At 47.6% G+C, this 72,089-nt stretch overlaps 2 protein-coding genes across 5 annotated transcripts in view; one reads left to right on the top strand and one right to left on the bottom strand.

Moving 5' to 3' along the window:
• Positions 1-43,511: 43,511 nt before the first annotated feature.
• LOC119376692 (26S proteasome regulatory subunit 4) lies at positions 43,512-64,163 on the top strand. The gene is made up of 7 exons (XM_037646443.2): positions 43,512-43,646; positions 45,017-45,145; positions 47,681-47,842; positions 51,867-52,061; positions 57,084-57,184; positions 63,431-63,737; positions 64,022-64,163. Exons 1-7 carry the CDS (start codon positions 43,572-43,574, stop codon positions 64,154-64,156), a joined length of 1,104 nt encoding a protein of 367 aa, XP_037502371.2. The 5' UTR covers positions 43,512-43,571; the 3' UTR covers positions 64,157-64,163.
• Positions 64,164-69,456: 5,293 nt separating this feature from the next.
• The window catches only part of LOC119376691 (uncharacterized), a 3,387-nt gene continuing 754 nt past the window's right edge, over positions 69,457-72,089 (bottom strand). Inside the window, exons 2-5 of one of the 4 annotated variants that reach the window (XR_005180634.2) lie at positions 71,217-71,313; positions 69,789-70,646; positions 69,630-69,701; positions 69,457-69,546 (exon numbers count right to left, since the gene is read on the bottom strand). Coding sequence is in view for 2 of the 4 variants with exons in the window: in XM_037646441.2 (XP_037502369.1) it covers positions 70,412-70,646; positions 71,217-71,313 (332 nt within the window). In the remaining 2 variants the exon portion in view is untranslated. Of the gene's footprint in view, positions 70,647-71,216; positions 71,314-72,089 lie in introns of all 4 variants that reach the window. The other 3 variants (XR_007414607.1, XM_049411465.1, XM_037646441.2) reach the window with 3 other exon arrangements.

Below are 72,089 nucleotides of genomic sequence, written 5' to 3'. Positions count from 1 at the left end.
TGTGTACTGAGACTCACAAGAGCCTTTCTGGATGACCGCGGTTATGCTTCGGTTGTCATTCAATTGAAGTTAACTAGAGCCTTCCTGCAGTCTAACGGGAAGATGACCTACAACTTGAAGAATTTCTTTTCCTTCAATTCTGCAAATTTATCGCTTTCCTTCACAGACAGCGGAATATACTGAAAATACCGAGCATGTTGAGTGAGTAACAACTTTATCAATCGAATGGGTGAGGAGTAAGGGAGGCTAAGGTACGTAGGCTGACAGGCTGTGCTTCTGGATGACGTCTTCAGCTTGCTTGAGTGCATACAAAGTACCCGGCTAGTTCGCACATGTGGGTAGGTTTATAGAACTGTTAGGATCGATTCGGGAGCGTCATAGTAACTTTTATGACCATATTCGCAGTGGCGCAGCCAACAATATCTTTCGGGGATTGGGGGATGGAGATGGGGGCGGGGCCATCCTCTTCTGGGCAGTAGGGGCTGGATAGGCTTGTTGCTTTGCGTCGCATTTTTGTTAGGTATTTACGGGAAGCTTTGTGACATACCCCCTGCCTACGCTCCTTCATTCTCAATACGTCTTCGTTTTCGATGTCTAGTGCAGTATTGGACCACTTCCCTTAAGAGTGCTTAATAACAACATCATTTGCTTTGCTTGATACTATTAAAACACCTCGGCTCGAGGAAATCCAGAAAGCCAAGTGCAAACGGGCCTTTATGTTGCGCTTGTAGTGCTGTTCACATATGTCCTCATTGAAATCTAATACCCTAAAATGTATTTCGCTCTGGCAGTTTAAGTTTATCTGCCAACCGAATATGGACCCAGTGCAATTTTGTCGTGGCTGAGGCACTCTGCTGCCAAGTACAAGGTCGCGGATCCGATTTCGCGAAACCATTCTGGCCGGGGGGAAATACGAGAAACCTAGTGCAGCATTATTAGGTTGAGTATGAAGGAACATTAAGGGCTTGAATTTAATCCATTGTCTCCTATTAAAGCATTCCTCATAACCCACTCAGGCGATTCGGGATGTCAGACCCATTATATTCGGACCGAGTTGTACAAATAATGTTCCCTAAACGGTTGTCTGTGCCCAAAAGGAAATTCCTGGGCGCACCTTTCGCGCCTTTATTTCGGTTTGGCATGCTCTTTGTACGCCCCATCAATAGTGTCCTTAATATTTTACCACTTATTTATACAGCTGCAGCATTAAAAAAATAAAGCAGTGCCCCGAAGGTATCACGAGGTTACTTTGAAAATGAAACAGTTGTTTCATGATCGCATAAAACACCAATCGTGATGCATACGTTCCCATGTGCCAGTCCGTCTGAAAAAGTTGGATTTACAGCCTTTGACTGCCGTTTCTTGTGTCTGTCAGCTACCGACGTTTAAGGGTGGAAATATGTAACGTTAACGGTGGTGCATATAACACTGCAATTAGGTGCAAATTTTTCTTTAGGCTGTAGAGGTGTCGATACCATCTTCCAACGCGCATATCACTTACACGTGTATGAAGAGCGTGAAGTGGCATTCCCTTTTTACTTTGCTATCGGAATTGTTGCGTTTTCGGCGTTTGAGTGTTTTCTCTCTGTTGGACTAGGTCTGCAACAATGCCAGCAGGTTTTGCTTTCCTGCCTTCACCTTACGTGTACACCAATAAAAGGCGACGTAAATATAGCGTCGGAGGCGATGACGAAAAAGGTTTACAAATTAAAGAGCGGTCTGCCCTGAATGCAATTAAAATGAATCCAGAATACAGTTTTATTGCAGCTGTCCCGGAGCAACGTGTTGAGGATAGACCGAGATTTTGAGTACAATATCTAATGAGCTGGATACCCACATGGGCATGACGGCATTCGATACGTGTTTCGTTGGGCGCAGCGTACGCAGGGGAGCGAATTCACGCCTGCTGTGCCGACGTTTCCTGCTCATATTTGTATTTATTCCGTGTGGTTCTTTCATTCTCGTGTGACGAATCGCAACGAGGCTTGAGTTTGATTAATTTGACTATCTTAGTGAAGAAGCAACGGAGCATTGGTAACGCGCATAAAAATAGACACCTTTTTTTTAGAGCAGCTTGCAGAACTAAAATTCAGTGTCAGTTGAGGGTAAGTGCGATAGAAACGAACGCTTTAGAATTACGTTGCGGGATGGGTGCACAGGTTGTGCCGGGCGACTGGAGACGATTAGAGAAATGACAGCCAACGACGGCACCGCCAGTGCTGCAAGGGTGGCGTTCTAGAAGCGCCCCCAAAATGGACTGTACGTTTAAGCGTCTGCTTAATTGGATAAAGATGAAAGCCACGTTTCGCTATTGGTGCCGTCCCACTCGCTGTGAAGATTAGCCAATCAGAGCGGGAATAAATGGACAATCCGCTTAGTGGACACTTACAGAATACCAGCCCAGGCTTCGTACCTCGATGGTGCATGCAAGAGATGAGATCGGGCAAGTGCACCAAGCGTCTCCCGGGCTTCAAGTTCCTTTAGAAAACCATCAGCTTGGCGAGAAACGCGCAAAGCGTCTGAACTCGCTTGACTGCAAGCGGGGCGTTCTCAAAGGGCCGCTAAAGCACCCAGAGGTCGAAATTTAGTTGTGGCGTCGCAGTTCTGCACGAGTCTACAGAGAACGCTACCGGAGTTATACAGGCGTTTGCTTGTTTCGCTGTTTCCTTCGCTACGGTGCGTTCGTCGGCTAGTCTGTCCACCTCTCCGAGTGCCTTTCCTCAGCGTCCGAGGTGAAACAACGCCACCTATCCGCCTCGTGCGCTGCTGCTTTCAGTGGTACTGGTGGCGCCACCAACGGCGGACGGTGGCGATAGGTGGATATGCGCGGCTCATAGAAGCCGTGGGCAAAGCGCCTGTTACTCTCCGTTTTTAAGTGCGAATGCACTTTATAAGCGACCCTGAATCCGCCGTCCCATAGCAACGGCGCGAGCAGCGGAGAGGAGCGTCTGTAGCAACGGCGCAGCGACGTCACGCCCCACGTGACTGCGCGCGCTCCGCCTCCCCTCCGTGGCTGCGCGCGCCCCGCGCATTGCCTATGGTGATGAAGGCCGGCGGCGAGACCAGCGAGACGCCGAACGAAAGCGTGCGAAGCGAGCCGAGCACCCCGAAGCCGATCTGGCGCGGGGACGCGCGATGCGTGAGCGAGCGCGGGCCCTCGAATTCGATCGGCCGGACGCGCGCTTCAAGCGAGACTTCCTGGACCGCAGCTTCGGATATAGCTGCGCGGTGTGCGATCGACTGTGGTTCAACAACCTGAGCCCCATCTCGGGCGTGCGCAACGCCGCCAACAAGTTGAACGCGTTGCGGGTTCTTTGGAACGAGTTCGGAAGACAGATCATCATCATCAGTAAAAGTGCTTTGCACTTAAAAACGGCCAGACCTCCGTGGGTCGGCTGGCGCGTGCTCTCTCGCTGCCGTCTCCTTCGCTCGGCTCTGCAGTTTAGTCGCGCGCGCCCCCTCATAGCATCACCCCGTGCTTCGCACTTCCTCATACTCCCCTTCGGGGAAATGCGGGTTTTTTTCTATTCATGTTTCATTCTGGTTTGATATTTGTACTGCCGACGCTGCTCCAATAGACAACCATGCCGTCTGTTACGTCGATTGTTCTATATTATTTGTTTCAAAATGACAGGCCCGTTTTTTATGCGTGCGCGCGATGCACTGCGTACGTTTCTTACGTGCATGTGTCCAAGTTGTTTGCGTGATCTGTTAACACAGATGAAATAAAAATTGTTGCAGTACAAAACAGCATTCTTGTTTTATTGAACACCCCAAACAGTACAACAACAATGACTATTACGGCTGTATGCCTGCTTAAGAAACGCACAAAAGACACGCGATTTTATCTTCGCCCAACACTCGTAGCACTCAACTAGGCCAAGAAAACCAAAATCTAACTTCCTGAACGTTTTAGCAGCCGTCACACATCTGCATAATAATGCGTGAAAGTACTGTAGCAAATGACCAACAAACATTCACACAGCGTTTTTTTTTCGTTCACAGACCGTATTAACATATGAGAAAGTTCTAACTGCATTGCAATCACATATTTCGGAATATCTAATCACTTTCACCATTGAAGCCACAACCCTCTAACACATGCGCTTTAAATTGAGCATGGCATTACTCAGACTTATATAGGAAATGCGCACGCGTGGCATTACTCAGAGTTATATAGGAAATGCGCACGCGTGTAATGTATCTCGTATGCTAGATCCTCCTTTGTTACGTGCAGCTCAAAATAAAATGCGATTCTAAAAGTAATGTTCGTGGAGTAGCGAGCATATAGCAGGACAACTACGTACAGCTTCAATTACCTTTGCAAAAACGGTATTCCAATTGCAATTCAATATTAACCGACGCAACAACGATAACAACACACTTGTTGCACACAGGCGTACCAGGTTGACGCGCGAGGCCAAGTGCGGTATTTTAAATGTAGCACAATTGTGCGCGTACAGTACGCTAGAATATTCTGGCACAATGTCGTCAAGCTTGCAGTCACTTCAGCGGTTCCCACGATGTAGCACCAGTTGACGTCCTCGCGACATCAAACTGCTACGACGCCGAGAACTACGCACACAGCTGACTTGGAAAAACGCGGTCTTGCAGGAGGCCATCTTGTCCCGCAACCAACGGACAAAAGTACACAACTGAGGCGTCTGAAACATTGCCGTTGATGAGATGGCAGCTGAACGAAATCAGGGCTCATCGTCCGACGTGTGGCCACCGCCTTAACACAATATTAACGTTGCAACGTTCAAGGAAGACGCGACGAAAGCGACGAGCCCAGACGGTCTTGTCGGGTGCGCTACAGTACAGTGCACAGCGCGCGCTCTCACGGCTACCGAAAGAAATAAAAGAAAGTGGAGAGAGGGGCACCTAGGAGCATCGCGTATCGGTGGAAGCAAGAGGAAGTGTTGCGTCGTCGGTGTGGCGTATTGTCGAGAGATGGCGTTAGTTTGTTTTTGCGCAACGAAATCGCAAACTTCATTCAAAATGCATGAGATCCTATGGGGGGTTGGGAGAGGGTACAACCGCCTTAGCCGAGCGGTGGCGCCACCATACCGATGCACGAGGCGGATACTCCATCTCACAAGCTGGTTGCAGCAGGGTGGAAGCTACGAGGTGTAAGCAAGTCACACTCTTGCGCAGCAAAACATAGTTTAGTTTGTAATTACATTATAATTGGAGAAGGTGCTACGCGTCACAGCAATACGTGATGCGCTAAGCAGGATTCGCATGTACGTCATGAGCAATTTAATTATTGCATCGGTAACTTACGATAATTGTGATGACGAACCAACATCGCAGCGCCCATGCAGACGCGATCGCCCGCAGTGGGGAAGTAGCAAACTCGCGTTTGCTACTTGCCCACTGTCCTGACAGCAATAAATAAATGGCGGAATCTGCTATCGCTTTGTGCCATCTCACGCTGAGGACAATGTATCAGGCACGTTTTACAGCGAAAGCTGTTATGAGATCATTTCACCGGCCGTTTTTGGCGCCGTAGTTGTCCGCCGCCGCCGCCGCCGCCGGTGTCCGTAACCAGTATCGCTCGAAATAAGAAAAAAACTAAATAAGAAAAAAATTCCCGGATGGAACGAGGTTCGAACCTGGGCCCTCTGCGTGGGAGCCCAGTATTCAACCTCTGAGCCACGCCGGTGCTTGAAACTGCTTTGCAAAAAGGTCCTATACAGGTTTCATGTCGGGAAGCAACCACTTTAGCATATGCAGCATAGCGTGCTAGAAGAGTAGAATAAGCACCAAGCGTCGCACAACGCGAATTCTGTAACCAGGCGTCACACAATGCGATTTGCGCAACGAGTAGGTTGTTGAATGCTTCCAACCCATTACAAAGGACTATGCCATAATTCTTCATCGTCATCCTATACAGGTCCTATACAGGTTTCATGTCGGGAAGGAACAACTTTAGCATATGCAACATAGCGTGCTAGAAGAGTAAAATAAGCACCAAGCGTCGCACAACGCGAATTCTGTAACCAGGCGTCACACAATGCGATTTGCGCAATGAGTAGGTTGTTGAATGCTTCCAACCCATTACAAAGGACTATGCCATAATTCTTCATCGTCATCAGGCACAGCATCAACAAAGTGCGCATAATGCCTTACATGCATTTAGCAGGTACCAACGCTCTCCGTAAAATGACGAAAAATGGCACAGTGCCTGCTGCCCTACTTCTCAAAGATTACAATGATTTATAGCGTAGTGGGTTCCTCGCAAGTGCACTTTTATTGGTTGCCAAGGAAGCCCATAAGCGCATGATCCACTTCCTCGGGGTCTCAGTAAAATTACACAGATTTATAGCGTAGTGGGTTCCTCGCAAGTGCACTTGTATTGGTTGCCAAGGAAGCCCATAAGCGCATGATCCATTTCCTCGGGTCTCAGTAAAGTTCTTCGCGCCCCCCCCCCCCGGCTCTCTCCCACGTCAACGTATGTTATACAGCATGACGGGAGAGGGAAAAAGCGACCGGGCGTCACCCAATGCAAATTACATAACTGGTGGGCCGTTTGAAGATTCCAACCCATTACAAAGGGCTGAGCCATAATTCTTCATCGTGATCAGTCGTCGCGTCAACGAAGTTCACATAATGCCTTACAGACGTGTAGCTGGTGCCTGGTTTCTCCGCAGAATAACGAATAATGGCTTAGTAGGTGATTCCCAACTTCACAAAAATTGTGATTTATGGCGTAGTGGGTACCTTTCTAGTGTACTTGTATTGTAGCCCCAAGAGGGCTTAACGGGCTCTAGAAACGCCGCTCTTCCAGCTTTCGCTGTGACTGTGCTGCGGTTTCAGCGCAGGCCTGGCGTTTTTTTATTAGCTGTTTGTTCAGCCATGCCTGCTAAGCGTTGTCGCCGAGAATTTGAGAATGAATCTTGGAAACAGTGCAAAATAGGCACGAGTACAGTCGCGCTCAATATGACTTGCAACATGGGAGCGCGTGGCCTCACGAGTTCCAAGACTGCGCATCGCTTCCAGTAGCCCTTATTTCCTTAACTAAACGCTGTTCACTCACTTGGGTATGATACCAATATGAAAATATCATTTAGTTGTTGAAATAAAAACAAGCTGAAGCTATGCGCAATCTTTGAACTCGTGAGGCCACGCGCTCCCGTGTTGCAAGTCATATTGAGCGCGATGCATTGCTGTCGAAGCACCGGGAGGCATATATAACGCAAACACAAGAGTCGGTTTAGTACGGGCCGCACAGCTCTCGACTGCGACTTCTGAAAGGGGCCATGACACCCAATTTTCGATCATAATCTGTGTTATGTGGATTAATCCTTGTGCATTCACAAATAAGCTGGCGAAATTTTAGCGCATTTGGTCGAGCACTCAATTTTTAATCGAATACTTTTATAAACACGCGAGCGGCGCGAGAGTCAGGCAACACTGGTGCACTCGCGAGCCGTGACATAACAAGCAGCTAGCTCCTCTTCATTGCGGCGAACGATATTGTTCCGTGGTCAGCTGCACGTGATATCGAAATATTTGAGCTTTCTTCAGCTTGACACTGAAATTAAACGATTTGCAGCGGCGGAAACTTTGGTAGAAGACGACGGCTCCGTGACGTCCTAGAGGGAAAAGTGGCGCTGCAAGCTGGTGGACGTATGGGAATGCCGGGGATATGTGAGCTTCGAACTTGACTCGGATTCGTATCCTTCACGTAGAGCCCAGAAACCTCGAAGACGCGTCTGGCTTCAACGCGTTCCTTGCGTCGAAATGGTTGATTTCTTACTGAAGGAGCACGTAGTGAGCTATTTGTTTTTTATTATTTCAGAAAAACGAGTTTTATTTAACATTGAAAACTTCTGCGTCGATGTATAGTTTTACGAAGCGTAAAAAGTAACCGACGGCCGCTAAACTTGGCAGGCAGACGACAAAGGCAGCGTTCTCTCTGCCGCCGTTCGTCGTCTGTTTCGTTCTTTCGCCGTTTGGTTATGCCATCAAGGTGCGTGGACGTTTATTTTAAAATATACTACGCGTAAATGACATCCGTTTATAAAAGATTTGTTTTAGAGAAGCTTATTTGCGCAGTCGTATCCACTTTTCAGCCGAAGCCTCGCACAACACCAGCCAACACAAGCCTTGCAGGCACATATACCGTCATTCCCAGCGCTCCAACGGCGGCCCTTAAGAAATTCTCATAGACGGTGGCGCCAGATTTCCCTCTAGGTATTCTTGTAAGAAACTCTATGGTGACGTCACACGCGCCATAGCAAAATGGCGGTCGCCGGCGGTGGGCGGGCTTTACAGCCGGCGACTTCTATAGGTCTTGTTTTGCACTGAAATAGTCTTTTACGGCCCACTTTTGAAATCCGTATAGGTATAATAGACCCTCTACTTCTAGTTTACGCTGAAAAACACAAATATTTGGGCGACCGTGTTGCGGCCCCTTTAATTTCGAGGTGCAAGGAACCAGCGTCGACGTGTGCTGCCATGTTATTCTTTCTTTTTTTCCCCGACGCTACCGCTGCTGCCCAACGCTCACAGCGTTGGTCGCTACCACTTGTTTGTTTTACTCGCCCAACGCAGCGCCTGCCCAACGCATGTTTTTTTTCTTTCTTCTTTTTTTGCGGCGCTGCTGTTGCTGCCCAACGCTATGAGCGTTGGTTGCTCCCGTGTGCTCGCTCTATTCGCACAACGCTTTACGGCTACGGGAACGCCGAGCAGACGACGTTGCGCGGATGAATGCATCGTGAGGTGTGCTCGCTCTTCCTATTGGCTGAGGAGCCCCATAGCTTCCACAGTGCTGCAAAACGCAAGGAGCGTGCGCACCTGCTAGCAGAAAACAGGTTTTTTAGGGGCGAAGCTCCTTAAAGCGGCACCCGTTCGTCCCTCGTAGCGCACGAAATTGACAAGGACACAAGAGAAGAGGACGTTCGTCCCTCGTAGTTGTCGTAGTCGTAGTGCGTAACCAGTCGTAAGGCTAGTACCAGATCTTGACCTCCAAGGTGGTGCCGGTGGGAGATTTTAGGGGCGAAGCTCCTTAAGGCGGCACCCGTTCGTCCCTCGTAGTCGTCGTCGTCGTAGTAGTAGTAGTAGTAGTCGTAGTCCGTAACAAGTCTTACGCTTTGACCTCCAAGGTGGTGCCGGTGGGAGATTTTTCCTGTGCGTTGTTGAACAATAAAAAATTCGCAGCGTGCGCGTTAACTAAAAGCCGAATTCTTCTGTCTCTCATTCCCCATTAGCAGCCATTGGCATGTTCCAGTAGGAAACGTTAGTAGAAGTAGAAGTGTAAGTGTTAGCTAAAAGCCGACTTCTTCTGTCTCTCATTCCCATTAGCAGCCATTGTTTACCTCCAAGGTAGTGCCTGGTGAGATTTCTCCTGTGCGTGATTAAACAATAAAAATTTTGTTCAAAACGCCGTTGATTGATGAAATAAACCAACGAAAGACGCCAGATGTTTTGTAAAAGCAAAACGAAAGAACGCCAGATGTTTCTAAAGAAAAACGAAAAGACGCCAGCTGCTTAACGAAAGACGCCAGATTTTTCTAAAGCAATGGTTTTCTAAACAATAAAAATTCACAGCGTACATGTAAAATTAAAGTGAGCTGCAAGTCGTCATAACTCATCGAAGCTTTAGTATAAACGCGCCCGATCTCACGTCGGTGATGATGTACTGGGCAGAATTCACGGAAGATTCACGGTTTACCGATGAACCTCCGCAGCTTCGCCCACTCATCATCATTCACTCCGTGGATATGCTGTGATTTTTTCCTGTGCGTTGTTGAACAATAAAAAATTCGCAGCGTGCGCGTTAACTAAAAGCCGAATTCTTCTGTCTCTCATTCCCCATTAGCAGCCATTGGCATGTTCCAGTAGGAAACGTTAGTAGAAGTAGAAGTGTAAGTGTTAGCTAAAAGCCGACTTCTTCTGTCTCTCATTCCCATTAGCAGCCATTGCTTACCTCCAAGGTAGTGCCTGGTGAGATTTCTCCTGTGCGTGATTAAACAATAAAAATTTTGTTCAAAACGCCGTTGATTGATGAAATAAACCAACGAAAGACGCCAGATGTTTTGTAAATGCAAAACGAAATAACGCCAGATGTTTCTAAAGCAAAACGAAAAGACGCCAGCTGCTTAACGAAAGACGCCAGATGTTTTCTAAAGCAATGGTTTTCTAAACAATCAAAATTCACAGCGTACATGTAAAATTAAAGTGAGCTGCAAGTCGTCATAACTCATCGAACCTTTAGTATAAACGCGCCCGATCTCACGTCGGTGATGATGTACTGGGCAGAATTCACGGAAGATTCACGGTTTACCGATGAACCTCCGCAGCTTCGCCCACTCATCATCATTCACTCCGTGGATATGCTGTGATTTTTTTTTCGCCCCTGACGGCATATGTTGCTCGCGACGTCCCCTAAGTGGACAGGTGACGTCGCGACAGTCGTTTCGAATAGCGGAAAGGCACGGAGAAAAGCGCGCGAGCGTCTGTTGGTAGTTTAGGGGCCCTCTACAGATGTTACCAAAGTCATATTCCGCCTAATAAGGCGTACACCACTGGCATAGTACTTAAAGCAGAGGGCTTCGGTACTAGAGGTCAGAAGCTGAAATTCAGCCGCTGGCACATTTTACACGCACAAGCATTTCTATGCCGACTCGAAGAGAATGTTATTCGTCTCTTCGTCGCGATAGACGAATCGCTATTGCAAAACAGATTTTAAACCAAAATAAATTTCCTTGGCTGTGCTGGGTTTCGAGCCCAGACGTGGAGGGGCTGTTTCATTCTGCTCGTGTTAACATGTGTCTTTTTAGAACAAATTGTGGACACGTTAGAGTACGATATGCATACTACTGTGGCAGATCAATAAAATAAGCTGTGCCGATTAGCAGCTTCGCTGCGCAAGGTGTATTTAGAACAAAATGTGAACGATTACGGGCACTGTAAGTACTCTACTACGGGATAGCGGTTATCTCTCCCTTGTGCAGACCGAAAGGCAATCAAAAAAGGTGTTTAAAAGTTAATTATATCACATACAAATAACATTAACAACAACTCAACATAAGATTTGCTTGTTAGACATACGTTTACGAGAATGAAAGAACAGACTTCAGTAACATGGCCATAAATCCACACATGGAATGACACGGAGGCAACGCGGACATTGGTGTTTCGCCCATTTACACACACATAGAAATAATTTGTCACGGTACACGTATATGCACATTACGTGGTAAAACAGAAAGCACAAATAAAACGTGAATATGTACAGGCTGTTTCACACTTACGGGAAAACTCGGAGTACATTGCAATGTGCTTCGAGTTTTCCCCTAAATGTGAAGCATCCCGTACATTTTGCGTATTTACGCGGAGCTTCTGCCGATATCAACCGAGGCGTCGCCTGCCAAAACCAGGAAGGCCGAAAAACAAGCTTCACGCATGTGTCACAGACCAACACAAAAGGGCAAGACCAGTGCCGAAGGAATTCCTCCTCATCGAGGAAGAAGAGCTCCTCCAACAGAACAAATAGAAGCTCCGTGCACACGCGCTCAAGGATTCGGAAGAGAGCACGAAGGCGACGGCCTGGTGCGAGCGCCTCCGAGGGGTTGCGCCAAAGGCAGAAACGGCGGCAACAAGGATGACAACGCCCACTAGAAACGAAGCGATTCCCTCCGAGGTCACGAAATCAGGCATGCAGGGTCCTCCAGAAAATACGAGCAATGACGCATTGCTTAAGAAGATGCCCATTTGTTTCCTGAAGGAGGCAGTTTGGGCATGTTACTGAGTAGAACATTCTCCACCACTCAAGGCGTTCGAGAGTGGGAAGCACACCCCATCCTAGACGCCGCATGAGGTCCCGGAGGTGGCCAGGATGAAAAGATGCCGTTAGCGCGCTCCCGGACACACGACTATAAGCGAGCGCGGCGAGCCGGAGGAACTAACGCGAGCAATAAAGCGGCAGTGGTGTTAACAAAAGGATTGTTCAGCACATCTACTCCTGGACAGGTGGAATGGACATGGCGAAAAAATGGAACAGCTGTTGCGTTTTTGACTGTGGGCCCCTGTTAGGGTGTACATTAGGCATCAAATAGCGGAGGTGAGTGCCCAGAAAATAATACTCAAGAGTTCGCGCGGGGGATTCTTCACCTTGTACAAGGCGAAACCGGAAGCGCAGTGCCAGTAGCCGGAAGCGTATGGACACCGAAGGGAGAGCAACACTTACAAAAAAATCACAGCATATCCACGGAGTGAATGATGATGAGTGGGCGAAGCTGCGGAGGTTTATCGGTAAACCGTGAATCTTCCGTGAATTCTGCCCAGCACATCATCACCGACGTGAGATCGGGCGCGTTTATACTAAAGGTTCGATGAGTTATGACGACTTGCAGCTCACTTTAATTTTACATGTACGCTGTGAATTTTCATTGTTTAGAAAACCATTGCTTTAGAAAACATCTGGCGTCTTTCGTTAAGCAGCTGGCGTCTTTTCGTTTTGCTTTAGAAACATCTGGCGTTCTTTCGTTTTGCTTTTACAAAACATCTGGCGTCTTTCGTTGGTTTATTTCATCAATCAACGGCGTTTTGAACAAAATTTTTATTGTTTAATCACGCACAGGAGAAATCTCACCAGGCACTACCTTGGAGGTAAACAATGGCTGCTAATGGGAATGAGAGACAGAAGAAGTTCGTTTTTGGCTAACACTTACACTTCTACTTCTACTAACGTTTCCTACTGGAACATGCCAATGGCTGCTAATGGGGAATGAGAGACAGAAGAATTCGGCTTTTAGTTAACGCGCACGCTGCGAATTTTTTATTGTTCAACAACGCACAGGAAAAATCTCCCACCGGCACCACCTTGGAGGTCAAGATCTGGTACTAGCGTTACGACTGGTTACGCACTACTACGACTACGAGGGACGAACGGGTGCCGCCTTAAGGAGCTTCGCCCCTAAAATGGATTGAGGCAGTCTATAAACTGTGTAAACCCATTTTAAACAGTCTATACACCGTCGAAATCTAATTTTGTAAGGGAAAGCCTCCCTGAGAACGCTGCTGTACTAGTTCCGCACGAGATAGCAACTCTGTGTTTACAACAAAACGATCCTGAGTCCTGAGGCAAAAAGTTCGACGAAAGGCATTCATGAAACATTGGGTTTTCCGAATCATATTGTAGGAGTGCTTTGTAAAAGTTCAAGTTAGAGCTAGTAAATGCAGTTAACTGATTGTTGTAAAGAGAGTCCAACAAGAAAGATATTGCTGTTACGCGGATCCATGTAAAGTACCACACTTGCTTGACAACTTAACCAACGCGGTCAGCAGTTATTCGGGCCGCATTTCACTAATATGATGCATTATTATAGAACCCTATACATGCAGTATTATCGGATACCAGAAGAACCAATTGCTTTCTGGATAGGTACAAGGTTGTTCTTATTTCCACATTGTGAGCAGAGATTGTTGACCAGTAAGCTGGTAAGGGAAAGTAGACGATGATTAAGAACAAGCCTCGCGGTTTCTTACAAAGCTAAAACCAGAAGTAATAATCGGATTGATGCTGTGAAGCGGCCTTACGCTGTTGAGGAGGCGTCACATGCTGGCGAGAAAGTCGAATCGCGTAACTGCTTCGTCACCAAATCGAATCTCCGTGGACGCAGCATTTCACCGAACATAGAGTTTCCTACATTATTTCTACCGAAAGGCTCGCAGTCGGTGCGCGTTAGTGTAATGATGCATTACACTTCGGCAACGCGCCGTTGCTAGTGTCGCTCAGGCCGTTCCATTCGCACGGGGAGGAAGTAATTATAAAAAGCGGTGTGACAGCCTAAAAAGCGTCAGGTATTGTAGCAAAACCACCATTTGGGCTAGTTGGTAACGGTTCATATCTTAAAGCAAAAAGGTGCACCGCGGGAACAAGGACATAAGAAGTGCGCTTTGTGTCGTCGGTTCCTGCCTTCTTATGTCCATGTTCCCGCAGTGCGATTTTTTGCTTTAAGATATGAACGTCGGTTATTGGACGCTGAGCTTGTTTACTAAGCTTCAGCTAAGGTCGCCAGCCCGCGGAATGTTAAGGAGTTAACAGAAAGATCACGCCACGGCCGGGATAGAAACGCAACGGGAAACGCGACGCGCGTCGTGTCTCCCTTTTAGTCTGGCGGTGATTTCTCGCGGTTCGAGCGGGGAACGCTGTCTGACAGCTAAGCAAGCGCCGCAGAGCTATTCTATAATATGGATGGATGCTAAGAGCGAGGCTTGGGCTAAGCCGCCACCTCGCGGTATAAGGCGTTGACAAAATTACCTCTTTTGCAAACGCGCCGAATGGGACGGCCGTAGCAACGGTGCGTTGCCGGAGCTAATCGCGGAGGCCATGCATTACTGGTTAGAAATTCGTTGGCGCAAAACAAGAACGTGGACGAAGAAGTAACACGGACAAGCGCACTTCTTCGTCCACGTTCTTGTTGTGCGCCAACGAATTTCTAACCAGCTATGCACCAACTAGCCCGACAGCATACGTTATTGAGCCATGCATTACTGCCCTCTACCGCTTCCAGATGGCGACTGCACCCCAAGAACCAATATCAGTGTGAGAGGAAAGTGTGAGAAATAAAGCGCGCGTTCGTGAAGCCTCCTGCATGTGTGATGTTAATAAGCCGGTAATAAAGAACACAGAAGTGACAGTAACACAGTGTTTAGAGCGTCCGTCACCTACCATCGCGGACCGAGAGGTCGTGGGTTCGACTCCCGTTTACGAAACGTTTTTCTTCTAGTTTTAATTTTCTGCCACCTGATCGTGTGCATTTTGTTGACATCTTTCTGTGACACAAATACGTTAGAAAAAGCCACAGTTTCGCCGCAACGGCGAAGCAATAATTGCGATAGCAATAAATTGTAATGTAACGCGAAGAACGGAAAGCAGCTCGAAATTGCCAGCACATCGCTCGAGCCCAAAGGACGCACGAAAAGAACGCACACAGGACGAGCGCGAACTAATGCGTCACAGCTCGACACTTGAAGCGCACTGCTCAAACATAAAGCAGGACGCACGAAACAAACGAACAGGTACACACAAGACGAGCGCGAACTAATTGTCACAGTTGTTACTTATTTCTGTTTGAACAGCGCGCTCCTTTCGCAAACGCGGCCGCTGCAGCGAGCGAAGCGAAGCACCCCACCGGCCGCCCCTTCTTTCCTTGAGAAAAGCGCACGAAAGCGACGACGCCCTGTAGAGCGAACAGCAACGGCGTTCGCAGGGGCGGGGCGACGATCTTTAAAGCGCGCAATACGCGCGCACGTCGCGCCATCTATGTGGCCACTAAGAATGCATGCTGAATTACATGGTGTATATAAATAGCTCGCCGTTAGCAGGCTGAGAGACGGTGCCGTCGTGGCCTAACGTCTAACGCGGCGGGCTGCAAAGCGAGAGGTCGCCCGTTCGATTCCGCGCGTCGGAAAGAATTTCTTAATTATTTTTCTTTGTGGCCTTTCAATATATATATATATATATATATATATATATATATATATATATATATATATATATATATATATTGTAAAGGCGTTTATTGACGGCGGGATCGACGGCGACGATGCGCAGCGACGACAGTAACGACAGAGCGCACTCGCAGACTCACGAGCAAGAGCACGAGGGGCGTGCTCTCCGAGAAGAGGCAAAGAGGGCGACCCACTAGAAGGCGCTCAAGAGGACGGCCCATTACAGCGTTCTAATGCTTCTGTACAATTACCCCGGGTACGCAAAGGGAGCCGCCCGGCGACCTAACAGCTGGTCACTATGAGCGGGTCATGGTAGGGCTTGAGGCGCTCCACGTTCACAATGTCGCGCCCTCGACGGCGCATGTCCGAAGATGGCTCAATGGGTTCAATCAGGTAGTTGACCGGGGACGTGCGTTCGACGACACGGTAGGGGCCTTCGTATTTGGGCAGTAGTTTGGAAGAGAGGCCAGTTGCAGCGGACGGGACCGAGAGCCACACGAGCGCTCCAGGGAGGAACGTGGACTCAGAAGTGGTGGTGCCACCGCGAATACTCTTCTGCCGCTCTTGTTCGTGCGTCGTAAAGGTCTTCGCAAGCTCGCGACATTCTTCAGCAAGCCTGGCTGTGTCCGAAATAGGCGCACATTCAGATCGATCCGGCCTGTAGGGAAGGATGGTGTCGATTGTGTGCGACGGGTGCCTGCCGTACAATAAGAAAAATGGCGAGAAACCAGTAGTGCTCTGAGAGGCGGTATTGTAGGCGTACGTGACGAAGGGCAGAATGGCATCCCAATTTGTGTGGTCGGCTGCGACGTACATTGAGAGCATGTCGCCGAGCGTGCGGTTAAAGCGTTCGGTGAGGCCATTCGTCTGCGGGTGGTAAGCAGTAGTTTTGTGGTGAACGACGTTGCACTCTTTGAGAATGGCTTCGACGACTTCCGACAAGAAGACACGGCCTCGATCACTGAGCAGCTCCTGGGGCGGACCGTGACGCAGCATGAATCGGTGGAGCAGGAAGGAGGCCACATCGCGCGCTGTAGCCGCTGGGAGGGCGGCGGTTTCGGCGTATCGCGTTAGATGGTCAACAGCGACGATGGCCCAGCGGTTACCAGCCGAAGTCAGTGGAAGTGGTCCATACAAATCGATGCCCACGCGCCCAAACGGACGGTTAGGGCAAGGTAATGGTTGTAGACCTGCTGGCGACACGTGCGTTGCAGGCTTTCGGCGTTGGCAATCGAGGCAGGAGCGAACGAACTTCTGGACGTAGCGGTACATCCCTCGCCAGAAGTATCGTTGTCGAATGCGGTGGTAAGTTTTGGATACCCCAGAGTGCGCGCATTGCGGGTCAGAGTGGAAGGCCTCGCATATTTCAGAACGCAGACTGCGGGGTATCACTAGTAGCCACTGGCGGCCGTCGGCGTTATAATTGCGTCGGTGCAGTAGGTCGTCACGAATGGCGAAATGGTGGGCTTGACGACGCAACGCGCGAGTGGATGGTATTGCCGACGGATCCGTCAGCAAGTCGATCAGCGAGGTGATCCATTTATCCTTGCGCTGTTCGGTAGCGATGGTGTGGACGTCGATTGAAGCAACAGCAATGGGAGATACTGAGCAGGGTGTATTGTCGTCAGGCAAGGGAGAGCGCGAGAGGGCGTCGGCGTCAGCATGCTGGCGTCCGTTGCGGTACAGCACGCGGATGTCGTAGTCCTGCAGGCGAAGTGCCCAGCGGGCGAGACGGCCTGAGGGATCCTTCAACGACGACAGCCAGCATAGGGCATGATGGTCGGTGACGACATCAAATGGGCGACCATACAAATAAGGTCGAAACTTTGTAAGGGCCCATATGATCGCCAGGCACTCTTTTTCCGTGACTGTGTAATTGGACTCGGCTCTGGTAAGCGTACGGCTTGCGTATGCCACGACATATTCGGGGAACCCTGGTTTGTGCTGCGCAAGAACAGCGCCGAGGCCTACACCGCTGGCGTCCGTGTGTACCTCCGTTGGGGCCGTAGGATCGTAGTGGCGTAGTATGGGAGGAGACGTCAACAAACGACGGAGCTTTGCGAACGCGTCGTCACACTCGGACGACCATGAATTTAGGGGTCCGTTACTTCCAAGGAGCTTCGTCAGCGGAGATATGATGGTGGCGAAGTTTCGTATGAAGCGTCGAAAGTACGAACACAGTCCTACGAAACTGCGCAGTTCTTTGACGGACGTAGGTTTGGGAAATTCGGCCACGGCCCGAAGCTTGGCCGGATCGGGAACGACGTAGCCGAGGATTGTCAGCTGCTGCGCTGCAAAACGGCACTTCTTCAGATTCAGTTGGAGGCCTGCGTTGCGCAAACGCGTCAAAACATGCCGCAGACGTTGGAGATGCGTCGAGAAGTCCGGAGCGAAAACGACGACGTCGTCCAGGTAACACAAGCACGTGTGCCATTTCAAGTTGCGCAGAACGGTGTCCATCATGCGCTCGAAGGTCGCGGGCGCATTACACAGACCAAACGGCATGACGTTAAACTCGTACAAGCCGTCGGGCGTGACAAAGGCTGTCTTCGGTCGAGCGTCATCCGCCATGGGTACTTGCCAGTACCCCGAGCGCAAATCAAGAGATGAAAAGAATTCGGCTCCTTGCAGACTGTCAATCGCGTCGTCGATTCGCGGCAGCGGGTAAACATCCTTGCGAATAATCTTGTTGAGCCGTCGGTAGTCCACACAGAACCGCACGGAACCGTCCTTCTTCGCAACGAGAACAACGGGAGCTGGCGCAGTGCGTGTCACCCGGTGCGTCTATAACTTGTGCGTCTTCGAGGGGTTCCGCTCTGCCGAGACATTCCCCTCGCACCAGCGTAACAGTGAACGGGGATGGGTTGGTCACAAAAATATCCGTGTTCCCCTGAGTGATTTCCACGGTCGCAAATGGCACCAGCAAGCCTTTCCTAGTGAAAACGCGGTCACATGGAGAAAGGAGTGCAACGACGTCGCAGAAACCGGTGCAATAGACTGACACAGCCGTTGACGAATTTGCAGGAACTGCGATGTCGTCTTTGACGAATACCTTGGTCGCAGCCGATGAACTGTCTGCCGGCGTCAAATCTGAGAATGGTGAAAGCTCTATTTCGGCTGGCGCGCAATGAATGACGGCGTCGTGGCGGGAGAGAAAATCCCATCCCAGGATGACGTCGTGAGAGCATGAGGAAATTATGATGAATTCGACGGCGTACAGAGCGTCCTGAATGATGACACGGGCTGTGCATACCGCCGTCGGGTGAATACATTGGGCGCTGGCTGTACGGAGGGAAAGACCGGAAAGTGGCGTCGTCACTTTTCGTAGCAGGCGGCTCAGTTTAGCGTCCATAACGGATACGGCGGCTCCAGTGTCGATAAGGGCAGATGCGCGAACACCGTCCACAAAAACGTCTATTACGTTCGATGGGCTTCGCTGAGGGCTTTCGCAGTTCGATAGCGTCGCAGCCCTTGCCTCGTGGACTGCGACGACTAGTTTTCCTGGTCGCGAGCGACCGGACGCGGGCGCATCGGCGACAGTGAGCGACGTCGGGGAGACGGAGAGCGCCGAGTAGATGGAGCTTGGCGTGACGTCGGTGACAGAGGCGTAGGTGGGGCGTAAAATGTGCGGTTTGACTGGCTGGTGGCGGGCGGCACGACTTGAGGCGGCTGGACGCCATTGCAATAATGCGCCACGTGGCCGGCGTAACCGCATGCGAAGCATATGGGGCGGTTGTCAGGTGTGCGCCATCGGTTTGCTGGAGCAGGGCCCGCCCATGGCGCAGGACGTGACTGACGGGGTAGCGACTGATATGACTGCATCGTGGGCTGCGGTCGTGGCCTCTGCATTACGTCGGTGTAGGTAGCCGGCACAGCCGCTTCGAAGGACTGATGTCTAGCGGCGGCTTCGGCGTAACTGTGTGGGGCTGCCGTAGGTATTACTGGGGACGTCCTTGCGACAACTTGGGCGTAACTCAGTGGTGCAGGAGCGGGATGGTGCTGGTGGTACTCAGGCATGACCTCCGCGATTTCCTGCTCAATCGCTCGACGGAGGGGAGGGAGAAGAGTGGTTGACGGCTGGTGAACGTACTGAGGTTGAGCAAAGTCCAGCAGAGAGAACTGGCGCGCGATTTCCTCGCGCACGAATGACTTCACCTCTGCGAGCAAGGCGGAGTGGTCGGATATGGTCGCCAAGCCAGCGAGCTCGGCGTCGCGGGATGGAGAGCGACGGGTCATCGACCGCTGCCGGCGCAGCTCCTCGTAGCTCTGGCAGAGCGTGATGACCTCGGCCACTGTGCTGGGGTTTTTCGCGAGCAGCATCGTGAAGGCATCGTCGTCGATGCCTTTCATAATGTGCCTCATCTTGTCAGATTCCGACATGGTGGCGTCGGCTTTCTTACACAAATCGAGGACGTCTTCAATGTAGCTGGTAAAGGTTTCGCCGGCCTGCTGAGCTCGTTCTCGCAAACGCTGTTCGGCCTGCAGCTTACGAACGGCAGGGCGGCCAAACACGTCGACGATGGCGGTCTTGAAAGCGGACCACGTCGGGAAATCGGATGCATGGTTGTTGTACCACATGCCTGCCACACCCGCGAGGTAGAAAACCAGGTTGCTCAGCTTGCCTGCTTCGTCCCATTTATTGGGGACACTCACCCGTTCGTAAATCGTGAGCCAGTCTTCCACGTCGGTGCCATCCGCGCCGGTGAAGATAGGAGGGTCGCGGATACGGGGGACACCGGGACAAGCGTTCGGGGCAGGAGGCGGCGTTTGCTGAGCGGCGTCTTGCGGCATGGTAGATGGCACGGTACGGGATCGAAGCTCCAGGGGCATCAGATGGTGACCGAAGTTGTGGGGACGGTACAGCACTCTCCACCACTTTGTAAAGGCGTTTATTGACGGCGGGATCGACGGCGACGATGCGCAGCGACGACAGTAACGACATAGCGCACTCGCAGACTCACGAGCAAGAGCACGAGGGGCGTGCTCTCCGAGAAGAGGCAAAGAGGGCGACCCACTAGAAGGCGCTCAAGAGGACGGCCCATTACAGCGTTCTAATGCTTCTGTACAATATATATATATATATATATATATATATATATATACATACATACTTATACATATACGGTGAATGACGGCGACGGGGACGACATTTTCCAGTCGAGACTGTCCATATAATTGCTATCGCGATAAAAGTCTTGGTGGATCCCGGCATAAAACACTTTCGTGTTAATCCTGGTGGACCCCGCCATAAAACACATGCGGAGGCGACTTGCTTCGACACAGCAGGCATTGTGTTGCAATTTCTAAGAAGACCTTCTGGGCACATCTTCTCTTATGGCTTATACCGCATATCATGTTCGTTGCCATGAGTTGACTTTGTGTTTTGGATAATGTGGCTTCACTTAATTAGGTGAGACACGGGCTTCTTGCCATATCCTGAGGAAAATCTCGTTATCTATTGGTTGTCTGGTGCATGAAATAACTAATAAAGTCTTTTGTACAGAGATATATTCAACTCAAAATTTCCGAAGAAAAGAAAGTGTCGTAAGCGACTACATTCATACCATGCCCAAAGAAAGAAATTGTTTTATAAGCTTTCACGTAGCCCACTTAAAGCAACTGAGGCCAATTACCAGAATTTTGGGACAGGCCACCTCTCGGCAAGAATCGGGCGTCCCATTCGAAGCCATGAATAAATGGGCGAGAAAAGCTGTTGCTAGTTGTCAAAAACTAGATATCAAAATCGATTCACGGTTATGCATTTTAGCATCCGCTCAAACTTTCTGTTAAATATCGATCACTATAGAAATATTAGACAGTGTGATCTAACCTCTCTCTTCCACAACAGCAAAACAAGCAAGAGGAGTCTTAAAAATAACACGTGAGGTCTATCCAGAAGAACAGAGACAAAACGTGAAAGACATCCAACGATGAAACCGATCAAATTATGGAAATTCAGTGGAACATTGAGGCCATTGGCGTACATTTTTCCATCTACGTCTATTTATGCAGGAAGCTTATAACACTCCTCGCGCGTCAATATCCCTAATTTTTCTAAATCTCGCGTTGGTTAAGTTGTGCCCCGTGTTCGAAGGCAGTGATGTATTCCGAGCTCGCAGCCCACCCTCGTTAGGAAGCTGAAGTCGCTGAAACATGAAATAGATAGAGGACAATTTATTGGCAGAGACAGCTTAGGACCGATTGTTGTGCAGTGCGAGGCACACCTGAGCCGCCAAGGACAATCGGAGTAATTACTGTGTGCGGCGGATTGAGAAGACTGTCGGGGTGAGCGAGCGTCTGTCTGAGTGGCGAGTGTAACAACGCTCTTATACGTCCCCCTCCCCCCTCCCCCCCCAGCAAGGTTTGAGATTTTCAGGTCCTATAAAATGCAAGAGCCGCGTTGGAAAACTTTCTAGATCATCGCAAAGAATGTTTGGGGGACTATTTACGTCTTGAGCTCGTCCGCGCAACGTCGATTTCATTAGATGGCTGTAGACTTCCCATGACTTCCTTTTAGGAAGACCTGGTACGAATGAAGAGAAAAGAAAGCACAGTGCTCAATGAAATGCTACTTTGGTAGTATTATTTTATTTCTTTCTGAGGCTTTGACGGAAGAGAAGGTGCAAGTCGTGAAATCTCTCCCTGTATTCTATTCGTAAAGGGGTTGTGTCACTTTCGTTGTTTGTGAGAACGCCATCCACTTCATCTTCCGATCTTGTCTCTGAAAATAGAAGATCATGTTAAAAAAAATAAAGCAAAAGAAAGTACTGAGTAAGTTCCTAATAGCTCAGAAGCCAAGGAGCATATATGACACTATGTCCAGCATTACTTTTGTTCATAAAACTAGAGCACAACACGTTGAGCAAGTGATTTCGAGGCCGCTATGAAGACCGCCAAAACACAGGCTTGCTTTACGTAAACGAGGCGCTGCTTTTCTAAAATTAGAAATGAACTGAAGCTATTTATTGAAAAACACAGTACTTAGTCATTGCACACCGTTGCGATCTAACATGTTCTTCGATGGTGTTCTGGTCAACTTAATTTTAAACCTCTTCTCTGTACTACGGTGTATTCTGTTTTGCTTGTAGAAAGCACACTTTTTTAAAAGTGACTACACGGCAGAAGAAAGAGAATACAAAGATTCTTTAATTGCTTTACGGCATCAGCAAGCTATAATTAACAAGAGGACTTTTCTCTCAAGGTCGAAGGAGAGAGTTGCGATTCTCTTCTAGAATCTTGAACGAAATCCGCAATACTAAGTACGGTAGGGCGAGAAAATCTGTTTCTGCACTGCGTACAGTTGCAGCTTCTTGCAAATCGGAGTAATTTTGCCGAAGATCTCAGTTAATCTGCAGGAACGCGTCATTTGTGCAAGAAGAACTACCTCGGAGATTTATCTTTTTCAGTGAATAATTTCAGAGTTTCTCGATTTGGATACCCTCTCATAACACGTGACATAAACTTAAAGGCTCGTGATGGCACCAAGCACTTTGAATTTGCTGCATAGGCGCATACGTAAAGATCCACATTGTCCGTACCATAAAAAATACTGACCATGACATACATGGTCAGTGCCATAATAAAAAGGAACGTACACCTAAATCATTACTATCATTGCCCTAACAGAGATACAATGTAGATACAATGTCTTTTACCATCATAAACTGTTTCTTTTAAGTGGTGCAGAAACCTTACACCCGACAACGACGTGAACTGTCACTGCATAACTTTTGCCCCCAACTCACCACTTCTTCAGCACAGTAGGGTAACCAAATGCATCCAGTCCGTAGCCGTAGTTCAGGCCATAAGGAACGAGTCCCTGCACGTAGCGGACACGCACTGGATGGGCGTCGACTCTGTGGCTGTAGCTAACGCCGGTTGTGCGGTAGCCGTACGGGGTAGCCACGTTGTGAACGGTGGGTGCCACTGGCACCGCCCGGTGGACCGTTTGCAGGGCGGCGACGGGTGCAGCGTGTACGGTCGAGACAGCTGGCACTGTCGAGTAGCCGGCCACCGGCAGGCCGTACGTCGGGACGTACACGGCCATGGCATTGCCAAGAAGAGCGGCGAGGAGGCAGAGGACCTGAAGCATGCAATGAGATACGGTATGTTCCCGCCTATGGCACAGAAGGCGGCAATAATGCTTTAGCAGTTCTCTATAAAGAAATGCGGCAGAGCGCGGTGAGTTGAAGGCCGAGAGCCAGAAAATGGGACCGCGCTCCGCTGATTAACTCTAGTTAGTCCTGCTCTATGGTCTGACATTTATAAAGCTATACAATCACCCACAAATGCCGTGCGATCGTCTATAAATACGGGCAAAACATTGTAGCAACATGCTCCTTTAGTGAATTTTTTTGCCTTTGGAGAGAATCTCGGCTGTTATCAATTATGCCCACAAGTACGTCATGTATTAATATACCCGAACGTGCGCCTGAGCATGCAAAGTCACATGCGGTCACGTATGAATGCCTAATAGAACGGTAAAAGATGAAACCCAGATACTGTGAGATGGTAAACCATACCTTGCCATGCGCTAATAAAAGAAATTCACGTTACTTACGGCTTTCATGGTTGAACAAGTTTCTTGGAGCTCACGATTGCTCAGAACTGATGCCCTGGCTGAGGCCGCAGACTGTCTTTTATACCGGCTGCTGAAAGAAGACACCAGGCAGTGTATTTTTTTCAAGTTTTTTTTGTATATGGTCTGTCGGACAGAAGCCGAAAAAAATAACTAAATCTACCAAGCTGCTTTGCATATCAATCCTGCTTTCGCAGGAAGGTTACTAGGGTCATATGTAGATAGGAAGGCAACGTGTGCAGCTGCATTTGCCAATCAGTAGCTTGCGATTTCTGCGACGTTGTTGCAGGACGCGTTGGGAGCGTGTACATTCTAAACATAGCAATGGGTGTTGCATTGCTGTTTCGTTTTATTAGGTTTTGGAGGTTTAAGCAAAACGACATTTATAGGCAGATAAAAAAGTAACATTTAATGATAAGAAGGGTAGCGAGGTCGTCCGCAGGTGCATTTCTCCATACGAAGCTTTCCAGCCCTGGGGAAAATGAGAGCGGTCTTCCAATAAACTAAGTGTGGAAACGTTTGCGACAACAGTTTGTACATTGCACACTAAGCTTTCTGTTAATTCACCAATTCTTCAGGGCAGGGCTGGGTGACGACGTTAATCTACCTTGAACTTTCCACTCTATGTTTATCTTCAAATCGTATGGGAAAGGCCTTGGTTTTAACATGCCCATGTTTCTTACCGGCGTCCTGCAGCTGTGAGATTCCACTACGATTTGATGTTGACATCGCTGTTGACATCGACGGATTTCGGAGGGCTATATTTGCGGCATATCCTAGCTCGTCTTTCTGTCCCGCAGCGACATACTCACAGGTTCCCTTATGCATTGGTCTAAGCAGACTTGAAGGCAAAGGCCTTGCGGTGTGGTTATTTTATTCTGCACTTTATATTGACGTCCAATGTTCACTAATTAACTATCACTTCTTAACTGTCACTACCATATGTTTCACTAATTAACATTCACTAAAACGCAATGCGCATTTATTTATATTTAAGAAGATGGTGCGATGCCTGTCTATGGTGGTATAAAACTTGCAGCGATATCGCCGTGCCGCACCACACAGTTTGGCACGGTCGCCCGCCTTCACGGAGTGGAATAACTCGGAAATTTGTTTTGGCGATTCATGTGCTTTCCTGTATTACATAGGGTCTTTTTGCCACGTGACCCTGCTCTAGAGGCCCATATTTTTTCACCTTACTATTGGAATCGTCGTTTGATATGCTTACATTTTCTGTCTTAAAAAACTGCGCGCTCGAGAACTTGCTACCATGTTGATATGTCAGGCTGATAGCGCTCACTCCGTTTGTGATCTGGATGTGCCGGATGCACGGCGTTAAAGCAAGGAAAAGTACACGAGTTAGACGACGATCACCTTTTTGTGAGAAAAATGCGCCCGTAAAGGTGCAGCAATTCTTACACAATGTTGTTGTTTTTGTAACTTTGCGAGGAAGTTTTCCATTGCTTACCATAATATGTTCATGATATATATATATATATATATATATATATATATATATATATATATATATATATATATATATATATATATATATATATATATATATATATATATAAGCTTACCTGGAGTCCCTCATTTGGTGAGTTTTTCCCAACAAGGAAAGCGGAAGGTTTTATCTCCACAATAATTAAATAAACAAGCGGACATGGGCAGAGCATGTAGCGCGTAGGCAAGCTAAGCGCTGGTCATTAAGAGTAACTGACTGGATTCCAAGAGAAGGCAAACGCGCGAGGGGGAGACTGAAATTTAGGTGGGCAGATGTGATTAAGAAGTTTGCGCGTATAACGTGGCAGCAGAGGAGAACACAGGACCGGATTGATTGACGGAACATGGGAAAGGCCTTTGCCCTGCACTGGGCGTAGTCGGGCTGATTATGATGAATTAAATAAATAAGCAACGACGTAGTAACACTCTAAAGGATTTAAGTACGAGAGACGAATCACTGCAGGCAATTTAAAATTTAACTGAGGTCGCGATATACCAAATTGTGTATTCTGTTACACCTTCAAATTTCGCTCATATCTGCAGTGAAGGAGCCAGGTAAATGCAGAACACGAGTGATACTTTCTGGTGGAAAAACCGAGTTACATTCTTTTTTTCAGAAATGGCAGGTATTACCATAGCGTAACGTTTGCGATGTGCTCTTTGCCTTTTATGTAACCAATGCAGTTTCTACTGCGCTCTGTAGGTCTAGAGCTACCTTCTGTTCATTACCACTTTCACCAAGTATGACATTGTTGCCAAGCAAAAAAAAAATAAAAAGCAAAGAAAGGCAAATATGACAACCTTCATTGCGATGGTTATGAATGGTCCACACTTTTCTTCCCCTTCCCTCTGCAGCAAACTGAGCTTGAATATGGTTTAATGGCTGGCTCATCAACAGAAAGAAATGGGTCTGCGGACGGGAGGAGACTCTGTAGAAGCTCTTAGGATTTCTTTGGGAATTTCGAGTAGAACCCATCTCACTATGATTGTCGACGTTAATAGAATTTGGCTAAAAGGCAATAATGTAATTGTTACCGGCGTTGATGTTTGAGCATGATGCTGAGCATGGGGTTCCGTAATCATCCTACATTTCGTGGGAGACTCCCAACTTCTCAAGAAATTTTTGAGCTGTGACGTGATATAGTCACGACGGTTTTTTTCTTTTTGACTTGAATAGCAGCCAAATAAGCTTGATTCTTTCTAACGAATGGCACCTCGTCTGTAAATATTGATGCCGTTTATTTTCAGCTGGATTATCAAAACCATAAAAATGGTTGCATTTTTTGCCATGGCTCTCATTTTGGTGTGGGCTCTAAGCAATAGCTGTATCTGCAGGCAGTAGCTAAAGGTGAACGTTAACTTATTCGGGGCCTTTACGGTGCTCTATATTGCATCGGCAACATGTTGGATACGGCGTAAAACGCACGAACTGAGGCAACAAAACTCGTTTATTTCTCTAACACAATCTCCGGGTATCCGTGTGATCCTCGAAGGGTTGCGATGATGTCGGTTTTGGTCGGTTTTGGTTGTACCAGATGTCTCCAAGGGTCGCTTACAAAGAAGGCTGGGAGTTCGCTTCTGTAAACAGAAAATAATGAACACAGAATCAACAATGGCTGCTACCTGATTGTTTAGGTAATAAAAAAACTTGGAGGATGCTTGAGCTTCGCTGTCAATAGTAGAACGCTATAGCATACAAACGGGGGTTAAGGATATCATAGTTGAAATTAAGAAGAAGAAATGGATATGGGCCGGGCACGTAGCACGTCGGCAGGATAACCGGTGGTCATTAAGGCTAACTGACTGGATTCCAAGAGAGGGCAAACGCGTGAGGGGAAGACAGAAAAGTAGGTGGTGAGATGAGATTAAGAAGTTTGTAGGTATAACGTGGCAGCAGAAAGCACAGGACCGGGTTGATTGGCGGAACATGGGAGAGGCCTTTGCCCTGCAGTGGGCGTAGACAGGCTGATGATGATAGCATAACCGGGCCCCGTGCGCACCGCCTTCTCAATTGCTAGCCTTCGGTTCTCGGTGCATGTCCTCAACCGTGCCGTAAAGAAACGAACGACTGTGCGCGTAACGTTGGCCGTTTCAAAGTACCCTAAAATGCCTATTGCAGGTACACTTTTAAGTGCCCACTACGCCTTAATTATTCCTTTTTCGAATCAGCGAAGGGCTGACTACGCGTCCTTAAGGCAACACGCGAAGCTACGCGGCTGTTCACTTCATTGATGCTTTTGCTGCTGCTGATGATTAAATATGTTGAGCGCTTTGTGATGGGTGGGTCTTTAAAACACCCACTCGTTGCTCAATTCACATGTTTTGACGCCTGGCGCGATTCTACGTTTCTGCCACACAATATTACATGCGTTGGGAGACTCCTCCCACTACAAGGCATTCATACAGTGTTTTTTTTCGAAGCACTTCCAAGAGATGGCGTGGTCTTGTGGTCAAACACCTGCGTGCAACGCAGACGGTCTGGGTTCGATTCTCACTCGGACCCAAAGGTTTCTATTATTTATTTTATTTGACTCTCGATGTCTCGGTCACGGACAAGATGATGATTTTTCGCTAATAATTTTCAGCTCCATAATAATTTTAGGAAAGGCAGATTGTTCTTTCGCGGTGGTTGGTGTAGCGTAAGCTCAACGTGTTCGCCGAGGATGTTGGAACGGCCACTTCTGGACTACATGGGTGCCGTCAGCTTATGACACGCGCTTTAGGCGAGCATGCAGTCGGGTACGCCTCCCTTCAGCGTCGTAGATAAGTGTGCTAACTCTGTTACATCGTGGGTCTACGAAGACGCTGAGTACTCACATGCTTTGACCGAGACGACGTGGTTATAGGTGGCTCCATAAGGGCCGAAGCCGTAGACGTAGGGATAGCGAAGTGGGTGGGCACCGTAGCGGTAGCCGTAGTGGGGAAAGTGGGCATAAGTCGGCACGTGTACGACGCCAGAGGTCACAGCTGTGGGTACCGTCCCGTGGACAGTGTGCACCGTGGTCTCGGCAGGAGTGTACGTCGAAACCTTGGCCAGGGTGTGCGGCACGCCCTGCTGCACCGTCTCGTAGCTGGTAACCCGAGTGGCCTTGGACACGGCCGGTGTGTGGTGGACGGTGCTGGTCGCGACGGGAAGGGCGTGCGCCACTGGGACAGCGTAGGTTGGCACCAGGTCAGCGAAGGCCGTGCTGGCCAGGCCACGACAATGCAGAACTGAAGGTTTAAGAATACCATGTTTGCAATAATCTCGAACACGATGAAAAGATCGCAGCAAAAGTGAGTGTAGATGTGATCATTATAAGCCGAGCAAGGAAGCCTCAGTGCGCAAACTCCTTAGCTTCGTTTTTATGAAGTCGACCTGAGCGGGTTGAGTAATTTTCTAGCCGACTCAGCCTTACCGCTCCTGGCTCGCATACGATTTTAGGGCATTTGGGAGCGTCGCCAACTCCTGGCTTGTGGTCTCACAAAACTTGCCCGGGTGATCGCTCGAACCAACATAACGGGGTTCAGAGTAATTAAAAAGCGGTTTCCTGCTCAACCATCAACTCGGTCGAACTACATCGAGTTCATGTTAGAGTTGCAAGAGCAGATCCCTTGGGCTCCAATAGACCGATCCCACCAGACCATCTGCGCATGCGCGAGTTTCCGACAGTGGCACTGCCGGCCATCTTAGTTTGTAGTTCTCGGAGCGCTGCTGGTGCGGCTGCTTGCTGCGTGTTTCAGGTATATTGGCGTTTTGCACCAATCCTCGACACGCAGACGGATTGACGCGGTGGAAAACTGTGTCCCGCACCTCCAACGATGTTTTATTTTATTTCAGGTTACTGCATCCTAGCGCTAAAGAGAAAAAAAGAACAGTTGATAGTGCTTACGTGTGACGAGGTGTCTCGTCGGGTTGATGAGCTTGCCTCGTTTTGCTGAATAAATATTAGTAATAGAAAAAAAGAGAAATCACGTTCCTGTCGTCATAAGAGCAAATATGTTCTCCAGTGAACGCAAGCACGCAAGCGACACAAGCTACAGTGGGCGGAAAATAACTTGCCCAAACTGCGCAGAGCTCTCCGCTATACGACAACAGGAGAAAAAAAAAAAGCCGAAGGGGACCAAAAAAAGAAGCTTATTGCGCTTTTTTTTGGTCGAAACGACACTTTCCATGTAGGCGGTGTTGTCAACGCAGGACTTCGATCACAGTAATAAGTTAAACGTGAATGAAGATAAAACGGTCGCCGTGAAGCAGGTTAGAGGCGCGCCCGCTGAACAGTGACTGGCCGCTCATGCGTTTGGCAAAGGTTAACATCACGAAAATCTCGTGAAATGGCATAATATTTCCTGCTGTACAAGGGATGGATGAGTCAGTAAGAGATTTTGGCGGCACGCGCAATGCGGCGGATAAGCAGTAGCTCGCTCCGGCTGGCGGCAGGCGGCCTCAGCCGGTGGCTCGGCGCCGGTATCGTCGCTAGGCCTACCGCTTCGAAACGGCAGTGTACGGTTAATAGCCTACGCTCATAAAGAAGTCCAGCTTTGCTACCGCTGTTGCCCGCTTTACGATGCGTTCACAATAATATCGCATATTGAAAGGAACAGGGAAATCCCGGCGGCGGAGTTGGCTGCGATACCGGCACGGCCGAGTTTTCGCCGTGCGCTCCACGGCGCGAGCTGTACACAGCATGCAGTTATTATCTTGGTTTGTATCACAGGTCTCGTTCATGCTAGACGCTTGACAGTCGTCATCGCATTTGGTGAGAGGTCGGTTTAGGTCTTCCTATATATTAAAGCGATATCTGTTGAGCCGGGAAAGGACGTTGTATCCAACCTGTCGCCGCTGGCGGTGATCGGCCCGGCAAGGGGATCCAGCTCGCGTTATATGAACTTTTGCTGTCGCTGATCGGTCCATCGTTCGCGCAGCAAGGTTGTTATGACGCAATAGGGCACTGCTAAACCACGATGCATCATGCACAGGGAGTTCACAAACACGTTGGACAAGAAAGTGCGCGGTAGTTGCCTCTCTGTCCGACTTCGTTGACTGTCGCACACATTCCTTTCGGAGCTTGAAGTCCTTTGAGAACACGCAAAATCCGAGTCATTTTGCTTTAGGCTCATGTTGTAGCATTCCAGTACACAGCACGTCAACCCAACCATCGCAATTCCTCCAATAAGGCGCTAAAGCTCGTTATGCAGCTCGCCAATGCACCAGCTGTAGGCAGCTGAAGAGCTGAACGTACCGAGTACTACAAGTACCGGCATGCACTGCGGCAGCGGTGGCGTAGTGAAACTCGCGGTGAGATCGGTCTATTCGCCGGCCGTCACGAGCGCAGCAATCTTCTGCGACTCGGAAACCTGCCCTCCGCCAGCTCGCGAGGGAGGAACGAGGCCCCCTTCTTGCTCAGCGTGCCGCTCTCAGCCTGCTGGCCCTCCAGGAACGAGGCTGTGATGTGGTCCTTCAGTGGCTCCCCTTCACACGTCGGCATCGCGGGCAACGAGGCTGCAGACGAACTCGCAAAACGAGCACACTCCGCCGAGACTTCGCTGACGGATTACGCCAGCTCGTTCGACTCGGCACGCAACAACCTTCGCCGGGAGCTGGTGCGCGAGCATCCTGACGCACGGGTCGCCTCCGGACACCCCCCTCCTCCCATCCCAGCCACTGGTTTCACTCGCCGCGAGCGCGCGCTTCTTCTTGCCCTGAGGACCGGTTCTGTGTGGCCCGCGGAACGCAGGCGTCGTCTTCGCGGCGCCGCTGCACCGAACTGCACCGATTGCGGCGCGATCGAAACCCTGTGCCACCTATTGTTTGACTGTCCTTCTCTCAACACTGCGCGGAAGCGGCTCGCCATGAAGTACCGCCTCGTCGGACTGCCGTGTGCGACCCTACAGGACTTGCTCCATCCCACCGGCCACGTGCACCGTCACCGATCAGCCCTTGCGGCCCTACTCGCTTTTCTCGAGGATGCCGGCCTAGTCGAACGAATTTTCTAGCCGCTCACCACGGTGACTCGGACGCCCGTTCTCCCTGCCCCCCCCCCACCCCCTCACTGTTTTTTTCCACTCATACTGTCTTTTCTTCTTTTACCATACTCTTTTCACTCTCACTGTCCCTTTAATCCCCAATCCCCCGTGAGTGTATCGGTTGAGGTGTCCTCACTTGAGAGACAGTTATCGTGCACTCCACACCCAATTTCCATTTTCATTTCCTTCTTCCTTTTAAGAGTCACCCCCCCCCCCCCCAGCGCGGCGTCCGTTAATCGGCGTGGCGCCGAGTAGCAAAAATGCCAATCCGTGACGACACACGACTTTTCTGCAAAGGGTCCTTCAGAGCAACGAAATGGGCCTACTGTGACGTACTGCACTTTTCACCCGAAAGACGAAGAAGACGGTCGAAAACGACTCCCCGCTCTCCGTACAGGGGCAAGAGAACGAAACGTCCCTGGACTGCTGTCAAAGATGACCACCCCTTTTTGGGCCCTCCGCTAGCCCAATATAATCCTTGCAGTTGAAGACGTCCCACCGCAACGGTGTATTCTAAATGGTCAACAATAGTTACTCAGTTAGCCTGCGCCGATCGCCAATCGCAGCTGCGATCGGCGCTGACAAACACACCTACGTTTAAGATGCACATGTATACCCTATAAAATGGACGAGAATCACCGCCGCCGTAGCTCAGTGGTAGAGCATCAGACGCGTTATTCGAAGGTCGCAGGTTCGGTCCCTGCCGGCAGCAAGTTATCTTTTCGTCCACTTTACTTTCATCACATTTATATCCTAATTGCTACAAATAACATCCCCTATACTTTCCTTGGCATTATTGTCTGTTCTCATTAATATTGTCTCTGAGAATCCAGTTAATTTTGCATGCGTACATAATCACGACAAGGACGAGCGAGACACCAGAATTTCTGAAAATAAAGTTTATTCACACAAAAAATAGGTACCTGAGAAAAATTAGCTACGATTACGATAACCCAATGCGAAATCTGAGCGCAGATGCACGCGTGTTTTCAGTTCGCTGGTCGCTTGGCGGAGACAGCATTTCTTTTGGGCGGCGTGAACTGTAGGGTTGCGTCGCTTGTTGTTCAGAAAGAGCTTGCGAAGATCTACGGGTCAAGCGCTTCGAGGTGCCGGCGACGACCTCTTTCGACGACGCGAACAGCAGGGCACTCCTCGCAGCTAAGGGTGGATACAGGATATTTCCGAAGGAACGGTCAGCATACGGGAAGTCTGATACTTAAAGCTTAGTATTGGGCTCAACAACCATGCATGCTCACCATGCCCATGAAAAAATTGCGGATCCGCCCCTCCAGATCCGCGCGTGCCTTTTCAGTTTTTCGCCATCCGCTCCGCATTTCCTTTCATGTTCGATCGCTGTGCTCTTTCTATCGATGACGATGGACGAGTCGCGTCGACGCTCAGCGCAGGAACGAGCGCATGCGCGCTTGACGAGCCGTGGTCCTAAAGAGAACACGTAGTATCACATAGGAGCGCCGCGGGGCGCACGTCCGCATGCAGCAGCGGGGTAAAACGGGGACGAAACGCCGCTCCCGAGCCGCCTCCATTTCCCCTCTTTCACGTTGCCACGCTGACTTACGGCGGACTTTTTCCAATAACCTGATGTCTTTGCCATCTTCCTTATCGCAGATGCCTCCGCAGGGTGTGCCAGCCTCCGCATATTTCTACCAGTTGTCTACAGGCCGACCATGTAGAAGACGACAAAGAGCGAACGCGGGTGCGCTAGCGTGACGATGATTGTGATGCTGTGGCCATAGAGTTTCCTGCTGTGGCTAGGGTGGCTACTGTGGCGGCAGCCTCGGGCTGCCCGAGGCTTGCACGAGAATTTTGCCCCTCGTGACAGTGACGCATAACTGACGTCATTTCCTGTCAGAAAGGATCGAGTCCTAGGGCTGCCGTCGGGCTGCCCGAGCAGGAACATCGAAGAGGCTCAGTGACATCAATCTGCCGTCGCCGAAATGGTGAGCAAGTCATCGTGAACTTATTCAGGGTGTAATCGAAATGGTCGCTTCCACTTTGATTTTTCGAATTCTCCCGATCTGCGCTGGCGTTAGGCTGTCGCGACGGCGTCTTCGGTGGAGAGGGTAAGGGCACGCCCTGGGCGCCTTGTGATGCTTGTTCTTTTTTTTCCGTTGCGCGGACCCATTTAGGGGAAACGGTCGGCGCGGTGACTTGATGCTGTCGTCAGGATGCAGCGGCGCGCGCCTGTTTTAGCGCTCGTTTGTGACAAAAAGAAGTGCTCTGTTACTAATATTACGCTTCCAGACACTGTAGATCGCACTGGAATACGTGGTACTTCACAGTAGCGCCATTTCACGCGTTCGAGTTGCACAGCAGGACACAACAGCTTCACACCATCATACCACTGGAAAAAACCGTCTGCCACACACGCGCGCACCAAAGAACCGTACTCAAGCACAGGAAACATGAGGCAAGCTGCCCACACACGCGCTCACACACAAGAAAAACACGAAAAAGCACACGGACACGCATAAACCCTGAAGCGACCACACTGTAACACGAACCGGCGTCTGCTTTTTACTGGAGTAGTGGCGCCCTCACCCAAAACAGCGGCCGCAACTGTCAACTCAGCCCAGACGCGCTCGTTCATTGACGGTGGCGCGACGACACAGGCCGCAGCTTTGCGGGAATGACTAAACAGAGCGCATTAGCGCACTTTATGGAAGTTTATTGTGAAGGAGATTATAGTTTCTATTAGTGTGTACAGAGCGGTCAGAGTGCCTTGTTTCCAGTACCTCGTTCATCGACTATGCGCTACGTTTATCGGTTTGAGTGGTTTACTGTACGACGCTGTAGGTGTGCTGAATATTTTGTCTTCATTTGCAGGGTCAGAACCAATCTCTAGGCGGCAGTGGTGGAGGCGGCTCGGGCGCAGACAGGAAGGCTGATAAGGTACTACTACGGGTTTTACATTGAAGTGCATAGTTACGCGTAACATGTAATTGCTTTGTAGCCGGTTTCTAAGGGGGATTGGGACCCGAAAGTTCTGCCTGAGGTCTGAATGGTAGCCTAGTCCAGTCAATAAATCAATTATACAGCTATTTTCGATATCAGCAATAGTTAGAGATGTCTTGAGTACAGGCTAAAAGCTCGGAATACTTCGCTTGAAGGTACCTACGCCCAGAAAGGTGCAAATAATACTATATAGTCACGTAGGGCACGTGCTAGTCGGGCAGTATAAGGCAGTGAACTTGAGGTTAAGGGAAACGTTCATGTATCATAAATCTCACAGGATGTGAGATTTATGATACATGAACGTCTCACAGGCAAAAGTGGATGCGTAAAAAGTAAACAAAAAATAAGCATGCAGTTGTACGGACACTCTATGATGCCAACATTAATTGTTACAGTGCAAGTTGGTCTTGAATAATAACTTGGTAATTTGGCGCCTATACATGACTGTTTTGTTTTGTACATTTGAGCTTGCAGTGGTGTCACCGAAACCGCCGTGTTGAAGCGCAAGCGCAGGGGGACATGGCGTTTGCGATGTCGCAGTAATGTTATCGAAACATCGCGATGCAGGTTCTTTTGTTATTCACGCACAGAGGCATTCCTGCCACGTCTTTATCACATTGAAGCAGTTTCACGACAACTTGTTTGTCATCAAAGACGCCATTGTGAAATACCAGTGCAATCAGAAGCTGCAGCCGTGGCGTCATGTGCAAGCTCTCTGTTCTGAGTTGGCCGTAAGCTACCATAGTTGGCTAGGTTGCATGGTATGCATAGGCGTGCGCAGGGTTCCCCATCACGGGGGGGGGGGGGGCAAAGGTTCATCGCAGTGCCCCCCCCACCCTACTAAGTCAATGTATGGGGCAGATTTTTCGCCCCCCCCCCCTCTTATGTGACTAGAATGGTCAATGTACGGGGCAGATTTTGCGCCCCCCTCTCAGGTGATTAGGGGGGCGGCCGCCTTCCCTTGCCCCCCTGTGCGCACGCCTATGGTGGTATGAATGGCGCTGCTACAAATGTACTGAGGAGGAATAACGGCCCCAGACGGCCTGGGCAATCAGTAGGTGGACCTACCTTTGTCAAAGGGGCCTTGTCATCCTTGGAGTGTGAGTTGCGCTGTAGTAACAAATTTTCATGATGACGTGAAAACGAAATGACACGCAGGAGTGGGAGTATGCAAAGTTGTTTGTTTATCCTGCTTTGCAGGACAAGAGGCGCAAACACGAACCACCGATTCCGAGCCGTGTGGGCAAACGTAAGCGGACTAGGGGACCGGAGGCTGCAAGCAAGCTCCCGCTCGGTGAGTTGGTCTTATTAAAGGGGCACTAAAGAGAAAAACAGCTTTTCTCGTATTAGTGAATTACTCTTTCACAATACAAAATCACCACGCTTGGTGAGCGAGAAAACGCGCAAAAAGAAAATGCACCTGGTAACGCCACCTTGAAATTCCCACACTAATCGCCATGAGGTCATAAACTTTCACGGCATCTACCAGGGACTACGTAGTTCCTAATCAGTAAAAATGTAGTAAACAGACCTGTGAGGGGGCCAGTGACTTAATAAAGGGGCTGTCTACCGTCCTACATCACTTTTCTGTTTTGTATCGAAATAGGAAGCCTACCATCTGAATTGTCCAATCTGGCAGCGGTTTCTCTAGAAAGCATGTAGAAATTTTTAAAACGGGATTTATTGATCTGCGTTTGGTCTTCTTCCATTGGTAGGGGGACGCCCACAACTCTGACTGGTGGACGCGATGTTGATCGTAGTGCCGGTGAAAGTCAAAAACCGGAACCCTGTGCAGTTTTTGCAGGCTTCGTCAGGTTTTGTTTGATAATAAAACAAATACGCTAATGGTCTTTTAAAGCACGCAAACTGTCAAATGAAGTATTATTACCACAGCCTCTCCAGCTTTGTTTAGTCAGCCTGAAAAACCGTCGCAGTCGAGCGGAAAACTTGGTCTGTTCCAGCAACACTGGTACGCCAGCATTGTGACAAACTGTAGTGGTTCCACCTGTGCCAAACCTGCAAACGAACATTAGACGTGCTTCACAGAAGTACAGAAGGTCCCTGCTGTTTTATATGCGAATGCATTTCTTAGTCGGGCTATGTGAGGCATCCGGCGTTGTCCGCGGCGCCCTCTCCCATAGCAACAGCTGCGGGCGCGCGCGCTTATTCTCGCCCCTAGCAACCGGAGCATGTGGTGCGAGAGAGTGTAGGAGAGGGTAGGTGCAGTGCTTCACCGCTCCTTCTCTCGCCGTTCGCTCTCTCTTCTCCCTGCGCCCCACTCTCCCGTCCGCTCGTGCCTCACTCTCGACCGTTCGCTGGCTGGGCGCCTCTCAAGAACATCTGGAAATGTGTGCTCGAGACGCCGCTGTGAAACGCCGACGCCGAGCCGAGAACGCTGGCGCCCCACTCTGCCGTCCGCTCGCGCCTCACTCTCGACCGTTTGCTGGCTGGGCGCCTCTCAAGGCGATGGCAGAAGTCGGGGAAGGCGAATGTCTGAATGCCTCTTTGAACGCGTGAGAAAAAAAAAGCAAAAATTACTCTTTGACGCAAAGGAAAGCTGCGAAAAGTGAACGAAATACAATTTTAAGTTATATACGTATTTGTTTTCAACAAAATAAGTCTACCTGCGAGAGTATTTTGCTCCTGCCACTAGATTGAACCACATCGCTGTTTGGTGACGCTAGCGGTCATACTTTCACGACTTTGAGAGCGAAATTAAATATATAATTGATTTTATTGCGAGAGCAATTATATGGACAGTGTAGGCTGGTTTTTGTCCGTCCCCACCGCCGCCGCCCTCATGCACTGTATATGTATAATATATATATATATATATATATATATATATATATATATATATATATATATATATATATATATATATATATAAAGGTCCAAAAAAGATGGTTGATTCGGTATAACACGATGGTTGAATCGGTATAACACGAAAGTGAAACGTGTCGTCAAATAAGTTGATTGCTTTAGTGCATTGGTCTATCAGAGCTTGTACAATCGTCTATTGTTGTTTGGCAGATGTAGCACCGCCTGATGTGGACGCACTCATGTTGACGCCTAGTGGCACATCTCCGTACCGACGAATACAGCCCATGATCGTGATTTAACCCTTGCGGTAGCTGAAGTTCTTAACATATACGTGGACACCACATATGGTGAATCCCGCGCAAATATGACACCTACAATAACATAATAAACACTGTTACTCGATATGCACTCCTCCAAAGCGTCGTGAGACACGAAGAGAAACGCTACGCGCGTTTTGTCTTCCCTCTAGCCTGGAAGTTAATTGTCACAGAGCGAGCGGGGAACGCGGTGCGACAGCCAGGCGAGCGTCGGAGAGCTGTTTTTCGATATGGATGGACGCTATGAGCGAGGCTATAGGGCTGAAGCCACCACCTCGCGGCGTGTTAAACGAAATTACACTTCTATTGGAAACGCGCCGAATGGGACCGTCGCAGCAACGGCACGTTTTTTTTTCGTTTTGTTTTTCGAGTCTGGTGGCACACATGTCACCACCCCGTTATAAAGAGGACGCTCATAGCATCCATCTATCCATGCAAGAGCACAGCGAGAGGAAGGTGCGAAAGATAAAAGGCGCGTTCATGTAGCCTCAGTGGGCTAAACGTCGGACAGCCATCGTCGCGGACCGAGAGGTCATGGGTTCGACTCCTGTCAACGGAACTTTTTCTTATAGTTTTCTTTCTTTGCCATTTGATGGCATTCCTTTTGCTGATGTACTTCCGTGACGGAAATACGTCATAAAAAATCTTGGTGGACCTCTGCATAAAATACTTTCGTGTTAAAATAATTCAGAAAAATGCTTCCGAAGCGCGGAATCGAACCAGGGACCTGTCGCTCGGCAGCGCGTGGCGTTAGCCACTACGCCACGAAACGCAGATCGCCCATGTAGCTAACGGCGAGCGTTATATACACACCCTTTACCGCTGGCCGGACTCGGAGAACGGCAGGCGCTTATAGGCGTTTCTTCATTACCAGCGAGATGGCGTTAGGAGCGCGACGGGCGCATTTGCTTTTTAGATGCGAAGCCGATGCTTTTTAGATGCGAAGTATCTTAAGGCGGAGCTCAATCCGGTGGTGGTGGTGTGTGGCGTGACCACCCTTACTGCGCATGCGCATACCCTCTCCACACACCTCCTCTCCACTCACCCTCTCCCATTCCCCTCTCCACTCCCCTCTCCCCTTCCTCTCTCCACTTTCCCTCTCCCCCTCTCCCCTCCCCCTTTCCACTCTTCCACTGAAACGCGGGCTAGACATGCCGAAATTCTCTCCTGCGCAACGCCGCGATGACCTCGAGCGCATGCGCGTCCCCTCCCCTTCTCCCTCCTCTCCTACCCTGCCTCCATCTCGCCCGCCTGTCGACCGCGTTCCGCGCTCGCCCTGTGAGAATTAACGGCTGGGCTAGATGGAAGATACGACGCGCGTAGCGTCCCTCTTCGCGTTCCACGACGCGAGGTCGGTAGCATGCCCAACGAACGCCAACGAAACGCGATCGTGCAAGTGCTCCGGCTTCGCATCGCCTCATGGTCCCCTTTAGCAGGAGATGGTGTAATTTTTTGCCCTACAGGTCGTGGTCGCCTTCGTGCGCTTATTTGAAGGAAAGGAGGGCGGGCGGGGGGTAGAGCGGTGGGTTGTATGTCTTGTGCTTTCCCCGCGATGTCCGCGCTGAAGTCACAGAGCGTACGAAGGTCACTTCGCTCGCTATAGCGGCCGCGTTTGCGAAAGGAGCGCGCTGTTCAAACAGAAATGAGTAACAACTGCGACGTTTAGTTTGCGCTCGTCCTGTGTATACCTGTTCGTTCGTTTCGTGCGTCCTGCTTTATGTTTCAGCAGTGCGCTTCAAGTATCGAGCTGTGACGCATGATAGTTCGCGCTCGTCCTGTGTGCGTCATTACCGTGCGTCCTTTGGGCTCGAGCGACGCGCTGGCAATTTCGAGCTGGTTTTCGTTCTTCGCGTTACATTCCAATTTGTTGCTATCGCATTCATTGCTTCGCCGTTGCGGCGAAACTGTGACTTTTTTTATTGGAGAAAAGCATGCTCGTTACCGCCGGTGTGGCAAACAATCTTCTCATTTTCATCACAATCAAAAATTTTTTTCTGAGCGGTAGACAGTCCCTTTACCAAACTTCAGGAAACTTCGTTGAGTCAATGTCACCAAGTACAAAAAATAAACTTTGAAATTCATGGCATCGCGCGCAAAGATTGAGGCGCGAAATTTAAAAACGAAACTTTGACCTGATTTTCTCCTTGATTGATAAAGCTAGGATGGCAAAATTAACGCATTAGGGTTCTCAGAGTACAACTTATAAATATAAACTATTTCATTCTTTCCCTTTCGTGTCCATTTAAACATCTTGCAGCGTAGTGCAGTGATTCCAAAGTGCGCTAACGCGAAAAAGTTCTACAAATGTTTATACAGTAAAAGCTCGTTAACTTGACCCTCTGTAATTTGGAAAATCGAATAATTCGGACGCGTTCCCTGGTCCCGGCCAACACATGCATTGTTTAATGGCACAAAAATTTCGTTAATTTGGTCACATTGGACCGCAACCCGATTAATTTGGACAATCAATGGAGCGCGCTGAACACGAAGCGCTTCAAACGTGCGGTGAAAAAGAGCGAAAACTGCGTTCGCAGACAACGGAAATGAGGCCGCGCTGTCCGCATCACTGTCTTCATCAGTTAGTGGCCACATTCTTGCCCACCTGCGGATCCGGCACTGAGCAACTTTTTTTTAACACGAAAGTGTTTTATGCCGGGGTCCACCAAGACTTCAGTGACGTATTTCCGTCACGGAAATGACGTTGAAAAAATGTACAGCATCAGATGGCAAAGAAAAAAAGTTCCGTCAACGGGCATCGAACCCATAACGGCTCGGTCCGCGAGAACAGATGCCGGGAACGCTATCCACTGCGCCACAGTCACAGACCCTAGATGCTTTACAAACGCGCCTTTTATGCCTCACACTGTCCTCTCAAAGTGCTCTCGGTCGGCTACGGGCGGTGGGGTGGTGTTGCCCTCCTTGAGCGGTAAAGTAAAGTAATTCTTCGTTACTGTGGCCTCCGCGATTAGCACCCGCAACGCTTGTTGCTAAATGTCTGTCCCATTCGGTGCGTTTTCAATAAATCTGGAATTTTGTCAATGCCTTAACACACTGTGAGGTGGCGGTCTTAGCCCAAGTGTCGTAGAAGCGTCGGTCTCGCTCATAGCATCACGCTAATCAAAACCAAAAATACCTCTGCCACGCGCGCCTGCCTCACCTGGTTGTAGCACTGCGTTCCCGGCTCACGCTCCCCCCGAGAAAAATCGCGGCCGGGCTACAGGGGCGGCGCGACGCGCTTTGCGTTTCCCTCTAGTATTCACACTTTAGCATGCCGCGGGATGGCGACCAAGTTCTATGTCCAATATGCGACGCTCTTCTGGCTATCACACCTCGTTCTCTGATTACACTTTCACCGTTAACTACTACAGCTACCACAAGAGCTTGTTTAATCAATGAACGTGTACGTTAGTCGTCGGGATGGGCGTCGGAACGGTGCTATAGCTGCTAGACATCTATATACATTGTGCAAACTCTCTCATATAAATGTATAACAAACATTCAATAATTCTGTAAGGACCCGTTTTACTTTCGTGTTATTCCGATTCCTATGACGGAGGAATCAACCATGTTTTTTTTTAACTTGATGCAATGCGCCCGCAATTGCACGAAACTCAAACATGGCGGAAGCTGTCCAAGATGTCTAGATTTCAGTCGCGGTCCAAATGCTGGGATAAAACTCGTTTGCTACATCGTGACGGACAAACAATCAGTTGCCGGCCATTTTACCTGCAAAAGAACTGCCGTCACATGTGCGTGGTGTCGGTACATAATCAGGAAGGAGCACGTTTCGGGCTAATCACACACGGGAGTCTGGCGCCGTGGTCGCATTGAGAACGATGTCGCAGGACGACGAAAATGCTCTTATGCGGAATAAGTACAGTATTTACGTATTCTTTAAGAAAATAAAAGTGTATTGGTTTAACAGGAATTTGTTTATTGTTTTCTTGACACTTTCGATAATTCGGCATTCGGTTAATTCGGGCATTTCTTCTCGTCCCGTGAAATCCGAATTAACGAGCTTTTATGTACTTGTGGAACGCCACGTGAATGCGCTTGGACGCATTGTTAAGATCATATGACAGTGCAGAAATTATGTACCATGCACTATGGCAGATTTAGAGGGCTCTCTGAAGAGCCCCATGATGGTCAGAATTAGTATGCGGTCCTCTATTGCACCATCTGGGGCAATCAAGGGGCTTTTGGCATGAGAATGATATATATATATATATATATATATATATATATATATATATATATATATATATATATATATATATATATATATATATATATACATTTTAGTACACTAATATTCATAATGATGGATGAAAGAGACGAAAGCTGCCACAGTTTCATTCAACTCAATCATTAGAATTACTTCCGGTGAAAAAAATGCTTAATAAGAAAGCAGGTGGACGGAAAAACGAGGGGCTTTCTGTCCACTTGCTTTCTTATATATGGTCCTTTTTTTCGCTGAGAATTATTCTAACACAATTACGGAGTGGTGTCACCACTTTTCGAAGGCGAATTTATTCTCCAATACCAATCTTTATAGTGAGACGGGTTTGAGCAAGTGTGAATTATGTTCAGTGAATGCTGATAAGATATTTAATTCGACATTAAAGTCAATTTTCGCATGGCGAACCTACTGACATCGGCACTATCGGGACGTCGTGCTACAATGTCAATTCCAGTGACTTCGCATACCAGCATTACTGATTGTGATAAGAGGAACCATAACATTCAGTATGGTCGCTTGTACATCGCCAAGGGAGCCGTGGAGCGGAGCGGCCGTGGAAACGCCACGATACCGAGTTGTGACATCAGGGTGCAGTAGGAACGGAAACTAGCCTTTAAAAACATACTCGAATTACTTTTCAGGGTGCACTCATGCTAAGCAGTACACTTTCCTAAGTTCTTGACAGTCTGGTCTTTGATTTGACACACACACAGAGAAAAAAAAGACAACGGAAAATTTTCGTGTCAGTACCCTTTCAATGCAGAGCCAGCCAGACCAGTATCAAGTTCTGCATTCTCATCCTTTTTACAGTGTTTTTATTGCGATAGCAATTATATGGACAGTCTCGACAGGTTTTTGCCGTCGCCGTCATGTCCCTTGTATGAAGTCCAAATTGATAAGATCCCCCTACGCATCGTATGTTCTAGCGCGGGTAAATGCGCGCGAGTGGGGGCGACTAACGCGGCCGAAGCGGAGATCAAACGAGCCGGCCCATTTCCGTCGCTCGGAGGGTGCATGCGATAACATCACCCCGCTCGGGAGGCCTGCCGTGGAAGCAGACGGGAAACACCCGCTCGTCTTTAACGAGCCTTAAAAGACGCGAAGACGCGAGGGGGGGGGGAGTGTCGCGCGAGCAGCAACTTTGAACTTTGAATTTAAGGCGTGGTCGCGATCGCTGGCGCGCGCGCGCTATCTCGAAAGCCATCACAGCGGGCGGCTCGTATACCCTTCTACGTGCTGCGCTCACAACGCGAAGTGACTATGCGGAGAGCATCTCTCCCCGGAGCGGCCGTACTCTCTTACACCAGCGTTTTGTAGTTACGCGAGCCTCACTTCGTATAACACTACTATTTGTTGCTATCGCATTCATTGCTTCGCCCTTGCGTGAAACTGTGACATTTTTCTTTTTCTTTCTCCCGTAATTTCTTTTGTGTCATTGTTTGTTGGCCTCATGTGGCAGTGCCTTCAAAAGAGAAAAAAAATTGAAACCCTCAGTTGCACTCCTTGTCGTTGCCTTAGTACGGCCATCCAAACTTATTTCGGGATTCAAGCTGGTGGACCACTGTGACCGACTTGCGACCTTCGGGATTGTGCAGTGACGCCCCACACACGGTGCCGGCTAAAGTTGCTGAAGCTGGAGCGCATCAAGGACTACCTCCTGATGGAGGAAGAGTTCCTGCGGAACCAAGAACGCCTCAAGCCACAGGAGGAGAAGCACGAGGAAGAACGCTCCAAGGTGAGAACACGTGCCACCTCTTCTATTCTGCTCTTTTTAACCCTTTCAGGCACGTTCTACGAACAACTGTCTCTAAATGCATCACATTTACACAATATTTCAAAGCACTCAATATTCTACTGCAAAAAAAAAATAACGTCAGGACGTCGATTTGTGTGTTTTGTAGTAATGAATATTAATTAAATTATAAATAATACCTATTTATCCTCAAGTCCTTCATGTTCTGCTTTTGCCTAAATAGAAGCAAATTCCAGGTAGAAATGTGGCGCAATTTCGTTTTAGGTTATCTCTATTTCTAACAAAGAAATATTGTACTTTTGACGTGGCTCGTGGAAAGTGGCACCTCAGACGACTCGTGAGACATGGTAGTGCCTTCAGCAAAGTGATCATACGAAAAGTACACTGAAGAACGAAGTTAAATGAAGGCCCATTTATTACCCAGGCGTTGCAGTTCATCCAAACCTCAATGTATCTTGCTCTTTCTTAGCCATTAGTATACACACCTTACAAAAACTTGTGTGCACAAATGTGTACAAAGCGCCTCAATAGGTTAAACAAGTTGGGCTGTAAAGACACTAGTTGGGCTCAAGGTGCATTAAAGAGAAATGCTTTAATGTGATAAATTGTTCTTTGAGAACTTTACTGTCGTTAATCTTGATATCATGGGTTCACTATTCACAGGAAGTTTCATTTCTTGAAGTTCTCGCCGATACTTCAGCAACTTCAGCAACATCACGGATTTCAATGTCTGTTATTAGAATTTTGACCACATAGGCTAAAAAAATTCCTTTACATTTGCTGTGTTGTGTGACTGGCTGTCTCACGACGCATTGAAATTCTTTTTCACGGCCAAAGAACTATACTGTCGAACCCAGATACTATGTCAAATCTGAAGGAAATCGCGAAAGAGTTCTGAATATGGGTAATTCGATATATGAAATACTTTACATATCAAGAACATATTCAAGGGAATTTTACAACTGTCTGATATACACCATAATTTGTTATGCAGTAGACTCTCGTTAAATGGAACCTGAAGGGACCAGGAAAATATGCTTCGTTTAACAGGAGTTTTGTTTTCTATGATATGAGCAGGGGTGCGAAATTAAAGTGTGAAACCAATCATGGTATTGGAGTTGTTCGAGTTAAGCAGCGATTCCGATTAAGAGATTTCCGTTTACTGAGAGTCTATTGTATGTGGGATCAATACATGTTGGTTCGACTGTATAGGTCCTGGCAAACGCTGTCAGAATCAATGAGGTCAAGTAGTAGGTGCATTATACAAAGGTCCCGCTTGTACACCGGAAATCGTGGGGCTCGTGTGTTTGCCCATGAGTACTTATTGTTTGGCGCTCCTGTCTCCTATGGAGGTGGACGACCTGAGAGGCACTCCAATGTCGGTCGGCACTCTGGAGGAAATCATCGACGACAGCCACGCGATTGTCTCAACGTCCGTGGGCAGCGAGCACTACGTCAGCATGCTGTCCTTCGTTGACAAAGTGAGTGCGTTAATAGGTCTTCGAGTAGCCGCATTTCTTCCTCCTAGGGAGCTGAATGTTTGACAGCGAAAGCTGTTATGAGAGTGCGATGACAATAGATCTTGGTGGCGTAGTTGTCCGCCGCCACCAATGTCCGTAACAGCTATCATGCACAATGAGAAAAAAAAAGAAACAGGGTTTGAGTGGGACTTGAACCCAGGTACTCTGCATGGTAGTCGAGTACTCCGCCACAGAGCGACGCCAGTGCTTCAAACTCCTTGGCAAAAAGACCCTATGCAGGTACCACGTCGGACTAGGCGCATCTTGTTAACAGATGTAATATAGCGTGGTAGAAGAGTAAAATGACTCCATGCGTCCCGCAATGTGAAAGGCATAACGAGTGGGTGGTTTAAAGCTTCCCACTCATTACAAAGGGCCCAGCGGTAATTCTTCGTCGTCATCAGACACAACAACGTGCACAACAACAACAACAAAGTGCACATACTGCCTCACAGATGTGTAGCAGGTACCTCGCTTCTCTGCAGAATGATGATTAAAATTGTGGTGATTTATGGCATAGTGGGTCCCTTGTAATGGTACTTGCAGTAGTCGCACCAAGGGACTTTAGAACACACTGTAGAAAGATCACTCCTCGAGCTTTTGCTGTAACTGTGCTGTATGTTCCATGCAGGCACCGCGTTTTTCCTTCTTATCTGAACAAAGTACTTTTGCTTCTAGAAGGTTGCGCTTCTTGAAAAAAGGTTTCCAGCTGCGTAGCATGCGGCGGGTAGTTCTATCGATCAGAATGTGCCACTGAGAGGCATACTGTTTTTGTGCCCTAGGATCCCCAGTAGCAAAGCTTTGGTTTGAGCTAGTTGGTCATTCATGCTTATGCAAACATCTACGCACGAAGCAGACAAGGACAAAGAACACTGTAGGCAGGGCAGCCACCAAGTACCAGCTGATTTTATTCGTTGGCGAATAAAATCCATTAGCTGGTAAGTTTTGGTTGCTCATTTGCCCTTTGTATAGATACTATCTTACGCAAGATTGTGAGCATGTACATGTTCTAGCTTTCAGTGTTTTGGTGATGGTGGTGGTGCGCACGTTTTGATATTGTGGTTCTGTATATACATGGTTTTGTTCAGCAACGAATAAAATCAGTTGGTAGTTGGCACCTGCCATGTCTGCAGTGTCCTTCAGACACAAGATTACTCCAGATGCAAAATAATTGCTGGGTAGCACACTACACTCACAGAATGAAACATAATTTTGAATTTAGTACACTCAACGAGCGGAGTTTCCGGATAGTAAGGTTATACTGCTTTGCGTATTATCATGAAATGAAATGACTCCACTGATGGAAAGATTGTCCGTCGCATTGACTCAAACCAACCCTATTTTTTTGGTGAGATGTGAATTTATATTTTTATTTCGTAATTGAAAGTCGCAAAAAATGACCTGTGGCGCCTCTGGCGGCAAAAACATCAACGATCTGATGAACCCGGCCACGTGACCGTTGATTGCTGTACGCGGTGACGATATTTTTGTTAGTACTTGAAATATTGTTCGTTTCTTTATATTAAAAGGTATTACTCCATAAAAATGTACATACAGGCCTGCGTTCGTGTGAAGTAATGATCACGATGCTCGTCAGCGCGTCTTCAGCAACTTTTCAGCGTGCTCATGCAACCGTGCACGCAGTTTCTAGGTCACTAAGATTTTGGAGCGACATAGTTTTGCTACCTACACATTGTCTGAGAAATGACGCGCGCTGCTACTCGGCGCGGCAGCGCACATGCCTAGTGACGTTTTCGGTGACTTGGCTTGGCTCGTGCACCGAGAGGGTAACGATGCCGGGACAAGGCACCCATGACAGAGGCGCAGGCAACCTTGGACGCATGCGGCTTCCGCAGCGCGTTGAAGAAATCACGTGGTACACGTCGCTGTGCCGCTGTGCTGCCCTCTGCCTGCGCGAACGGAGTTGGCGGGGTCTGGCCGTTGCCCAGGCGAACGAGACCGGCGAGACGCGTAGACATGCGGACACAACGCGGTACAAATACAGGGAAGGTGTATAATGCCACATCATCTCATTGTAACAGCTTGTCATTTTCAAAAATAGTTGAAAAGCTATAAATAAAGGTTGTTAAGCATAGTTGCAGGAACTCCCTGCGAAATCAGAACAACGATAGCTTTCACAAATCGCGAGAAGGGCTGGCGGTACGCTATCAATTGTCAGCGTTGCTGGAGGAAAGGTGCATCCGTGTTTAGAGCCTTTCAGGTCGAAATATACTGCTTGTAAATAACTAAGTGCTTTTGGGATTAACTACCGCAGCTACAAACACTGCGAAGGGTGAGCTTTCTGTCGCGCTGTAAAAAAAATGGGTCGATAAAAATCAGTTGTCGGTCCCTTTAACATTTGAGTCACAGTCATCGCATATGCGTCCAAAACTTCACTGATGCAAAACTAACTGGAGATGGCATAAATAAAAGTATGCATGTTAGTGAGGATTGCATTCTGCGAGAACGGCTCATTTCCCTCGCTCATTTTTGCAGGACCAACTGGAGCCTGGCTGTTCGGTGCTGCTCAACCACAAGCTCCACGCAGTGGTGGGCGTACTGTCAGACGATGCAGACCCCATGGTGGCTGCCATGAAGCTAGAGAAAGCGCCCCAGGAGACATACGCCGACATCGGCGGGCTTGACCAGCAAATTCAGGTAAGAGAGTCAGGAGCCCTTGCCCTATTGCGAAAATGGGGTTAAAGAAAAACCTGGCATTTGTGTGCCCGACACACTGCTTCTCCTTCTGTCTTTCTTTTTTCTGTCGCATTGCGCACTGCTTCCTCCTAACTTTTCCCATCCTCCATGCGGAGAATTAGACCTTCATTCTCATGCTTGGCAGTGCAGTACTTCCGTTGCTACAGGCAACAACGACGGTCATGCGTCCATGTACACCGAACAATGAAATGTCGCAATAAGAAATTACAAGTCACCTCGATAAAAGGTCGGACTGCCACATCAGCAATGGCTGATCGCCGGCAAGCACACGATCGAGCGAGCATCGGTTATTGGTAAACGGCGTATACAAGTACTCATGTGACTGGCATACCTTTGAGGGCCGCATTTCCTTGCGCTCGCGGGCACCGGGCTTATCGCGGGCAACACATTATGACGCGACCGAAGCTTCGCTGGGAAAAAGAAGCAGCCTCGGGCAATTTGGTATCTTGTTTCTTACAAAAAATGCCCCCACCTCCCCGAAGGAAATCGTGAGGAAATGCGAATGCATTTCTTGCGCCGAGAGTACACGGCGTAGTAATTTTAATGGCGTAAAGCTGGACACATCGACGCGCTCACGTGTCTCCCTTTTGGGCGCCTCTTTCAACGAACGCTTCTTACGTGCGTTCGTAATCGCCTCAGGGATGTTGCCACTGCCTTTAATGCGGCACAAACGCGTTTAGAACGCGCTGTTTCCAGGCTGTGCCAAAGCAGCACAAACGCGTTTCAAACGCACTGCATTGAAGCGGTGGCGCAGGGAGGAGAGAGAGCGAACGGCGAGAGAAGGAGCGGCGAAGCGCTGCACCTACCCTCTCCTACACTCTCTACACACACCCGGGAGCTCCGCCGAGCTCCCGCGATGCGAGCGCCCTCACACGCCAGAGCGCGCTCCTCCTCTCCACTCACTCTCCGCTACTCCGCCCGCACCACCTGCTCCGGTTGCTAGAGGCGATGATAAGCGCGCGCGCCCTCAGCTGTTGCTATGGGAGAGGGAGTTAGAGCGGAGAGGCGTGCGGACACCGACGCCTGACATAGCCCGACTAAGAAATGCATTCGCATTTAAAAGCAGATTGCGACGGCGTGTTCACAGCAGCAACGGCAGTGCGAGAAAGGGCAGAAGGCTCTCGAATAGGGATGTGCGAAGAGTGAAATTTCATCTGGAATCGAATCAAATAGTGGCCAAAAATATTGAATATCGAATAGAAAAGATTTTCTTGAAAGTTGAAAGAAAGAACAAAGAAATGAAATCTGCTCATGTCCTCAAGCACATAACGCGGTGAGTGACTGCTACCGAAAGACTACAAATTGTCATGCAGAAACACCAGCTGTTCCACATCACCCGCTTCAGGCTCTCTCGCCGTGATGTTCGGTGTTTCCTGCAGTTGAAAACATGCACTCACTGGGCACCTCAGTAGCAGGGATGGGAAGGTATTGCAAAGCAATTTTGGCGATACCTGGATAAAGTGCAGCTCCATGCTCTTTCCAGTATTTCAAAGGATCATCCTTTCTTGGGTTCAGGGGCTCATTGAAGTATTTTTGAACCTCTTGACTATAAGGACTGAGCTCAGTGTGCTGGTTATTTTTTGATGTTAGCGGTTCGATCCTCGCAGACTCTGTGTTACGCAAGTCTGCACCAAGGCATCCTTTGGTGCAGAGCAAAGTTTTATGGCCCTGGCCAGACTTAATGTTGCATTTTGTGTTTATTTAGAGGTATAAGAAGCCTCATTTGATATCCCTTTTGTCTGATATTGGTTAAAAAAAGATTTTGAGCCTTATGACAAAGACTGTAAACAAAGCAGGTCAAGGGAGTTAATCCAGAAAATGTTCGGATGTGTGCCTTTGTACATGGGGGAAAGGTTGACATGACTTGTATTGTTATGTTTAGTAGCTCCCTCATAATCTCAAAGTTGTGCGTCTAAATGCGAAGCATTTCTTAGCGAAATTCTGCGACTTTGAGCGTATCTATCTATCTATCTATCTATCTATCTATCTATCTATCTATCTATCTATCTATCTATCTATCTATCTATCTATCTATCTATCTATCTATCTATCTATCTATCTATCTATCTATCTATCTATCTATCTATCTATCCGCCTACGACAAATTTGTGCACCGCTGGCCGTTTCGTTTACGGGATGTATACCAAAATTGGTATGACACAACATGACCGTATTACGAACATAAATGGTAGGTCATAGCATGAAAATCATGACATGCATGTCATGATTTTCTGACCGGGGCATGTCATGAACATGATTTACATGCCCCGGTCTTGGCGCTCTTGCGGCCGTCTCGTTAATTTGATATATACCAAAATTGGTATGGCGTGACAAGAGTGTATGACAAACATAATGACAGGTCCTAAAGTGCAAATCATGACACGCATATCATGTAGAGCATGATTTACATTATATCGTCCCGGGGCGCTCGCGGCCGTTTAAATGAATGGATACATACCAAAACTGGTAAGGCAAGGCATTTCTGTGTGACAAACGTAACTGACACATGGTAACATGAAAATCATGACATAAATGTCATGTGCGACATGATTTACATGCCACGCTCAAGGTGCCCTCGCGGCCATTTGGCTCGCTTGATATACACCAAAAATGGTATTGCGCGATGATGCTGTGTGATGAACGTAAAGCAATGGTGGTAACGGGAAATCATGACATGCAAATCATGTACGACATGACTGGCATGCCACACTCATGATGCCCTCGCGGCCATTTGATATACACTAAAATTGGTATTGCGCGACGGTACTGTGGGATGAACGTAAATCGGTGGTGATAACGGGAAAATCATGACATGCAAGTCATGTACGCCGTGATTTACATGCCACGCTCATGGTGCCCTCGCGGCCACATGGCTCGCTTGATATAAGCCAAAGCTGGTATTGCGCGACGAGACTGTATGATGAACGTAAATCAGACGGTGGTAACGTGAAAATCATGACATGCAAGTCATGTACGACATGATTACATGCCACGCTCATTGTCCGATCGCTGCCCTTTCGCTCGCTTGATATACACCAAAATTGGTATTGCGTGACGATACTGTGTGATGAACGTAAATCAGTGGTGGTAACGGGAAACTCATGACATGCAAGTCATGGACGACATGATTTACATGCCACGCTCATTGTCCGATCGCTGCCGTTTCGCTCGCGTGATATACACCAAAATTGGTATTGCCCGACGAGACTGTATGGTGAATGTAGATCAGAAGTGGTAACATGAAAATCATGACATGCAAATCATGTACGACATGATTTACATGCCACGCTCATGGCGTACTCGCAGCCGTTTAGCTCGCTTGATATACACCAAAACTGGTATTGCGCTACGTGACTGTATGGCAAACATAAGTGACAGGTTGGAACTAAAAAATCATGATATGCATATAATTTACGGCAGGATTTACACGCCACACTCACTGTCCAATCGCTGCTCTTTCGCTCACTTGATATACACCAAAATTGGTACTGCGTGACGCGGCTGTATCATGAATGTAAATGAGAGGTGGCAACATGTAAACCATGACACGCATGTCATGTACGACATGATATACATTCCACGCTCATAGTGCGCTTCCGGCCGTTTGGTTAACCGGATATATACCAAAATTGTTATGGCATGACACGAGTGCGTGATGAACATAAATGACAGGTCATGCATCGTATATTCCAGAATACACGTTTCATTAGCATGGGATATACCGGATTGGACATGCATGCATGCGCGGCAAACATGCGATGTATAGTGAACTAGATGCCATGGCATGAATGACTTCATTTGCCTCAAAGACGAACAAGGCCATGTAGGAGCTCATTGCCGGCTGCTTCGCATTACATCGATTCCCACAGTGCGTGGGATCTGCCGTATTTTTTCAGCGCTGCTTTTCAGTGACGAACGAGCAAACTTGTCATGGCGTAAAATATTGCAATGGCTTTCCGTGCAGGAAATCAAGGAGAGTGTTGAGCTTCCCTTGACTCACCCCGAGTACTACGAGGAGATGGGCATTCGACCACCGAAGGGAGTCATCCTGTACGGACCTCCGGGCACAGGAAAGACTCTGCTTGCCAAGGCGGTCGCCAACCAGACTTCGGCCACTTTCCTACGTGTCGTCGGCTCCGAGCTTATCCAGAAGTACCTGGTACTGTGACGAGATTCCTCACGCTTCGTGCATGCACAGCTAGTTGAGAGCCGTTAATTGGAAAGTCGTTAGTCCATACTCACAACAAAATCAACGACGTCCCACTACCTGGTTCAGGAGTGAGCTCCTTTGTAGGCGAAGAAATGTAGGCCACAATTACTTTGTAATTTTTAATGAAGGCCTGTCGGGCCGTTTGTTGTGGCATCCGCGCGTTTGCCGTGGAGTGTTTTTCGTGCCGCTCTGCTCCAGACTATGCGCGTGTGTGGCGAGTAGCCTGTTGTATCAATGTGGTGATGAGCATTCTGCAAGCGATGGACACTCCACATTTCCGCGATGTTCAAGTTATGGAGGTGCAGCGCACAGGTGGAGGTGCAGCGCATTTGTGTTGTCACCAGTGAGAACACACAGTACGCCTGCAACGGCACTACGCTTGCCGTACTGTATGTGCGTTGGGTGTGATAGTGTCAGTGCAGTGATGTTTTCAGCGCCCACACTACGGCATTATAAAGTGGTCGCGCATCTGGCGGCAGTCTATAGCGGCAAAGCGCACTTGGGTTGTCACCTGTTAAAAGCGTGCAATACGTTAAAAGAGCACTATGCCACACTTGCAGACAAGCAGATAGCTGCAGATGCTTATTGTGATCGGGTTTTTTTAGCGATAAGTCATACTGGCGGATTTCTCGATGGCCGCCATCTCTCCTTCGTTCTTTTCTGATGCTTATCCGTAAAGGCATCACTGCGGTCACGCGGAAGTTGAAATCATTGATCGACCTGTTTGCAGCTGCTGCAAAGACAGAGTACCTTTTGTGACATACGCTGTGACGTCAATGTGTTTTCTGTCTCCAATTGAGGGGTTCCTGACAAACGGCATCTTGAGCAGCAGGGGGAAAATAGTCTCAGCTTCTTCCGACCCCAGCACCTGCGACCAAAAGTTATCGACTAATTCGGTGCGTTTCCTCATGGCTTCCTAATTGATAGGAATAAGACGAGCCACTTGTTTTATGCTCTGGTTCACGAAGCCTGTGCAAATTCAGTCAGCGATCTTAGTTTCCATAGTGGCCTGCTCGTTCAGTTTCTTACAGCTAGCTTCACGTAGTGCGGCATCCTTCGCCTGGGTGACTCGCTTTTGGACATGAAAGGCCGGCTCCAGGTCAGGGTTTCAACATGGTTTCCGAGTCGCAGCTAGTGTTTCTTTTTCCTTTAAGGTGTTTCAATCCTGTGCGGTTTGCCTTGTCTGCTGGTATGTTCATGAATAGGGATACTGTCTTTAAAGGGGTACTCCCTGAAACATCCACTCAAACTTTTCCATGGTTGTCATTTTGGTGTTTCCAATCTGGAATTGGTCACTTTGATGTCTTCAAGCTTTCGTCTTAGCTTGTCTGGGTGCACATAGTGGTTGCGACGACCTTTGCAGCCCGACATGTAATACGCCGAATCCCTTGCTCGGTGACCTTTACTCTCGAAAGCACTTGGAAGAGTTTCTTCTTCTCTGGCAGAGGTAAGCGAATGACTCCATCAAATCCGATACAGAAATTGCAGCTCAGCGCTTAGCAATTGGCAGTGAAGCACTGATGACGTTGGGGTCGCGCGTGAAAGCGAGGACTCTCGTCTTTTTAGCCGCCTCGTCGTATCCTTTTTGTTCCCCAGTCACTCCTTTGGCTGTATATTTCCGGTCATGGAACGTTGTTTTTCAGGTTGTGTCGCGCAGGCGATATGCCACGCAGCTGCATGCCCTCGCATAATGTTGCACAGCATGAAAAGGAACTTCCTGTGCCAAGCGCCTCCAGTCCCCGCGTTAATCAGCACATGGTTATCCGGAGTTTGGACTTCGTTGGGCGAATGCCTTCGGTCTTGGTACTCCTGCTCCAGCGCTTTTTGTCGCCAAAATGTCTTTTCAGGATGTCTAACGCGTCTTTGTAACTCCGGTGGTAGGAAGCCCCGCTTCCCTGCGTTCTCAAGAACAGCCCAGGTAGTTAAATTTGTCCTAGTTGAAAGATTCTCTGGTTGATGACCTTCATTGCTCAGAACCGCTTTCCTCACCAGCGAACGGATTAATTTCCACTTGGCTCCTGGCCAAAGCAGGTCCTAGCCGCCGATGCTTGGGCGCCGACACTACCGATGTTTCGCATGCTGGCGTCGTTTGCCAGCCGCGATGCGGGTCGCGTTGTCCTCATGCTCATCACGGTGATCCGCCTGCGTCTCGCCTTATGTGGCTCTCCATCTCTTCATTAATCTTCTTGCTCCTCTGTTCTGCCTCTCGTAAATCGAGTCTGGGACTGTCGCGTCACATTAGTGGCAGCTGTATAAGCTTGGTGTTCTGGTGTTCCTGTCCTCCTCTTCCCTTTCTCCACCTCTCATTTCATCCGCTTTCCTACTTCCACAAAGCCCTGATGCTTTACACCAGCCGCGAACATTGATTGCGGCCGGTGCTGTTCTGGTTCTGGGAACATTAGTGGCAGCTGAGTGTGTTGAGAGACAGGCTGGCATTGCTGGCATGCCCGTTTAAGGTGTATGTAACGTCACCAAATATTAGCTCCCCTAGTTCACTGTGCAGCCGCTGGATGCGGCAGTTTATAAGAACACATTAAATTAATTATTTTTCCTCTAGTTTCTGCGTGTAATTAAAGTTGTGTCTATCGATTTCAACACCCAATCTTTCAAAGTGGCTGAAAATTTTGGCGACAAGACTTTTGTTCAGTATCCCTTAAAGGAGTGCTGACACAAAAATTCGGACACAAGTTGACTGTTGCATCACACTAGTGGGTGCTTATAGGTGCCATCTGTACAATATCAGCCACAAATACAGCCTAAAAAGTATTTTAATTGAGTTTTGAAGTTCGTGAAAGTGCCGAATCGGAAACAGAAGCAAAAAGCGATGATGTCATCGAGCGGGGCCTTTCTGTAAACAACGTACGTCATGAGTTCTGGACGGGTTACCGGAGGTGTGTACGAGACGGACAACGTTCGTTGTTGGCGACACCTGATGACGTATAGCATAACCAGAACACACAAAGTAACCTTGCAGCGAATTACCCGCTTACTGACTCTTGTGTAAATCATTAGCAGTGCCATAATTAGCAATCTCAGAGTATTCTCATTGAATTTTTTGCGACAAGAACTGCAACGTGACGGAGAAAACAGAAAAAGAAATTATTGTAGTTGGACAAAGTGCCACAATATGTTGCTACCGGCTCCGCGGCTGCTGCTACTGCTGCAGCCGACAACAGCTCCGGTAACCAGGTATCCGCAAATGTTAGGAAGCCTACAGACAAACTAAAGCTCTCTACTGCCGAAATCGTATTGCGTAGTCAACAGATAACTGCTTCGGCATTCCGACGTGCGTACGTGGGATTGCTATGACCTGACATGCAGCGTTGCCCAATTTAAATACGAGTCAGTAATGCGTACATCACATCACTTGCATGTTACACATAAACACTGTTACAAAGTGCCAATCTTGTGATTTCACTGCTTCCTTCGTCACTTCTCAACCTGCTACTTTACAAGTGATCGAAGCGGAAAATGTTTCAGCACGTCTAATGCTGCGGCTGCTCCAAGACTACCGAAAAAGGTCACCTCAGTTGGACGACGACGACAAGAACAAAATCGGCAGCCACCAGCGAGATTCACGAAGTGAATCGAACTTTTCTCACCGATTTTTACACTCCTCCCAGCTCTTTCGTCCATCGCCGCACTAGGTGGTGGTGGTGAAAAACTTTATTATAAAAGAGAGTGTATGAGCCCCTGAAAGGGCCCTAATGACTAGGTGATATCCGCTGCCTTTGCTCACGCAATGAGGGCTTGTTGGGCCCCTAAGTCAGAGCAGCTAAGCAGCGTCGCCTCCCAGTCCTTTCGCGTAGGTTTGGGGAGGGGAGGAATGACTTTCTTCAGCTGGCAGGCCCATACCATGTGGTAGACATCGGCTGTCTCCCCACAGTGCTTGCACCTCCCAGTGACTGCAATAGATAAGCAGCGTTGTATGACGATTGAGGCAACAAGCACTCGCAACGCTCAACGCAGCAGACAAAACAGCACCGCAGACAACATGACAGAAGCTGGCCAGTGACGTCACTGGCTCTCGTGGTTACCTGATTTGTTAACGAGTAGGCATACTACGTCATGGGGCCACCGAGTGCTCTTAGAAATCGAAACTGCCTCCGGTCGTAACATACCAGCATATAATTAAACATTCGTCTCCCGCTGCGGCAAATTAGCTTCGTTGCCGCTATTGACTAGTCAGTAGCCACTGATTAATAGCAAAAAATAGAGGTTTACAAATTTTCTGTCACCATTCCTTTAAAGAGATTTCACTGTAAGTAGACTCTCGTTAGACGGAAACTTTAGGGACCAAGAAAATGTATTCCGCTTACTGAGAGATGAACGTGAGTGCAGAATTCAAGAACAAAAACAATCATATTAGGGGCAGTTGCTATTTTTAATTAGGCAGCAGTTCCGTTATCTGAGAGCGTACTGTAATTGTTTCACTACGGCGTTGAAACTTCTAGTACAAATAGTCTATTGCGTTAAATGCCCTCCAATACTGCTGACATACTGAAAGGCACGTGCTGTCATGGAATACACGGGTCAAGCTTGAAGATTTAGTGCCACATCCCTTTTCTGAACAAACTTAAGTGGCTGATGCACAGCAACGTTAACAACATGGCTGAAAAACATCATACGGATTCTCTAAATTGTGGGGCAAAATCCGCATCTTGAGAAATGCACCTTCACCTCTTTTCAATAACTGCAGTAATCAATGCTTTTGGTGACATGAAACTGTCACTTGGAGCATTTGGTGTGAAATAAGGAAATTTTCTTGCACCACCTAGATGTCAGGACGAACTCCTTTAGGCTTATGTAACCACAGATATCAACTTCACTTGCATATTTTAATTTTTCTGTGCCTAGTCAAAATTCGGGAAACACATGACAACAAATTAGCGTTATGCAAGTGTGACAGTGCATTCTTCTTTGCTGCACGTATGTAGCAGACACCTGGTTTCACTGTTTTTATGCATGCAGGGAGATGGCCCCAAGCTTGTTCGAGAGCTGTTCCGGGTCGCTGAAGAGCATGCACCAGCCATTGTGTTCATCGACGAGATCGACGCCGTAGGAACAAAACGGTGCGCATCTTTCCCTCGCTTCCGTTTCTTCATCGTCATAACTCATAAGCTTCATTCTCAACTGCTAATTCAGCAATTAACTAAGTTTATTAGGTCACCTGCTCAAGGCAAAATTGTGTGTGCCCATGTGTGAAATGATGAGTGCTGTGCTGTTACCTCGGCTGGTGAAGTTGCGTGAGGATGGTTATTTCAGCTGGGCCGTTTGTATTTGTTAAAAAAAAAACCAATTTTATTTGTTTGAAAGGTGCGGTCACTTTCTATTCGTCAGCACTCATTGCGAGCCCGGCTAAATTAACGTACATTAACCATACCACTGGTTGTGATAATATTATTTCGCCTATATCACTAACCGGCGTTTACATTCTACAGTCGTTGTCAATGGCAGAGTGCGGAATAACGGGACTTGTGTCTTCAATATGGCTTGATGACTAATTACTATCCGTAATTGTTTCGCACAAGTCCCGTCACCGGTTTCGTTGTAAATAGTAGATCTTCAACAATTGCCTGTAACATTTGAACTTGTCCACCTTACTATGGCTGCAGAAAGGATCAAGATACTAGTTACGTGCTTTTTAAAGTCTCAAGGTTCTCATTTATCAATTTATCAACGAACTCCGTTTCTCTTTGTTGTCATTTCCTTCGCCTATCTGCGGTTAGTTATTGCGCTGCTAAGCTCGAAATTCCGGGATCAATGCGCGGCCACTGTGGCCACATTTCAGAAGGGGCAAAATGACAGAGCCCCCATTTACTTAGATTTATCGTGAAATATATAACAGCGCAACAGGGTTAGAATACTGACAGAAAGAAGAAATGTACTTTCTTTGTGAGGAAAAGTTGCGTGTTTTGCTTGCTGACAAGGAAGGTTATGTTGTAACTGTGGATGGCTGTGTGTACAGTGATAAGGTAGCCGCCGTGTTGGGAAAAAATTTCAAGCGTGTTGATGTAAAAAGTGGGCAACTGAAGGAACAGGTGCGTTCCTTGTTACTAAAATTTAATCTGGAGCGCTTTCCGGCGATGGTGAAGAAGGCAAAAATGAAAGAACTGTCTGTTTTCTTTTCAGTAAAGACACTCAAAGTTGGGATGCCACTTAGAGCAATTTTCTCTGAAAAAGACACTATGCACTAAGCATAGACGTAGAAGATTTGTACTATTGTATGCCCCAACGTGAAGTGTTGAAGGGACTGTCTACCGCTCAGAAAAAATTTTGATTGTGGTGAAAATGAGAAGATTGTTTGCCCATCGGCGGTAACGAGCATGCTTTTGTCCAATAAAAATGCATTATATTTTTCATTTGGCTCTGAATGTCATGAAAGTATGACCGCTAGCGTCACCCAACAGCTATGTGGCCAATCTAGTGATAGGACCAAAAAGCTCTCGCACGTAGACTAATTTTGTTCAAAACAAATATGTATACGCTATAATTGCATTTCATACACTTTTGGCAGCTTTCCTTTGCGTCAGAGAGCAATTTTTGCTTTTTTCCTCAATTGTTCAAAGAGGCGCCCGGTGGCGCGGCCGGTGACGCGTTCGCCTGCCTACCCTACGGTGTATAAACGAGAGTTCTACATTGAAGACAATTTTGCCTTCATGTTCCGCTTCACCAAGGCGTCTGTGTTGGCTGTCATGTCGAATATGCAACATAGAATACCTAAACATAACTGAAAAACAGCAAGGGCCTTCTCTTCTGTGAAGCACCTCTCATTTTCGGTTTAGTGGCACGTTTGGTACGAGTGGAACCACTACAGTTTGTTTCACAACGCCGGCTTACCAGTGTTGCTGGAAGAGAGCAAATTTTCTGCTCGACTGCGGCGGTTTTTCAGGCTGACTAAACAAAGCTGGAGAGACTGTGGTAATAATACCTTATTTGACAGTTTGTGCGCTTTAAGCGACCACTACGGCATTTGTTTTATTATTAAACAAAAGCTAATGATGCCTGCAAAAACTCCATGTGGTTCCAGTTCTATACATTGATCGGCACTACAGTTGTCATTGCGTCCACAAACCAGTGTTGTGGACATCCCCCTACCAATAAAAGAAGACCGAACGCAGATAGAAATATTCTGTTTTAAAAATTTCTACTCACCTTCTAGAGAAACCACTGCAATGTTGGACACTTCAGACAGTACGCTTTGTATTTCCATACAAAAGAGAAAAGCGACGAAGGACGGTAGACAGAATAACAGAGAGCTGAGCTAGTTGGTAAGTATTCATTCTAAAAAGACAGGGCGTGCAAACAAGGACACAAGAAAGAAGTCAGGACACCACAAACGCGTGTCGTTTGTGGTGTCCTGACTTCTTTCTTGTGTCCTTGTTTGCACGCCCTGTCTTTTTAGAATGAAGGACGGTAGACAGTCCCTTTAAAGTGCATCAAGCTTTGCATAACAGATGATAACGACGAGTTGCTGTTTCAGAGCCGGTGCGGCACCTCCGTTGAGTCTTTTCTAGAGCTTGTGCAGGCGTACCTGGATTCAACCGTTGTGTCTTGGGAGGGAGATATCTTAGTTCAAAAATCCGGCATCTGCATAGGGTCATGTGTGGCACCTGTAGTCTCCAATATCTTCAGCAGTGCGGCGGTTTGGGCACGTTGGTATTCCATCTTGAAAAATTATGAGCGCACAGAAAACACGGACGACAAAAAGACACACATATGCACACACATATGCTCCAATATCTTTCACGATTTTGTAGACAGGAAGTTGCATAAGCACCTGTATAGGTTAGCGTCACATGTTTTTCGGTACGTTGATGATGTTTTGGTTCTACTGGATGCTACTCTTTGTACTGTACTTGTTGATAACCTATTCAATGATTTCTTTGTGAAAGTGGGATGCGTAGATCATGATATTCAGCCCACACTGCACCTAACCTCGTTAAGGGAGTCTCTATTTCTAAAGCCTACTAACACTTCTGAGGTGATTTCGACATTTTTATGTCTGAAAAATAGCCGCAGTAGGGATATGGACGATTTAGAAATCAGACCAATTAAGTATGCCATAGACCTTCTAGCTCCTGTTATAACGCACATTTTTAACGCGTCCCTGTCGACTGGAGTTTTCCCTCGCAATATACAAGTAGCGCGAGTAATAGTAGTACATAAAGGGGGTGATAAAAACAATATTGGCAACTATAGACCAGTTTCTATTCTTCCTATATTATCGAAGGGCCTCGAAAAAATTATCAACGTCCGTATTGATAATTTTCGCAGAAACATAACTTGCTAACGGAATGTCAGCACGGTTTTCGAAAAAAACGGTCTACGGAAAGTGCATTAAATATGCAAAAGGATCTCATTCTTCAGAACATTGAAAAAAAGCTTCTAACGTTAGGGTTATACTTAGACTTTAGCAAAGCTTTTGATAGAGTCAACCACCAACTGTTGCTTACGAAACTAGAAAGATACGGTTTCCGAGGAATAAAACTTGAACTTATTCGCTCTTATTTAAAAAGTCGACATCAGTTTGTTGAAATTAACGACAACAGGTCACAAACAAAACCTATAACAGCGGGTGTGCCTCAAGGTAGCATCCTTGGCCCGATATTATTTCTTTATTACATTAATGATATTGTAGAAATTAGTGATATGTGTAAGTTTGTCGCATATGCAGATGACTGCTCCATTTTCTTTACAGGAAAAGACTTAGAAGAAATAACGCCTATAGCTAGCACTGTCTGTAACAAAATTCAACGCTGGTCGAAGGCAAACTGCTTGATTCTCAATGAAGCCAAAACAAAATGTGTCATTTTCCGTGCCCAAGGAAGTTCTACTACATTCCCAGATAACATTGTTCTAGGTCCGTGTACGATTACCATTACGTCTTCTATGAAAACACTCGGAGTTATATTCACAGCGCACATGTCCTGGAATGATCATGTTGGCAATGTTTGTGCAAAAGTGCGAAAAGTTATTGGTCTTTTAAATCGCTATCGAAATACATTACCCTATAAAATTAAGCGCCTCATTTATCATGCTCTCTTCCACTCACACCTCACTTACTGCTCACTCATATGGGGTAACACCACCGCACAAAATATTCGGATGCTGGAAACACTTCAAGAGAAAGCAGTTCGAGCCATTGCAAATGTTTCTTTCTCCGAACATACGGAAGAGCTTTTCCGGCAAATTAAAATAATAAAAGCTGGTGACATTTGGAAACTGAAAACTCTGCAATGCTACAAGAGTGCTATGCTAGGAAAAATAGATTCATTTCTAAGCCTCGCAGATCTACAAGAAAATAAAAGTACATATTCATATCGCCGTCAGGCCCCATGGCAAATCCCTTTTTCGCGTACTAATTATGGACAACAGCGCCTTTGCCATACACTGCCTTCCCTGCTTAATCATTTCAACAAACAAAGTGTTGATGTGTTACCGCTAAACAAAAATAAAATGTTGGACTTGTTCCTGTAGCGGCTCAAGACAGCATGTGTTTGGAAGAAAAAAATCACAGCGGTTTTTTTTTTTTACATGCTGCTGCTATCGTACTTTTCTTTCTATGTTATAAAAAAGTGTATCTCGGTTGTACTTTGTAGTTGCTGTATACTTGTTTTCATTTATACACTTCCCTTCCTTTCATCCCAATGTTCATGTTATATTCAGTTGAAATGTTATTATTTCTTTAATGCTTTATACTTTGTAACATGCTTTCTTCCATTGCTTTGAAACCAACATCACCACTGTCTGCCTGGGGGACCGGAGCTTTGTCAAGCCGAAGAACTTTCGGCTTTTTCTCCGGTTCTCCCTTTTTCACCTTATGTATGAAATGGTGAAAATAAAAGATTTTGATTGATTGATTTATTGATTATAGATGTCTTTAAGGAATGTGGAATGGGTCTGAATTTTACTATGGAGCTGAACAAAATGATGAGCTGCAGTTCCTCGATCTAAGGCATCTTTTGTCAAAGATCATGTTTGTTGGCAATACCAACCAAGATCCATCAAGCCAATCCTGAACTATAATTCAGGCCACTCAAAAGTTGTAAAGAGAGGCATCGCGTCTACTGTGCGAGGTTCCGCCCTGCAAAAGTCATGCAAGCATCTCATAGCGCGTGCTTTTCGTACACAGGTTGCTTGCCTTGCAAATTCTGGCTTTCCGAGTAGCGTGATTAGCTCTGTCTCAGAAGAACTGATGACTAAGTTTAAGAACCGAAGTCGCTGTGACCCCGATGCCCCAGAAAATAGCAGGAATAAAAGGCATGCAGTCACTCCATACCTACACCGAACTGCGCATGGCTTGGAAAACGTTTGTTCATGGTATGGCGCAATTGTGCTGTTTTCGGCGCATAATAAAGTGGGCAAGGTGTGCGCTTTGGTTGATAGAGCGTTGTGTCGGAACACAGGAAAAGGCAACAAGTGTGTAGCCAGTCATGTACACAAATGTGTACCTTGTGCTACTGACGTGGTTTACGCGATTTCACTCTCATGCGGCAGTGAATGCATAGGCCAGACGGGACATTGCATAAACGTACGCCGGCGTGAGCATGAGTTGACTCTTCCGGTTGCTGCTTTTACGTCTCATTTGGCAGTTCATTGCAGATCATGTGGTTGTGTACCTTATGTTAAGAACACCATTATAAAATACAGACATGCTGATCAGCGCACGCATAAAAATAGCCAAAGCCTTTTTTTATAAGATACAGCGTAAGTTGTGTCAGTCAACTGTCATTCACTCTTCTAGATGAAGAGTAGAGTTATTTGTTGGAGGAGACATGATTTATATTGTTTTGCGGAACATGTGCAGAGTTTTGAAAACTTGTTACCTATATATGTTCTTTCTTTTTCAATAAGAAATCAGCGCTGTGTCCGTTTCTTCATTTCTTCTTTCTGTCGGTATTCTAACCCTGTTGTGCTGGTATATATTTCATGATGAACATCCACCAACTAACCCAACTCGCGGTTTTACTTAGATTTAGATGAACGTTAAAGCAACATAGGGGTTCAAAATTAATCCGGTTTTACAACGTACACACTATGGTGTTTCTTGTAATCACATTGTGTTTTCGACAGCTTATCGCAGCACACATCAAAAACAAGGACGAAATGGACACAAAGATATGCATAGTCGTGAGCGCTGACATATAGACAGATTCACTGCTTACGCCTATGTCTATCTATGTCTCCTATCTATGCCCTTGTTTTTGATGCGCTCTGCCATAAGCTGGAATGAACGAACTAGCCCACCAGTACGTCTTAAGTATTCCTAGCACGTAAAAGCATAGGGTGCAGTTTAAGTTATTTTTTTTCTGCAGGTATGAGTCCAACTCTGGTGGTGAGCGAGAGATCCAGCGCACCATGCTGGAGCTGCTGAACCAGTTGGACGGCTTCGACTCGCGGGGTGACGTCAAGGTAGTCATGGCAACCAACTGCATCGAGAGCCTCGACCCAGCCCTGATTCGGCCCGGTCGCATCGACCGCAAGATCGAGTTCCCCTTGCCGGACGAGCGCACCCGGCGGCGCATCTTCCAGATCCACACGGCACGCATGACACTGGCCGGCGACGTCAACTGCGACGATCTGGTGGCCGCCAAGGACGACCTGTCTGGTGCAGACATCAAGGTCAGTGGAAACTTGGTTTGGTAGAACTTGCTGTAGGCTGGTTGGTAATTCATCATGGTGAAGTATATTGAGTGCAAATTAGCACATACTCAGCCACGTGCGCATCCGCACACGTATATGCTCAAGACCACTACCAACTGTTTGCCAACAAGATGCACTTATAAAAAAAGTGCAGTCTATGCAAATTCTTGCATAGATTACACATCCGTGCGAAGCGGTGCATAAGCAATGCTCTGCTAGAACTGCGTATTTATACTCACGTCAAATGTGTTCTGTGTATGCAGGCCATCTGCACCGAGGCCGGGCTCATGGCTCTACGGGAAAGGCGCATGAAGGTGACCAGCGAAGACTTCGAAAAGTCGAAAGAGAACGTCCTGTACCGCAAGATGGAAGGAAGCCCAGAGGGCCTATACCTCTGAATTCATCAGAAGACGTACAGCTGCATTGAAGATGTAGCTAATAAAATTTATTTATTTATTTATTTATTTATTTATTTATTTATTTATTTATTTATTTATTTATTTATTTATTTATTTATTTATTTATTTATTTATTTATTTATTTATTTCACAATACTGGAGGCCCTTCTCGGGCCCATGAGGGAGTGGGTTGAACTTAAATACAGTTCACAAAAGCTGAAAAGAAATGAAATCATATGTACAGAGCAAAGAGTATGAGCAAGGAGTACGCACATGATGCAGTAAACGGGTGCATCAACCGTAAAAGCAGCAGAAACATCATGGCGGCACTTCAGCTTCCACTGGGCTGCGAACCGGTGTAAAGGGAGAGGGGGAGGACGAGTTGGTGGCGGAAAACGCATGGAGGGGCTTTAGCTGCATCCAAAAGCGCAGCACCCAGGCAGTCTTCGATGCCTTGATAGGCTTGTGATGTATGTCAAAATGATACCGGATGTCGAAAAGCTACTGCACGCTTTTCTCAGGCTATAGAAACAATCGCCCTTCAAAGCGCCGTGCGTCAACGGCCGGGAGACACGAGCGAGGCGGACGAGGTGGCCCCTTTATGTGGCGAAGCCGCCAAGAGCACGCGGCGGCGAAGAGAAAAGGAATGCGCAGTGGCGTAAATCATGTGTGTGTGTGGGGGGGGGGGGGGGGTCCTGACCCCCTTGTGTTAAGGCTGGGGGGACACTCCTTGGAAGTGTCCCCCCTGGAGATTACTTTCAGACGTCACATTTAAATTTCTTGAACTTAATATTTGAATTAAGTATAGCGCACATTCCGTAAAACCAACTGAAATACAAAGCCCTTCCAATAAACAGAAACGAAGTACACAAGTGAAAGCTGCTCATCGGTTCATAAAGTACTGCAGAGCATGAGCTTTCTGGAATCGTACAATACTTCAGACGTGCCTCAAACATTTATTACGCTGAAGTTTGAAATTGATAACAAAGGATCCCCTATCATCTACGTTTATTACAGCGAAAGCTGTTATGAGATCATTTCACCGGCCGTTTTTGGCGCCGTAGTCGTCCGCCGCCGCCGCCGCCGCCGGTGTCCGTAACCAGTATCGCTCGAAATAAGAAAAAAAAAACGAAATAAGAAAAAAATTCCAGGATGGAACGAGGTTCAAACCTGGGCCCTCTGCGTGGGAGCCCAGTATTCAACCTCTGAGCCATGCCGGTGCTTGAAACTGCTTTGCAAAAGGGTCCTATACAGGCTTCATGTCGGGAAGGAACCACATTAGCATATGCAATATAGCGTGGTAGAAGAGTAAAATAAGCACCAAGCGCCTCACAACGCGAATTATGTAACCAGGCGTCACACAATGCGAATTGCGCAACGAGTAGGTTGTTGAATGCTTCCAACCCATTACAAAGGGCTCTGCCATAATTCTTCGTCGTCATCAGGCACAGCATCAACAAAGTGCGCATAATGCCTTACATGCGTTTAGCAGGTACCACGGCTCTCCGTAGAATCACGAAAAATGGCACAGTGCCTGCTGCCCTACTTCTCAAAAATTACAATGATTTATAGCGTACTGGGTTCCTCGCAAGTGCACTTGTATTGGTTGCCAAGGGAGCCCTTAAGCGCATGATCCATTTCCTCGGGGTCTCAGTAAAATTACAATGATTTATTGCGTAGTGGGTTCCTCGCAAGTGCACTTGTATTGTTGCCAAAGAAGCCCATAAGCGCATGATCCATTTCCTCGGGGTCTCAGTAAAATTACAATGATTTAGAGCGTAGTGGGTTCCTCGCAAGTGCACTTGTATTGGTTGCCATGGAAGCCCATAAGCGCATGATCCATTTCCTCGGGGTCTGAGTAAAATTACAATGATTTATAGCGTAGTCGGTTCCTCGCAAGTGCACTTGTATTGGTTGCCATGGAAGCCCATAAGCGCATGATCCATTTCCTCGGGGTCTGAGTAAAATTACAATGATTTATAGCGTAGTCGGTTCCTCGCAAGTGCACTTGTATTGGTTGCCAAGGAAGCCCATAAGCGCATGATCCATTTCCTCGGGGTCTCAGTAAAGTTCTTCGCCCTCCCCCTCTCTCTCCCATGTGAACGTATGTTATACAGCATGACGGTAGAGGGAAATAGCGACCGGGCGTCACCCAATGCAAATCACATAACTGGTGGGCCGTTTAAAGCTTCCAACCCATTACAAAGGGCTGAGCCTTAATTCTTCATCGTCATCAGTCGGCGCGTCAACACAGTGCACATAATGCCTTACAGACGTGTAGCTGGTGCCTCGCTTCTCCGCAGAATGACGAATAATGGCTTAGTGGGTGCTTCCCAGCTTCACAAAAATTTTGATTTATGGCGTAGTAGGTACCTTTCTAGTGTACTTGTATTGTAGCCCCAAGAAAGCTTACAACGGGCTCTAGAAACGCCGCTCATCCAGCTTTCGCTGTGACTGTGCTGCGATTTCAGCGCAGGCCTGGCGTTTTTTTACATCGACGATTTGTTGGAAGCCGTTCACAATGAAGTATAAATGCGATGGCTGGACTATGATTGTATTAATATGTTAAAAATTGCCGGTGAACATAAAATTGCTTTACAAGAAGGTGTTCTGGGGCAAAAACGTGGGAGGCCTTTTCTAACAGGTTTACACGATGGGGAATGGAGAAGGAAGAAAGAAAAGCTGTAGCTTTACGCGTTATCACAATAAAAGTGCTAGCATTTGACTTTAATGGTTTAAACCGAATTACATGGCTGGAAGGAAGGAAGGAACAGGGCAGGGAGGAACAGCAAGGATGACAAAGGGAAAATAGACAACCACCTGCTTGTAGCACGAAGCCACAAGGATATCCATATGGATTTCTTTAAAAAAGATTTTAGTTGCCGAAAAATTTATCCTGGTTCGCTGTTCGAACCCGGGTCCAACGCCTCTCCGGGGTGGTCGCTCTACCAGCTTTTTACTTGCCGAAAGATTCGTCCTGGTCCCGGGTTCGCACTCCGGACCAGGACGAATTTTTCAGCAACAAAAATACTTTCTTACTGAGAAAACCGTAGGATTTCCTTGGGGCTTCGTGCTACAAACACTGCAGGTGGTTATCTATTTTTCCTTGGTGAACCTTTCGGCCACCTTGCGGGATTCCACAGAACTCATTTGCAAAAGCAGGGATGTTAACCAGTCTAGGAAAACTGGTGTGCTACCCTACGTTGGGAAAAGCGATGGGGGAGTTTCAAAGATCGAGGTAGAGAGAACTTGGTATTCGCGTGACGTCACGGCAGAGCAGGCTGGCGGCTGCAGCAGCGGAAAGGGCACGACCTGCGTTGGCCACTATGGTAGCGCCATATTTTTGGGGGGACGGTGCCAACGAGAACGGTGTTTCTGCAGCTCCGCGGCTGCTGATCTCTGCCTTTTCATTACTTTAAAAGAGTTGCAGTAAAGCACCATTGCTCTGCAACCATGAATGCGGGCCCCTCAGTAAAGTTGAGTTCGTACGCGCAGAATTTAGAGGCGAATGCGAAGAACCGCTACGTTAAGAAAGTGGAGCTTTGCGGTGGCGTCGATCCACTTTTGCTTACTTCGAAAGAAACGTCGTTCGATCTCGCGCTCGTGCGTAAAGTATAACTTTCGGACATCAAGGATTACATTGTGCACACGACGAGTTTCATCACCCACGAACAACTGAAGGCCAAAAAATCTCGAGTCGCATAATTACCTGACCAGCGGATTCGTGCAAAGAGCCCCAGCTGCAAAGACACGGCGATCAAAACATCGCGCGCACCAAGGTAAGACAATCTTTGACTAGGCTGACTGTATTTATGGATCGCATTGTAACGCTAACGGGTAGTGCTTGCCAATGTGTGTGACAGTGGTGTGATTAATGTTGGAAGTTTGCTTCGCTGCGCAGCGAGACCTCGTGAAACATTCACAAGTGTCTGCGCGAGGTCCTACATATTTTCGCTTCTGTACCGTTACACTACGACGCTACGCGAAAATTCCAGGAGTGCCTTTTTGCACAGCACAGTGTCAAGTAACACAGTTCTCTTCGGAGCTTAGGGAGAAGAAAAACGATACTAAAATAATTGCTTGTACACGTCATTTCCCATCGCGCTGCTGCTTTAGAAAGTGACAGTGTAACTGCACTTTCCAGCGATTATCTTGCTGCGGCATCTTTTTCTTTTTGGTTTGCGAATACTCGTCACCTGCCTAAGTGCATTGCATTCTACAAATTGTCGCTGCCAGCGAGGTAGCGGATGTTGCATGTGTCCGCGCAAGTGTGCCTAGAATGGACTACATGCATGAAAGATGCTTGCTTGCGTTTTGCTTCTGTACTGTTGCGGTGATACCTACATTAGTTTCACTCATTGTTGATGCTGCAATTTGCCTTGCTTTGTGTGCGTTTAGGTGGCCTGTGTTTTCTGCGTGCGTAAAGCCAGCAGTTAAACGACTTCATCCTTTTGCAGGTTAACCACTCTCAGGCGATTTCACCTCAGCCACTAGAGCCATGGCTTCTAGTCAAGCAGGATGGCATGGTTAAAGCTGCGCATTGCACCTGTATGGCCGGTCTCGGTGAAGCCTGCTCGCACATTGGGACACTGCTCTTCTATTTAGAAGCAGCTTGTGTTGTGTTGCAGTGTTATCCCTACCTTCAGTGCTGCACATGTCTGGTCTTTTGGGAGGTTCTTGCTTTGACATGCGTGGCTTGGCATGTAATTTACATTACAAAAAACATGGTTGCTTAAGGCAAATGTAGGGGGCAAGATGAACTTTATTCCCAGCAGTTTCGTTTCTGTTGGCACAAACAGTGGATTTTTAGGAAGATTCCTGCTTCAACATAATGGGCACAGCACGTGCGTTATGTGCATGAGAAAACATATGGTCAATTAACGCAAGAAGGGATTCTAAGGACTTAAAAAAGCGCTTTTGAAAGACAAATTCAGGTAGAAAAATGAACTTTATTTCCTGCTTTTGTCCTTACTGCATCGGTGTCTGAAACTTCGTTCAGAGTTCGTACAAGTTTCAGAGGCAGAAATTACGGTCATTGAAGACCCCCGTCAATGCTTCTTCAATGGACGCCAGGTCCTGCAAGGCCACTCCCAATCGCAGCCTCATTAGTGTGAGTACAAATTCTTGGAATTTCGCAAGAGCATTGTTTGGGCTGCGTGGCACACTACTTTCGACAAGTGTGAACAGTGAAATCAGAACTGTGAAGCTTGGTAGGCCCGTGTAAAATTGCACACGGGTGTTGTCATGCTCCAAAGAAGCTTTCGACAGCCGAAGTGTGTCCAGAGAGCCCTTCACCTCCAGTAACTCGGTGCGTAGGACCTGGTTATCAGCTTCAAAACTCTTCAGAACACTGCCTGTGATGTCAGTTTGAGTTTCAGCATCCTTTAGCACTGAAAGAAATGTATAGGCAATACATTACTACGCATTTGCCAGTCAGGTGCAGAGTGCTTGAGATATTTGTCACATTACTTACATGAAGTGGTATTTACTGAAGCTTCAGCTGTCGAAGTGGTGGCTTGAACACCAGCTTCAGAAAACTTTACATCTGATAAAAAATGCAGGAATGTGACTCTTAGAATCCCTTGTGTTAAACACTTCCGGTTTGCTCCAACTGAACGAATGCAGTACTCACAATATGAGGCATCCACTACAACTCCAACTGGAGAACCCATTTCAGCTGAGGCCCTGCCTTCCTCGGGTGATTGCACAGATGGTGGGTCTGCAATGAGGTGTTGTCAATCATTGAAGTTATGTTCCTAAATTAAAGTACTCGGGCCGTTTGAACTGTGTAAACACAAATCACTCAATAAACGTCAGCAACAGTATCATCAGCATCTTGAGCTACGGTTGAAGCTGGTACTTGTTGCAGCATGGATTGACCTGCATTGAAGTGTTGTCATTGCTATTTCACAACCACCAATTTTGTGCTCACATAATGGGCCCACTACTCCAGAGAGAGGGAAGCACCAAATAGTTTACGCTGTAGGACTGTTGGATATATGACGCTGTTTACTGCAAGCAATAGGGTAGAGGATGAGCAAATAGTGAGGTTTTGTAATTTTTGTCAGAAAGACCAACCATGCAAAAATTAAAAGTACACAACTTGCCACTGCCTGCTAGCTCAAAGACCATCGGGAACAATATAATTCCATTACAAGCACACTGTGATGTAAAATCCAGCCTGTATGAACAGCTTATCTAGGGCACTGACCTGAACCGCTGTTGAGTGCGCAATGTGGCTCATCAGCTTCCTTGTTATGTGCTGTAACAGGGCGTGCAAGTGGTGTGCCTGTATAGAATCAAGGTGCTATAAAGATGCTGAATGTCATTAAAGGAAATAGTCCCCATGTATGAATAAGCCATTGTACCCGTGACAGTTCTGCACACAGCGCTGTGCTGCACGTTCAACACATTTGAAGGCTGGAGAACTCTGCTATTGCCCTCTTGGATCTCCTTTGAGGTCGCAGCCCTCTTGCAACGTCGCTGGTGCCTGAAATAAAATGTAAAGCCTTTATGTGAAAATGTCTATGCTGTAATCCTTGGCACTACTTACAGTGATGGTTGGATCTCTGCAATTGTTTGCTATTTTCGACATTGCTGCCCCGAGTTCTCACGACATTGTAAGCTACAACCTGTCTGCTCTCTCCTGACACAACTAATCTCAAAACAACTTGTGTAAAATTGGTGCTCATCACTCGATGATTGCATAACATATGCTGCATAACTCTTGAGTTGTGTCACAAGCAACCTGAATAACAAACAGATAACCTTCAACAGAATAATGCAAGAATACGTGCCAGTCTCTTAGACTTCTGCTGTTTGGAGTGCAACATAAAATGTGGCTGCCATCAACAAGACTGTATTCACTAGCACCCACTGAGGTCTCATTGTCTCATTAATATTTTCCTTGCATACACACTATTCACTTGCTTGGCAGTTTCGAAATCTTAAATTTGTTCTGCATTACCAGCACGGGCGGCACCAGGGTTTTTTGGCTGAGCGGCAGCCATGACAAGTGTGTCGTTTTGAGGGAGGTCAGAAGTAGCACATTCAAACATACCTTGCTTCAGATTTAGCAGCTGAGTTTCTGTCATACCCCAAGTGTAAGCTGGGTGCCCAGTCTGGGTTTGTAACGTCCATCAGGTAGGATGGCCTTCCTGCAAGTGTAAACAAGACTGTTTGCAAACACAAATTCGCAGAAAACTGGCAGATTTCTAACAAGCTACTCGCTGCGGTAGCAAGAAGTTCAGTCATTACTTGGAGTCGAGCCACAACTACACGAAAAGCAGCTTTTACGCAAATGAATTAGGCACTGTTCTAAGGGGTCGTGCGCAAGATAATTTGAAGCAACGGAATCGACAGCACAAGTGTCGCTCGTTTCCAGAACAATGATAGCCATTTCACAAAAACCAACAGGAATAATGTCTGGGCATTAGTTAATTTCTGGTGTTGGCCAACATCACTTCGAGCACGCCGCAGTGGGGATTCTACAGTAGCTTGGGTTCATTAACCAAACACACGGGCACTTTTGCATTACAAAAACGTGAAAACGCTGCCGCTGTGACCGACAATCAATACCGCGAACTCGCGCTTAGAAGCGCGAGTACGCGGTATGAAGTCAGTTTGATTTAAAAGAAAAACAAAAGGTGAATGGGGGAACGTGACAGGGCAGCACCCTTTACTAATGTTCATTGCTCTCCCTCCACCTGCTATCGAAATTTAATGACAAGTGGCCCCAATCTGCCACTCTAAGCGCTACAGTAAACGGTAGGATATGTCCACGAACTGCATGACATGACAATTACATTACTGCGACGAGTTCGTGACATCTTCACGATACACGGTGACACAGGCACCAGCACTACGGGGAAAAGCAATGAGCACATAGCAAATTGATTCCGCAGCTCTTGTTTTCGGAGTGCACGCGTGCCTT

The sequence above is a fragment of the Rhipicephalus sanguineus genome, unplaced genomic scaffold (genome assembly GCF_013339695.2).
Source record: "Rhipicephalus sanguineus isolate Rsan-2018 unplaced genomic scaffold, BIME_Rsan_1.4 Seq1956, whole genome shotgun sequence".
NCBI lineage: Eukaryota > Metazoa > Arthropoda > Arachnida > Ixodida > Ixodidae > Rhipicephalus > Rhipicephalus sanguineus.
This window is presented reverse-complemented; position numbering and strand designations above follow the sequence as displayed.

Excerpts from the sequence above, each read along its gene's own strand:
- LOC119376692 (XM_037646443.2), top strand. The coding sequence starts at position 43,572 with ATGGAGGAAGAGTTCCTGCGGAACCAAGAACGCCTCAAGCCACAGGAG. Across the intron at positions 47,843-51,866 it reads GGCTTGACCAGCAAATTCAG|GAAATCAAGGAGAGTGTTGA; the intron begins GTAAGAGAGTCA and ends CTTTCCGTGCAG. Across the intron at positions 52,062-57,083 it reads AGCTTATCCAGAAGTACCTG|GGAGATGGCCCCAAGCTTGT; the intron begins GTACTGTGACGA and ends TTATGCATGCAG.